This window comes from Choloepus didactylus, chromosome 13 (assembly GCF_015220235.1).
Source record: "Choloepus didactylus isolate mChoDid1 chromosome 13, mChoDid1.pri, whole genome shotgun sequence".
In the NCBI taxonomy this organism is placed as follows: domain Eukaryota; kingdom Metazoa; phylum Chordata; class Mammalia; order Pilosa; family Megalonychidae; genus Choloepus; species Choloepus didactylus.
The window spans coordinates 59,110,111-59,182,199 of NC_051319.1; the positions used below are offsets into that span (position 1 = coordinate 59,110,111).

At 36.7% G+C, this 72,089-nt stretch overlaps 1 pseudogene; it reads left to right on the forward strand.

The window, feature by feature from the left end:
• Positions 1-30,224: 30,224 nt before the first annotated feature.
• On the forward strand, positions 30,225-48,822 carry LOC119507715 (annotated as a pseudogene).
• The last annotated feature ends 23,267 nt before the right edge of the window (positions 48,823-72,089 follow it).

Below are 72,089 nucleotides of genomic sequence, written 5' to 3' on the forward strand. Positions count from 1 at the left end.
GAAAAAAGACATCCCAGCTTTATAAACAAAAGAATTCCCAGCCCATTTTATCTGAGCTTCATACTATAGTATTTGAAACTCATATATCCTCCCAATGCCGTTGGGGGCTAGAACCTCACTTTTGAGATTTGGAGATTATGCTCTTTTCCTTGGAATTCAGCCAGAGTTAGACAAAATTGATAGTGAAAAGAGACAGAGTTTATAATTAAAGAAAAAATACATGTCAGAAGACTTACTTTGGAGTTTGATCACAAAAACTCAGGTTAGGAGACTTATCTCAGATTTCTCAGGGCTATATTCCTAAATCCTGACTTCCACTACAAATCACGCAGCAGATTTTCAACCATATTAACTAAACATAAAGTGGTCTAATTGATTGGCTGAGAAACATTATGGCCTGGAAAAAAATGTGGAGCTAATGGAAACACTATGGAAAAATTACTCGAAGGAGTAAGTCTTCTCTTTATTCCATTTTAGTTCCTGATCCCCACTCGATTCACCATTCTCAATAATGTAATAACTTAACTGGCATTCCATAATAAATATGGAAAGATATTTATATGGAAAGACTAGAAAGATCATTCAGGGGGCAGAATGGGAGAGGATCGTCAGTTTAAATAGCTTCTCCTGCAACTTTTTTTACAGCAGTTGCAGAGGAATGATCCCGTTATCAACTCAAAAAAATTGGCATCATTGTTGTGATTACGCATGAGAATTAGCATACCTTTGGGAAATAGAATATTGATGAATGTATCTGTACTCTGAGATCCAAACATGAAACTTCCCAAGTCAGCCCAGCTGTGGATAACCTAGATAAAAAATAAAACTGTAAAAAAAAAATTTTTTTTTAAATTTTGAAAGCAAAAATATCAAAGGTAAGTTTGCAAACTAGCAAAGTTTCTCTTTGGAGTTTTGCACATTATATCCTTATATAAAGTGCAGCTATTTCTGAATATCATAAAAAATACTTTAAAGGTGCTTTAAAATGCTTTTGAATTCCATGAAATTGAAGGATAATCTTTTTTTGAAACAACGTGATAAAATAATTAGGACATTAACTCATGTTTCCTACAGAAAATATCTTGCAAACTCTGTGCTAATAATAATAGCTAACCCTTGAATAGTCCTTGCATGTGCCCAATTCTACTTTGAATAGTTTACATATATTTACTGAAACAACACTTTGTTCAAATTAAATCTTAGGTCCAGTCGAAATAATTAAATAAATACATAAGGAGTCTCTGAGGAGCCGTGGAGGGTCTACTGGGCTCTGAGGGAACAGTTTGAAAACCACTGCTGCAAGCATCCCAGAGGGGTGGACACCATGAACCCACTGCTGGTGAATGTTTGCATGGCTTCTACTTTGAGGACTAGGGAAATATTAAAGAATGCTATCAGAGAGGTTTACTTACCTTACACAGAATTTTAAGAGACGATTTTATTGGTTACCAATATTTTCAAATAAGGAGATTTGATATTAAAACTTGGATTTCTGGCTTCTCTAAGAAAATCAGAAAATCTGGCAGCCACAGGGCCCATCACTCTTACTTGACACTCACGTCATAGGCAGATTCCTGGGTGCCACTTTTAGACAGGCTGCGTGCCTTTGTCTTCAGGTCCTGACCCTGCTCACCCAGCCCCCTCCTGGCATGTATGCTTTTGAGTTGGAAAAGCTTGGTGTAAGGTATAAATTTCAAATGCTGAATATAAATTACCTGGGTATGGCTGATCTATAGTTACTAGATCAGAAGGAGGTTCACTTTGAATTTTTTTACTCTGTTATGAGAAAGTGGTAAAACTGAAAATGCGGCCAGCCAATTTTTGAACATATAATATAGTCTTCTAATTTTTTTCTTCATCTTGTTATAGATTCCTTCAATGACAGAGTTAGAGACGATCTAGTCCAACACCCTCTTTTCATAGATGTGGTTACAAGAGCCAGTTAGTGGTGGAAATATTCCCAGGACCCCTGTCACCAGAGTCTTATGACCCAAAATGTGTTCTTCCTACATTTCTGGTTCTCAACACTACCAAATTTCTGACAGGTTATTAAGTGTTGCCTTTGTCCCCTGAATAAGGTGTTTTCTTGGCCCATTCTTAAACATTTTAATTCACTGTTGTTGGAGTTAGTATATTGCGTATGTGTACACTGTGCTCATGTGATACACAATTAAGGAAGAAAAGAAGAGGTGTGGTTTAACCTTAAATTAAGTGAAAGGGTTGGAAAGAAAAATAAATGGTTCCAATCATTAAATGCATATTATGGAAATTAGCCAGCTTTTTGTTTTTAAGAAAGGCATAGTCCATCATTCAATAATGACATCAAGTCGTTTTTTTCTACCGTAGGTAATAACAGCAGGGACTGGGCATGGCCTTGAAATTAACAAACAGTGAGCTGACCCATTAAAATTTACAATCCTATTCCTAGAGCAAAGAGAAGCCTCTAGAGGTCTTTCTTGGCTTGGCCTCAAATTCTAATTATAACCCATAATGGAATTTCTTAATCTAAGAATAGCTTCTTTTAAGTTAAAGAGAAAAGAATAAAATACCACAAACTAAGTGGCCAAGTATGAGTAGCAAGGAAGGTCCTGGTCAGAGCTAGGAAGGGAAAGTTTTCATACATTGGGGTTTCCTGGAGCAGCATTGGCCATATAACCAACACAAGTCAAAAGAGGGGAAAAAATCTGAGGGACTGAATAGAGACCTCAATTTAGCCACAGAGATCTGATGCACAGGATCCCTCCCCTGGGTCCATGGAATTCTTATCTCAGATGAGTCTAAGTGCCTCAGGATTGCAGCAAATAATAATGCCCTCCTCTCCCCTTTTTCCAACATGCCTGCACACTCATTGTATTTCCAATTTAGAAAAAGTCGGGAGGACCCAGGCTAGGAGACACTTAGAGGTGGCACTTGCAGGACCCTGAGAATGAATGCTTCCTTAACATTGCATTCTGAGCATCTCTCTTACCTCACCCTTAATAATCAAATTATTAAGACAGTGTCCTGAGAAAGAGCTGAAACTAAGAAGCCATAGAGTTTTTGAAACAAATTCCAGGCGACTTTCAGGTTCATGTCAGAAAGGAGGGGAGCATGGGACCACAAGGATAATTTCTTTCTCCCCTGTTTTAAGGTTTAAATGGCAATAGGAAGAGGAAGTTAAAAAGATGGTGAAGGAGGGCCAATGAGCATGAAGTTATTTGGAGCATCTATTTTGACAAAGATTATCTAGAGAATATGTTAAAAATCTACCTGCTAGGTTGTAAGGTAATACAGTAATTGAAACATCCCCCTACTCACCTACCTGGCAGAGGGCATAGGACATGGGAAAGCGAGGTACACATGAGATCACTTAGCCTAGTAATTCTAAGGTTGCTCTACACTTTCTCTGGGCAGGCATCAGATTCAGATCTGTTGGATTTGGAAGCTGATTTTCAAGCACACTAATATCATGTGCTCTGGAACCTTTAAATCAACAGAGCATAATTCATATTTATTGTGGGTAGTCCACCAATTGTCATGACCCACTGAGAGCTAGGGCTGTGATTGAGTTTTGTTTTGTTTTTTCCTTACAGGCCTCTGCCAGATGGAAGTTTACAGCACAGAACAGCACATAATATGAAACCTCTTTAGCTTTTACAAGGTCACTCACCACAGTTCATACTTTCCAGGAACCTGGTTTGATTCGGTCATGTGATTAAACTCTTCTAAGGGGATCTTTAGTTTAAATTTAGTTTAATTTTGGTGTAAAGGTTAACATAACTGGAATTACTTCATCTGGAGAAGAAAAAGCTGAAAGGTGACTTAACAACAGCCTTAACTATTTGATACTTTTTTCATTAATTTTATTAACTCATAAGAAAGACTATTGTTTAGGAACCACCTATTCCTTACATTCAATGAGGGGGCAGAAGGCCTATGAACAGAAAATCTTCTAAAATCTCACATGGTTAAGTACTAGGCTATGTGTAGGAACTGTTAACAAGGGCAGTTGTTTAACAGAACTCTCATCTCTTAAAATTCTTTAACAGTGTCATGGACTCCTATCTTTCTGAAATGGCTTTTCTTCCTGAAGTCTCATAAGTCCTCTAGCAGAGCTGATCATCTTAGTCATATCATAAAAATGTGCTTGAAAGAAGCCCCATCAGCCCTTAGCACAGTGTGTTATATATAGTATGTACTCTGTAAATGTTTACTGAATGACAATGAGTGAATAGAAAAAAAAGCAGTGCAGTAGCTAAAATCCAGAAACCTATTTCACTGAATGCCGTCTGCTGAAGGGCAGCAGTAATCAAATCCAATTCTTCAGTGAAAAGTGAACTTCAGAGAAGCATTTTCTTCAGTAATAGGTCATGTATTGATTATAATAAAAGTCCCATTGCAATAAAAGGCATTATATGGAGGCCCTAAAAATACATCTGCTTAGACACATCTCTGCCAGACTACAACACTCCCCAACCTCCAGGTTCTAGCTCTCTGTGTTCTTGGTAGCTTCTAGAGTTGGGGAGAAGGTTAAGTGATTTTGCCTCAGTGCAGATAAAGAATTAGGGAATTTCTGAGAATACGGATAGCAGAATTTAGTGACTGATTTTTCAAGGCTCAGCAGCCATGTGCTGGTTTGAATGTATTGTGTCCCCCAAATGCCATTATCTTTGTAGTCTTGTGTGGGGCAGAAGTTTTGGTGTTGGTTGGATTTGCTTGGAATGTGCCCCACCCAGCTGTGGGAGATGAGTCTGATGAAATGTTCCCATGGAGGCGTGGCCCCGCCCATTCGGGGTGGGCCTTGATCAGTGGAGCTATATAAATGAGCTGACTCAGAGAGAGGGAACTCACTGAGTGCAGCTGGGAGTGATGTTTTGAAGAGGAACTGCAGCCTAGAGAGGAACATCCTGGGAGAAAGCTACTTTGAGGCCGGAGCTTTGGAGCAGACGCCAGCTGCCTTCCCAGCTAACAGAGGTTTTCCGGACGCCATTGGCCATCCTCCAGTGAAGGTACCCGATTGCTGAGGTGTTACCTTGGACGTTTTGTGGCCTTAAGACTGTAACTGTGTAGTGAAATAAACCCCCATTTTATAAAAGCTTATCCATCTCTGGTGTTTTGCATTCTGCAGCATTAGCAAACTAGGACAAGCCAGGTCAACCAGTTCTTGGCTGATACTTCTATTTGAGATTTAAATTCCCGGGTGCAAGTCTGTTTGGGCCAGCAAGTGTCACATGCTCAGGCTGTGGCCAGAGAAGGATAGGTGTCCCATGAGAAACCAGGTCCTTTACAAGAAGAGGAATATAGGCCAGACAAAAACCAAAAGTGACCACTTCAGTTCCTCTATCTTCATAGAGAAAAAAAAAATGAGAATTTCAACCTATGCAACAAAGCTTGTCAGGTTTGGAACTGGAGAGTTGAGCAATAACGTTTCAGATGTATCCTGAGCAGTCAGGTCTAAAATCATTGGCAAGGAGTGCTCACTTTTGGTTACTAGACTCATACCATGACTGGTTTCTGATAGCTCCATAATTTTTTCCTCTATTCCCTCCCACATCCATTTCCACTGACAGCACAGAGTGTTCCAGGATAAGGGAAAAATAACTTCAAGTAGCTCTGAACACAGAGATAAATTCAAGGACATGTAGAAAATAGTGGGTCTCTTCTTATCAGTCACTACAATAGATATATTTTAAACTCTTGAATTAATTTTTCATTACCCCTGTTCTTCCTATTTATAACTCAGGCATATTGTCTATTCCGCTTCATATCTTTGGAGATTTCTAGTCCTGGTTTACTAACTCTCTGCAATTTAAAATGTGGGTCAAGAGCAAGTTATAGAGTCCTTTAATTAATTACGCTTCTCCCAGCTTCAGAATTCTCTTTCCAATGACGGCTCATTACTTACTGCCTCATATTATTTTCTTAAGCTGACCTGAAAAATTCTGCTTGTGTTGTTTTTATCTTTCCCTTGCATCCTATCGTCTCTCCAAAATTCTCAATATCAAACTTAAGATATTATATATACATTCTATAAAATGTTGTGAGGAAATACTAACTCAGGGAACTAAGTGAAAACACAACTAGAATTACCACAAATCTGTAAAGTCAGTTGACACCGTGATAACTTTCTATTTCCAATTATCCATCTAATTACTTAGGTAATATTTAAAAGATGAACTAAAATTGGAAATAAAAAATGTCACATATTTTTTAAAGTTCTTTGGAGCTATTTGAAGTTTTATTTTTCACCAAATACTGTGCATTTAATTTTTAATTCCCCAAATGTTTATTGAGCACTACCATGCTATACCAGGGACTGATATACAGTGGAAAGCAAAATAATGCACTGCCTAATTTCCATACTACAAAGTGTGGAAGTCAAGTAATAAAAAAATTAAATAAACTATTATATACAATGACAAATGGAGAATAACAGGGCATATCTAGTTTAAATTGATCCTTCAAGGATCCCTTCAATGAGAAAGTAGCATTTAATCTGCGATTTGAAAGATGAACAGGCACACAAAAAAAGAGGAAAAATGTTTCAGTGGGAGGAAGCAGCAAGTATGAAGATTCTTAGATGGAAAGGAGCTTTGATCCTTTGAAAAATAACTAAATTAAGGCCACTGTACCTGAAAGGGAGTAATTAATTGAAGGGGAAATGGCTCAAGATAGCACTGAAAGATAGGTAAAGATCAGATTGTAAAGTCTAAAAATCAGTGTTAAGAATTTTCTACTTTATGTTTATTACAAATACAACTGAAAATCAGTGGGGGAGGGGAGAGTTACGCTTTTTCTGTTTTTTTTTTTTTTTAACTAAAATGTTACTGGCTGCTTTGTAATAAATGGCTTGAAAGGAGTTAAGAGCAAGATAGTGTGACTAGTTACGAAGCCATTTAAATAGTCCTTGTAAAAGTGATAGTGGCTGAATGCACAAGAACAGACATATAGGCCAATGGAATTAAACTGAGAACCCAGATATCAACCATTAATATTTATGGCCAACTAATTTTTGACAAGGAGTCAAAGATCACTCAATTGGGAAAGAATAATCTCTTCAACAAATGGTGCTGGGAAAACTGGATCTCCATTTCCAAAAAAAAAAAAAAGGAAAAGAAAAGAAGGAGGACATCTACCTTGTACAAAAGTCAACTCCAAATGGATCAAAGACTTAAATATAAGAGCCAAAACTATCAAACTCCTAAAGGAAAATGTAGGGAAGCATCTTCAGGATCTTGTGTTAAGCAATGGTTTCTTAAACTTTACACCCAAAGCACAAGCAACAAAAGATAAAATAGACAAATAGGACTTCATCAAAATTAACAACTTTTGTGCCTCAAAGGACTTCACTATGAAAGTAAAATTAAAATCTATACAAGGGGAGAAAATATTTGAAAACCACGTATCAGATAAAGGTTTAATATCCAGAATATATAAAGGAATCTTTCAATTTAAAAACAAAAGGACAAATAAATAATCCAATTAAAAAGACATGAATAACATCTCTCCAAAGATTTACAAATGGCCAGAAAGCACAATGAGCCATCATTTCATACCCATTAGAATAACTGCAATTAAAAAAATGGAAAATAGCAAGTGTTGGAGAGGATGTGAAGAATTAGGAGCACTCATGTATTGCTGGTGGCAATGTACATTGGTACAGCTGCTGTGGAAGATATTTGGTGGTTCCTCTGAAAGTTAAGTATACAACTACCACATGACCTGGAAATTGCACTATTAGGTATATACCTGAAAGAATTGAAAGCAGAAACTTGAACAGATATTTTCACAGTGATGTTCAAAGGGACAATATTCACAATGCCAAAAGATGGAAGCAACCCAAGTGTCCATCAACCAATGAATGGATAAATAAAATGTGGTATATACATACAACAGTATATTATTCAGCCATAAAAAAAGAATGAAGTCCTTATATGATACATGCAACAACATAGATGAACCTTGAAGACATCAGGGGGAGTGAAATAAGCCATACACAAAAGGACAAATATTGGATGATCTCACTGATTTGAAATAATTAGAATAAGCAAATTCATAGAGTCAGAATCCAGAATGTAGGCCACAGGGGATAGGGAATGGGAAGTTGTTCTGGTTTGCTAAGGCTGCCATTGTGCAAAACCCAGAAATGGATTGGCTTTTATAAAGGGGGATTATTTGGTTACAAAATTCAGTCTTAAGGCCATAAAGTGCCCAAGGTAAGGCATCAACAACAGGGTACCTTCATTGAAGGAAGGCCATTGGCATTTGGAAAACCTATGTTAGCTGGGAAGGCATGTGGCTGGCATCTGCTTGCTCCCAGGTTGTGTTTCAAAATGGTGTTCTCCAAAATGTTAGTGTCAGCTACTAATGGTTGTCTTCAAAACGCCTGTCTCAGCTGCAGCTCCAAAATGTCACTCTTAGCAGGCTCTCCAAAAGGTCCATCTCAGCTGTGCTAAAGTCCTTCTGTTTGTGAGTTCTTTTTATAGGACTCCATAGATGAAATCAAGACCCACCCTGAAGGGGTGGGGTCACACCTCCTTGGAAACAATCAGAGGTCACACCCTAACCAAAGCTGTCACCCACAGTTGGGTGGATCACAACTCCATGGAAACACTTATCAATAGGCTCCAACCTAATCAACACTAATATGTCTGTCCCCACAAGATTTCATTAAAGAATATGGCTTTTTCTGGGGGACATAATATATACAAACCAGCACAGAAGTTAAGGCTTAAAATGTACAGGGTTCCAATTTAGAGTGATGAAAATGTTTTGGTAATGGATGGTGGTGATGGTAGCACAATATTGTGAATGCAATTAACAGCACTGAAAATATATCTGAATGTGATTTAAAGGGAAATGTTAGATTATGTATATGGTAACAGAATAAAATTGTTTTAAAAAAATCCATGGAAGTTAAACCATGGGCTGCAGTTAATAATACAATTATTAAAATGTGCTATCATCGATTGTAACAAATGTTCCACACCAGTGCAAGGTGTTAATAATAGGGTGATATATGGGAATCCTGTATTTTATGCATGATTATTTTGTAAACTCACAACTTGTCTAAAAAGGAAAAAATTGATAGCAACTTGGAATAGGGGGTGCAATGGGAATGAAGAGAAATGGATAGATTCAGAACATATTGGAAGGCTGGGGCAATCAAGGCTCTCTTCCATGTTTCTGGCTTGAGCAATTGGGCCAATGCAGGTTACGTTCACTCTAATGGGGAAGCCTGGAGGAGGAGGAGATGTGTAAAGGAAAGAACTAGAATTCAATACACATTGAATAATTTTGTGACAAATCCTCCTAAAATAATAAAAGTATTAAAAGGTATCAGTTTCATCCAAGACAATCACCACTTCATTAACTAATTGCCTTAGTTTCCTAGGGCTGTCATAACAAAGTAACACAAACTGACTTAAACAACAGAAATAGTTTGTTTCACAATTATGGAGGCTAAAAGTCTGACGGGCTAAACTTCCTCTGAAACCTGTAAGGGAGAATCCTTCCTTGCTTCTTCCTTGCATCTGGAAGTTTGCCAACAATCCTTGACATTCCTTGGCTTGCAGCTGCAGCACTTCAATCTCTGCCTCCATTGTCACATGACATTCTCCCCTCTCTGTCTGTCTCTTCTCTCTTTCATATAAAGACATCAGTCATATTGGATTAAACACCTACCTAGTATGACCTCATCTTAACTAATTCCATTTGTAATGACCCTATGTCCAAATGATGTCACATTCTGGGGTAGAACTTCAACCTATCTTTTAGGAGTATACCATTCAAAACATAACATTAATGTCTTGGAAAACATAATTGACTTTTTCCTCATTCAAATTCCTCACTCAGCAATCGTGGTAGATGGGAATCACTAACTACCTATGATGACTATATTAATAGGGCACAGTAAGCCAGCCTGCCTGGTGTGTATTCTTTCCCTCTTCATTGAGGAGGGTTGACTGTTTGAAGACAGGGAAAATAGATAATTTATTTAATATAAGAATTCAAAGTAAATTCACAATAGGCCTAATACTGGAGATTCTAGTTGTCGTCTACTAGCTGCATAAATATACCAGAACAATTCTGAGAGCCAATTAGTACATTTAGGCAAGACAATTAAGTACATATTAAACTGTTTTCAAGAAAGGAGTCCTAAAGGAACAACCAACAGATAATAAATAAAAAAATGTCTTTGAGGTTTTAAATCTTTCATCATGTTTGTATCATTTCTAACACCTTTATTTTTATCCTGTTTTCCCTGACAATTTTAACTTTCATATATTTATGGGGTAAAAAAATACAGCAAAATACATGTTACTTAAGTGTTAATTGAGATGATAATAGTCTAGATAAGTTTAGAAAATAAGCATAACTTTAGAAAGGAGATAGCCACTAGTTTGTCTTACCATGAAAGTTCTTGATGTATGGCTAATGTCTAGGTAACAGAGATACTTCTTTTGACTACTGTCTTAGTTTTCCCTGAGTTGCTATCACAGATAATCACACAATGGGTTGGCTTAAACAATGGGATTTTTTTCTTTATTAGAGAAGGTGTGGGTTTACAAACCATCATGCAAAAAATACAGGATTCCCATATACAACCCAATTATTAACACCTTGCATCGGTATGGAACATTTGTTAAAATTGATGATAGAACACTTTTATAATTGTACTATTAACTATAGTTCATGGTTTTGCTTGGGGTTCACTGTGCAGTGTACATTCATGGATTTTTTAAAATGTTTTTTTCTGTTACCATATATACAATCTAATATTACCTCTTTTAATCACATTCAGATATATATTTCATTCACAATGCTAATTACATTCACAGTGTTGTGCTACCATCACCACGATCCATTGCCAAAACATTTCCATCATTCCAAATGGAACCCTGTACATTTTAAGCCTTAACTTCCCATTCCCTACCCCACCCCATTCCCTGGTAACATATATTCTAGATTCTGACTCTATGAGTTTGTCTATTCTAACTATTTCATATTAGTGAGATTGTACAGTACTTAACAATGGGAATTTAATGGTTCACAATTTTGAGATTTGAAGAAGTCCAAACTCAAAACACATGTGAAAGGCTTGCTTCTCCCCAAAGATAGTGGGGTTCTGGTGCTTGCTGCTGGCAGTGTTTGCAGTTCTTTGGCTTGTATCTCTGCCTCCCACCATGTGAAGACACCCTCTCCTTTCTCCCTCTTTTGACTTCCTGCTTCTCTTCATAAGGTCTGCAGTGATTGGTACTGAGACCCATCCTGATTCAGTTCTCCACATCTTAACTTAAAACATCATTCTCAAAAGGTTCTACTTACAATGGTGTCTCAGTTAGCTAAAGTTGATGAAATGCAATATACCAGAAATGGGCTGGCTTTTAACAATGGGGATTTATTAGTTTACAAGCTTACAGTTCTAGACTGTGAAAATGTCCAAACAAGGCATCACCAGGTGATTCAGTGATCCTGGACTCCTCTGTCACACAGCAAAGCACCTGGCGGCATCTTCTAGTCCTTCTCTCCAGGGTTTCATTGCTTTCAGCTTCTGGCAAGTCCATCTGTGATTTTCTTTCTCAGCTTCTGTTTGTGTCCTGTTCTCTCAGCTTCTATGCTTTTCTCTATTTCATGCTCTAGTAAAAGGATTAAGACTCACCTGAGTCATGCCTCAACTGAAATAACCTAATCAAAAGGTCCCACCCACATGATCTTTTCTGGTGTCCAGAAAACCTCCAAACCATCACAAATGGGTTCACACCCACAGGACTCAGATTAAGATTAAGAACATTTGTTTGTTGGGGTACATCATTCAGCCTACCACAACTATTTAGGCAATAAAATTTGTTTCCAAGTGAGCAATTCTAAGATCAAGTGGTACAGGTTATTTATTCATACACTAAACTTATAGATAAGATGCATGCCACCTGTATTGCATTACTTTATATAAATTTAGGTAACCCTTACACCTAATCATCTACAAATCATAATGAATATTATTCCCCAATGTGTTTTTCTTTAAATCTGTTACTTAGAAATAGCATTTAACATATTACTTTATTGCTACAGGCCATTCATAATGGAGAAGTTTTTACATTTTTATTGCTTTTCCAAAACAAAATTACTGCATAAAATGCAGAATTTTAAAATATCAATTAATAACTATGGAATATTTGCAAGTCATAAGTGAAGGTCATAGCAGTAAATAATCTGAAAAGAAACGAACTGCAGAGCATCCATCAATAAAATACCTTGGATAACATAAAGTAACTTTGCTTTGCTATTAGAATCTGTTGCTCCATTTGTTTAAATAGAAGACGCTTTAATAGCCTCTTCAGCACAACTGACATCGCTTGAGTGCTTGTCTTCAGGCAAAACAGACATTATTCCATCCTGATGCACTTTTACCAACGGGCAAGTCTGTTCCAATAACTTCTTAGATGGCCAGTACAGAGCTTTTCCTTTGGAACTCTGGTTCACTTGTCCGATCTACACTGATTTGCTTCGACATAAAAATGGGGGCCAGCCACTTAGAAAAGTGAATCTTCATGAACTCTAAAATCAATTGAAATGAACTATACATTAGTTTCCTGTTGAATGCCAGTAGTAAATTTTGATTTTCATAAAGGAATTCAAAAATAAAAAGGCAAGGGAAGAAAGGCTTGCTTCTGGAGTCTGAGACTCCATTTCAGTGACCCAGAACCCTGCTTGCTTCTTTTGCATCATAGATGACTTATCCCAGCAAGTTTACTGTTAGATGATGCTACAGAAGGCAGAAAGATTTACAAGCTCATCAGAGATAACGAAGTGACTGCTGGAAGAAAACTGTTGACGAGTAAGAAATTTGGAAAAGAAAATTTAGCAATTAATATTCTGGACCAGCAGATATTTCTAAGCCCTTTTTGCTCATAATTTTTAAACAAAGGCACCTTATAGCAATTAAGAAGGTAATATTTGAATATGTGAATGGATTTTTGGACTCAGATGTCTGTGTTGTATTATGTGATTCTATGTGTGTTTGTGTTTTAAAAATTCAACCTTATCATAAACAATAATACAGTTGAGGTTGCCAAGTGTCTAATCCTATAAATAATGTGTCACAGCAACACAATTATTAGTTGGGTATCGAGGGCAATGCCATATACACAAAATATCAAAAACCTAGAGATTTATTAATGGTGCCAAAAGTTCAAAGACTTTTGAACATTAAACTGTGATAATAAACTCCAAAAATGGTTTAAGTACCTTGTGGCTACATGGAAAGAAAATAAGTGTTTTTATTTCTGCTGAAATTTAGCTTTGCAATGAGGTCAATAAAATTTTTTACCAAACTAGTTTTTTTAATATGTACTAGGTATTCAAAAACGCTACCACCACCATCATCCATTACCAAAACCTTCTATAGTTCCAAATGGGAAATCTGTGCATTCATACAACATTATGAATGTAATAGCACTGAAATGGATGTCAGAATGTGGTTAAAAGGGGAAATGATAGGTTGTATGTATGATAACAGAATAAAATTTTTAAAAAGTCCATGGAACTAATAACACAAACAGTGAACCCTAAGTTAAACCATGGATTATAGTTAATGATACAATTATAAAAATGTGCTTTCATCAGTTGTAACAAATGTTTCATACCAATGCGAGGTGTTAATAATAGGGTGAATATGGGAATCCTGTATCTTATGCATGATTGTACTGTAAACCAACAACTTCTCTTATAGAGAGAAAAAAAAGAACTATGCTTCAAATGATGGTCCACCATTAATGCAATTTTATGTAAGGAAAATAAAATTTAAATCCTGGCCTTAAATAAGAATTTCAAGTGTACATAAAAGATATAAATGGCTGGCTTGATAGCCTTCTAAGTGACAAAGAGAAGTTTTAGTTCATTGTAAAGCACAATATGCTGCTACAGTGATGTGGATACAAAAATAAAAGATATACACAGAAACAAAAGCTTAAACAAAGTCCGGGTACTTTAGTAAATAAGCAAAAAAATAGCAATGCTTACGGGACTGTAAAATGGTACAGTCGCTGTGGAGGACAGTTTGGCAGTTCCTCAGGAAGCTGAGTATAGAGTTGCCTTACGACCTCAATTCCACTACTCGGGATATACCCAGAAGATCTGAAAGCAAGGATGCAAACAGACATTTGCACACCAGTGTAGATGGAAATAACACAAGTGTCCATCAACAGTTTAACAGATAAAACGAAATGTGGTATACACATACGATGGAATATTATTCAGCAGTAAGAAGGAATGAAGTCCTGAAGCATGCAAAAACATGGATGAACCCTGAGGAAATTATGTTAAGTGAAATAAGTCAAACACAAAAGGACAAATATAGTATGTCGTCACTGATATGAACTAATCATAATATGTAAACTCATAGACAGAAAATACAGAGTATAGGTTAGCAGGATACAGAATGAGGCTAAAGAATGGGGAGTGGTTATTTAATATGTGCAGAATGTTTAACTAGGTTAACCTTAAACATTTGGAAATGGACAGAGGTGATGGTAATGTATTATTGTGAGAATAATTAACAGTGCTGAATGGTGTGTGAATGTGGTAGAAAGGGGAAGTTTAGAGTCATGTCTATCACCAGAAGGAAAGTTGGAGGTTAAAACATGGGAATGTCTAACACAGTGAATCTTGTGGTGGACAATGCCTATGATTAACTGTAAAAATATAAAAAAAGTTCTTTCATGAACAGAAGAAATGCATGACACTATTAGAGTGAGTTAATAATAGAGGGATTTGTGATTAAAAACAAAAAGTGCCTATTGCAAACTATTGCCTATAGTTAACAGTAATATTTTAATACTCTTTCATCAGCAGTAACAAATGTACTACCGAATACTATGGGTCAATAATAGAGGGGATAAGGGGTATAGGAGGATTTGAGTTTTCTTTCTTCTTTTTATTTCTTTTCTGGTGTAATGAAATGTTCTAAAATTGATCATGGGGTTGTATGCACAACTCTGTGGTGATACTGTGAGCCAGAGATTACATACTTCAGATGGTTTGTATGGTGTGTGAACGTATTACAATAAAACTGCAAAAAAAAAAAGAATAGTGACAATATTTTAAATTGTTCAAACCACATCTTCTATTTTATCTTCAGCTCTAGGCACCATATTTTAAGATTGATAGTAACAAAATGGAATGCATCCAGGGGTTGTTGACAAGAATGGTAAAGTATATGAAAATGATATCATAGAAAGAGATGTTGAAGAACTAAAGATATTTAGCCCAGAAAAGGAAAAAAAAAAAAAAAAAAAACACCTCAGAGGGAGTATAGTATCTGTCTCCAAATATTTGAAAGACTTTCATGTAGAAATATATGTATTTTGTGTGGTTCTGGAGCAAAGAACTAGAACCAACAGGTAGAAATTTCAGAATAAATTTTGACTCATTATAAAGAAAACATTTCTGACATTGACATTTCAGTGGAAGCATTAAAGCAGAGGCTGTACAACAATCCTTCAAGGATGTTGTAGAGTGGGTGTGCTGGTTTGAATGTATTATGTCCCCCAGAAAAAGCCATATTCTTTGATGCAATCTTGTGGGGCAGACATATTAGTGGGGATTAAGTTGGAATGTTCGGATTAGGTTGTTTGCATGGAAACGCTCCCCACCCAAATGTGGGTGATGACTCTAATTGGATAATTTCCATGGAGGTGTTACCCCACCCACTCAGGGTGGGCCTTGATCAGTGGAGCCACATAAATGAACCGACAAACAGAAGGAACTCAGTGCAGCTGAGAGTCACATTTTGAAGAGGAGCCACAGCCAAGAGGGACACTTTGAAGAGAAGCTGTGGCCTGGAAAGGAACGTCCTGGGAGAAAGCCATTTTGAAACAAGAACTTGGAGCAGACACCAGCCACTTGCCTTCCCAGCTAACAGAGGTGTTCGGGACGCCATTGGCCATCCTCCAGTGAAGGTACCCGATTGTTGATGTGTTACCTTGGACACTTTATGGCCTTAAGACAGTAACTGTGTAACCAAATAAACCCCTTTATAAAAGCCAATCCATTTCTGGTGTTTTGCATTCCTACAGCATTAGCAAACTAGAACAGTGGATTTCTGCTTTGGATGGAAGTTGAGCTAAAAGTCAGAAAACAGTGTTTCTCAAACTTCAGAAGGAATCCTGTACAGAGCCTCAGGGTGGGGCCTGACTGAATACCGTCTTAAAAGCACTTTAGGTGATTCTGATATGAACGGTTCACAGCCCCACTTTGAAAAGCGTGGCTTAATTTACTTTCAAATGCTAATATGTAGAATCCTATGTTTCTTCTTAAGTGAAAAGAATAAATTTGCTAATATAAAGAGATTAACAAAATTTCTGAAATTTTTTGTTAACTGAAAAAGTTTTAAAACTACTGTAGTAAGCAATCTAACCCATGAAAATGGCATAACTCTAGGAAGAAATTTATTCAGTGTTCATTAAAGACCAGGTAAGTATACCAACACATACACACACACACACACACACACACACACACACACACAGACACACACACACACAGGCACAAAGCTGTTTATTGAATTAAGAATCCATTCATTAACTTGGCCTTTTAAAGTTTTCACCAAATACTCAATTCAGTATAGTTACCTAAACTGAAAATCTGTCTTCTTATACTGAGCACTCAAACTGGAATCTAGAACTAATACCGGATCCTTTTAAACTTTTTAATTTTGCTGCCTCTGAAGTTTATCAGGTACATTACTAGACCTGTAAATATCTCCTTTTGCTCTGATTTCTTCTGATAAATACCACTTGGGATTTTCTTTCCTATGATTCATATTAAATTCTCAATTAAATTTTATGTTTTAGTTTATATATTTTGTATATCATTCCACAGATGGCACAAGGTTTCTTGGCCCTAAAGCAATATGTATGTTTTAAATAACCCAATGGGTAACTTCAAAGTAAAAGGTCAAAGGAAGTGTTGTGATGGAAATCAGCAAGAAAATTGTGTGCAATTATTAGCTGTGTGAGAAGAAAATGAAAGGTTGGGTTCTAAAGGTTAGGAGTCAAGCATCCATCAGTAACCTCTAACCACATTTTACTAATATTTCCTGTATGGTCCATTCCTTCTTCATTTTAGTTAATCAGTTTAGTCTCATGATTTTTTTACAGATGTCTGTTTGCCCATTGTTTGTTATAGCCAAACTGTTCTTCTCCAATGATAAATCCCATCAGGGAAGGAATATCCGTCTTTAAACTTTTCTGAACAAGCCCCAGAACATCCAATGCTGAAGATAAGTTTGCCCTTATTGATGATAATGTTTCTTTTATTTTACATCTCTTTCCATCTTCAGAAAATTATTTCACTTCAACAGTATTTCTATGGCCTTTGCAATATTGGAATCATGCAAGGACCTCAATGCAACCATTTTCCAAGGCTCCCTGGCTTTTGTTTCAATGCAACATTGGAGACCCAAGGACAGAGTCTGTTTGAATCCACTAGAAGGTTGCTCCTCACAAATGGAACTCAAAAATGGTTATTGAACGTGCCCTGCTTGCTTTGGTTTTTAACTTTTTATTTTGAAATACTTTCAAACTTACAGGATAGTTACAACTCCCAAACAGAGAACTCTAGCATACCCCTAACCCCAACCCCCAGATACCCAGATCCACCAGTTTTAACATTTTGCCACATTTGTCATATCATTCTATCTATCTACCTACTTACATATCTATCTATCTCTTTTATGAAGATTGAGAGCATAGCTTAACTACTCTCCCACAGTGTTCTGTAGGAGAGCTCTGTGAACTGCCTTCTACATGCAGGGTAAGTTCTGGAATGCTATGTCCCTCAGGCCACAACCAGACAGATTGGGCCAGACATACATGCTCCCAGTATGTGCGTGAGTGTTGCTCTGTTCCCTCTGTAGAAGGGACTACGGCTCCACATGGGGAGCATGAGCCAGCTCTGTGCCAAGCCAGTGGGGTGGGTAAGGGGCCATCCAGGGCACCATGAGATTCTACCACTTTTAAGTAGCCTTTTCCTTGATTCAGCACTCACTCTGTTACTACAGTCCTTTAACTGTTTTCTGAAGTTTTGAGCAAGATGTTTCTCCCAGTTCCTGCTGTTTGCTCATAGCTTCTGTGGGAAGACTGAGCCCTGAAGCATCTCACTCTGCCATCTTGATTGCGGAAAGGCCCCCCTGCTTGTTTTAGAATTGTTTGGGTAATTTTGTTTGTGCTGCCATATGGTACTGCACCCTCCTGTCCATATTTTCAATCCTATTGTTTTTCTTTTCTTCAGACTTTAGGCCAGGCATAGTTATAAAAAAAGAAGAGAAATTACAGTTTAATTATCTTTGTATGTTGAGGACCCAATACATCCATGCCCCCTTGCCCATATTTTATCACATAGACTCACTTAGGGTGCCTCTTTTTATTGCTGCATCAAATCATTGCTATTGATGCTTGTACTGAGAATGCTGCCTCCTATGGACAGGAAGTGTGTAAGCCTGGGACAAGTCCCAGATGTGGGGATTCAAACTGGCAGCTTAACATTTAAAATAGCATTTTACATTTAAAAAAGAAGGAGGAGACCTGTGCAATTACTAGAGATATAACTTTTAGGCCTTTAGTATATCTCCTGATAATGGAACTTAATGGGGTGAAAAAAAAATTCTTGTGAATTTAATGAAGTGTATCTCTTTAGGACTCAAATTGATTTCAAACATTTTAAACCACACATAGAAACATTATCTTCTCACAACACTAAGAAAGTCACACTATTAAAAAAAAATACAACCTTCAAAATGTTGTTTTCTTCCTCATTAAATGTCAATCACTTCAAGAGGAAAATGACAATGTGAAAAGTTAAAAGACTACCCTTTCCCAAATGGAATAGTTTTTTTTTTTTGGGGTATAAACTTCATTTCCACCCCTACCCATCTCCAAATACAGAAAAACATTTAGTATAAGGAGTTTCTTTTAAAACAAGCCACCTCCTCTATGCCAACCATTCGGAAACAGTCTGTTAGTCACTTTGGCCCTTTCTCCTTGCTGTCCAGAGTCCATTCAAGAAAAGTGACAGATCTCTCTTTCTTCCAATCCCCCTTCCCAAAAAGTTCTGCAGATGTGTGAGGGATAGACTAGAACCTGAGACCAAGTAGACTCAGACTTGCAAAAAAGTAGCTGAAGGATAAGCTCAAGAAAGCATGAAAAGCAACCTTTGGAAAGAACAAAATTTTCACTTCCAGAGTTTCTGTCAAACCTAGGCTATTTTTTTTCAACACTAGGTGTGTTACAATTTTTAAAACTTGGAATCATGGCTAACCTGTATGCATACAAGCAAGGTTGTCAACTTCTATTATATTTTAGTATCTCTGCCAGAAAGATATAGACTGGCACTTTCCCATTTGGAGAGCAAAAATGATAATGGTTTAATTAATATTAATAGAGCCATTACATCTTCACAAATCATTCACATATTTAAATGAATTCTCCATCTCTTCCTCTCTCTGGGCTATTTTTGTATTGATATTATAAAAACCTTTAGATCTCTATTTTAACTTCTGAAGGCCATTTACCTCATCAGTGCAATCTTAAAGACAAAACTGAAAAACCTCATTTAAAAATAATTTTCAGTTTTTTATTTCTTTCAAGATTTCAAATTTTCCTATAACCCTTCTGTTATATGCATCACTCGGTTTTGAGCAATTGCTCATGTACCACCCCCACCCCATCTACATATATCTTCAACAAGGCAGGGCTCTTATTAAACATGTAGATTTCTTGCTAAGAGAGCAGGCAGAATAAGAAAAGCAGTTTGTGAACCAGATGGCAAGAAGGGCAACATCAGCTCAAGATAGTGTATTTATTTCACATACCTCACGTGGAATCCACTACACAGGGAGAGGTTGCATGCATTTGTCAGATGTAATATGAGACAGCATTTCAGAATTAAACTGTAGTGAAGGAACATGGGTGGGTGCCCATTACTGAAATAAAGCTCTGACTCTGGGCTGAGCCTCTCTTTAGATCACATGATGATTTTATTCAGTGGATTGAAACCCTTGCATGTGGATTGTGATCCCTTATGGGTGAGATACACAGTCTAAAAACAGAGGACAATTAGATCAATAAAATTTGGGAGCTCATCGAAGAGTACATTTGAACTTTAACTTTTAAACGAAGAAAACATGTAAGAAAAAAATTAAGTTAAGAATCTTCAGACTTCTCACTCCTTTGCACTAAAGGTCATTACTCTCTCATATCTAGCTTAGAACAATACCATTTTCACTAAAGAATCCAGAACACTCATACTATTGGAACAAATTGCCTCAATCTTGAATAAAATCTCTTCCAAAACAAAACTAAGCATTTTGAAATTTAAATGGCTGTTTGAATGATTAAATTTAGAGTTATTTCCAGATTTCTTTTGAGACTTATAATATGGGCTGTTACTAGCAAACACAACATTAAATATTTTTTTTCTGACAGAGACAGGAAGAGAATTAAAGAAAGATACTCAATGGCACCTTCTTGCCTAGGATTTGCAATTGGGTCTTTAAATTATGTCATGTGCTCTCCTTTCACTGATGATAAAATGGGTGGAATACCTATCCGGGCTGACCATTGCACTGCAAAGATGGCCAAGACCCATCACACTAAAGAGTCAGGTTGTTTTTCAAACAGCAGAATGGATTTGACCAGACCTATTCAGGAGCTTTGTTACCTAGTGTCAAATAACTTTCATTTGTAAAGCAGCCCACTGGGATTGAAATTGTAGTCTGATATGACAGAGTCATGGGACTATACTGCAAAGAATGCAGGCTTTTGAAATTGGTAAGATCCAGGTTTGAATTTAAGCTTCATTGCTTACTATCTCTTTGACTTAATGGAGGTTACTTTGCCAATCTGAGCTTCAGATTTGGACCATGCAAAATAATCATGAGACTCACCCGAGATAATGTACAAATATAAAAATTATAGGCAATGGTTGGTATTTAACAGATGATTGATATAAATTTTAAATCTACCCACACAGATTATCAATCCAAAGAGAAATTAAATCTTTATTGTTGGCTTCATTGGTACTTTTCCCCAACCAAATAAATTCACGATCCAGTGTTAAAGTTGCCTGTGACCTTGGTAACAGGATCTGGGACTAAAAAGATAATGTATCTGAATAGCTCCAAAGTCTCTTTTAATGTACTCCTCAGTATGAGTTCAATGAAGTCATCACCTAAGGTCCTGAAAATGTTAGAAAGAGCTTTCCTAAATAGATGGTTGACACTATAGAAGCAAGACCAACCACTGGAATTTATTTTAAACTTAAACTGTGATGATCACTTGATTATATGTAACCTTTTAAAGCTGTTCAACAACTCTGTAAGTTAGATGCTATTATTAGCTCCATTTGCCATATAAGGAAACTGAAATGTAGATTCGATGAATAGTCTTCTCTAAATAGTAGTTATCTTAGGACAGTGTTTCTACCATATATACTACTAGCAGTAGATGAATTACAATAGTTACTTGCTTCTGTGTAGACCCCAAGTTTGTCAGGCTCTAGAGCCTAATACAGTTAATTTTCATAAACTCAAAGGAAATGTATATCCTATAGGAAGAAACTCCCCAATACCACAAGATGTTCAAAAATATCATCTCAAATCACACAGCTCCATTTCTGACGGTTTCATGAGGGAAGGGTCTGTGTTTGTGTTTAACATTTTATTTCTGTGGCTTGTTGAACTACTATCCACTCAGATCATTCAAACTGAATTAAGAATGTGAAGACTGTGGTAGAAATTGCTTGCCAGGAATTCACAGAATCTATTTTCTTCAAACTGAGTTAGATATACTGACTGTGATCTTTAAGCCCAACCATGGACTCTTTCAATATCTTGATGCCCATTTTGAACATTTTTGAAATTATCCAGATAACACAACACAAAACTAAAGTTCATCTGAACACTGTCATCTTTCCATAATCTGTGTCATTGAACAATGCTTCTTGTTTTGACTTACTATCATGATAGTATGTGGTTAGACTTGACAGAAGCTGAACTATCACTGGCCAGACCTCTTTGAGAGATCTCTTTAGTTCTAAAATATATCATGGCTTCCATCTTTATTTTCAGATTAATTTTAATTTCTGAAAGCATCTTGCTTGAATCCAAAAGACAATATTTCCGTGTAATTAAAACGAGTCTGCATAGCTACTTCAATAACATGAAATCACATTATGCAGTATTCTGATCAACAACAGGAGGTGACTGTAGTTTCTCTAGAAAGATTGATTGCCCAGTAGGATTTAGGAAAAAATAATAATCACAATTATGGCTGCATAAATACACTTCACATGCTGTCTTGTATCTTTAGCAGTTCAAGATAAATGGTAAAATGTGACCTGAAAGAGATAGGCTGTTTTGATAACATTTAGCCAGGATCTGCACTTACTTGCTATTATGAACCTGCCATTTTTGTTGCTATGTCTCTCATCATCTTTAAAAAAAAAAAAAAAAAGACATCTGTGATGGTTAGGTTCATGTGTTAACTTGGTCAGGTGATAGCACCCAGGTGTCTGGTCAAGCAAGCACTGGCCTAATCTTTACTGCAAGGTTTTTTAAATCATCAGTCAATTGGCTGCAGCTGTGACTGATTACATCAACGAAGGGTGTGTCTTTCACAATGAGAGAATGCAATCAGTTGGATTTAATCCAATTAGTTGAAGACTTTTAAGCGAGACAGATAGAGGACCTTCACTTCTTGTTCGGCTAACCAGCAGAGCATTTCCTGAGGAGTTCATGGAAGTTGCCAGTTCATTTCCTAAGGAGTTCATCGAACATCTTCACTGGAGTTGCCAGTTTGCTGCCTGCCCTACGGAATTTGGACTGGTGCATACCCACAGTTACGTGAGACACTTTTATAAAATCTTATATTTTTAGATATCTCTTGTTGATTCTGTTTCCCTAGAGAACCCTAACTAATGCATCTACATAGTCTTTTTTCAGGTATCTGATCCCTTACTGACTTTTCACTTTTAAGTTCAGAATGGACAAGGTGCACTAGGATCAGAGTTAAAGTTTAAAAGAACACCCACAACTAACATGAATGATCTTGTGAAGATGTACTCAAAATGATGCAACATTTACTAAGCCAATTGCACAGCCAGTTTGTTCTGACTGTTCATAGGTTATTGACCAAAAATTTGTTAAAAACTGGTTGACTGAACTGACTGTTAACTGAACTGTCAAGACAGATTGGTTAATACAGAAGAACCAGTCAATTATAAGTTACGAGACCACAACTCCTGAGATGAAACTTAAGGAAATTTGAAGAGGGAACTGGGGTATAGGAAATGAGGACAGTCTTCACTTCCGATCATTGTTACATAGCCCCAAGACCCTGAAACTAGATATCTCCCATGCCTGCTCTCCACTTTGATGTTCAGGACCTGCCAAGGTTAGTCAGTAAGATTTATTAGATTTCTTGTGCTAAAGTGAACACAGAATAAATGTTAAAAATGGAACAGAAGTGATTTGAAAGTTGCTTTGGACTGAGTCATCAGCAGTCACGAGTTTGTCAATCATCAAGTGTGTATTAGAAATCCATGTTTTACAGCCAATATACTCAACTAAAATGTGATTTGATTCATTGCTAGAGTGACCCATTATAAGCCATTATGTTACAACAGTATAGTAAACTCCCCCTGTCCTTGTTGTGCCGTCGTGCACAAGGATTAAAATGATATTAAGTATATAAAGTACCTAGCTTATAGTAAGGACAAAGGCATATTAGTTATTATTATAAAATAAATATTAGTTATGATTATTAAGATAGCAGAGATACTTTAAAATGTTGGATAGTTAGAAGAGGGTTAAAGTGAGCAAAATAAAAAAGTTTGGAGAGTAATAAATCATAAAACACAATAATTCAACATAGTCCATACATTAAAAACCTTACAAATCTTTTCTTAATATGCTAACTAAAGAAATATGCTATTGTTCCACCCACACAAACATAAATAAAGATGTCAGTAGTTGGAAAACACTTTTAGACAGCTATCGAATTCTGATGTAGAATAAGGACTTCACTAGAAATTGTGGAATAGAGCAGAAACTGTTCTCAAATTAGTGGTTAGGATATTTACTTTTCAATATATTCATTTCTTTGTTCCATGCTATTAGTAACCTCATTATTGTTATCTCATTTTGCATGTGTTTCTCTTTCATCTCTTCTCAGTAGAATGTTAGCTCATTGAGGCACAGGTACATTTTTTTTTTATACTTCCATTTTAAACTTCTACAACATGGTCTTACCTAAAGGACACACCAAAATAAATACCTGCTTGTGTAAGAATACTGCAAAATTTCTTTTCCAAAATTCCAATATGGCTAGATGTATTTTTCTGTAAATGTCATTGTTTTAGTTTCCTGACTATTAAATCAAATGCCATGCAATGCATTGGCTTAAATTCAGTGGTTCATGGGTTTGAGGCTAGGAGAAGTTCAAATCAAAGCTTCATCAAGGCAATGCTTCCTCTAGAAGCCTGGTGTTCTGGGCTGGCTGCCAGGGGCCCTTGGTCCTTGGCTTTTCTGTCATATAGCAGTGCACATGGCAGCCTCCCCTGGCTTCTCCTCTCTCTTCCAGGTTCCATTGGCTTTCAGCTTCTGGCTGCTCTCTCTCACTTTCCCTCTCTCTGTGACCTTCCCTATGAGGCCTTCAGAAATAGGATTAACACCCACCCTGATTCAGCATGGCCACACTTGAACTGAAGTAACCTCATCAAAAGGACTTATTTACAAGAGTTCACACCCATAACAATGGATTAATTTTAAGAACATGTTTTTCTGTGGTACATAGCTCTAAACCACCATAGTCATTGAGTATTAACTCCTTTCACATATTAATTCTTCGACAGAATTTCTATGCAAGTTTTCAAATACACAGTTAAAAGACATAAGCAAAATTTTTTAAAAAGATGATCATACAGAAAAGCACATATCTGGAAAGTGTACACTTATCCTGGTGCAGTATATTCTAACATTGAAAAACAAAAAGAAGGAAATAAGAGCCAAAATGAAAAGCTTTCATACTATGATGAAATAAAATAATAAAACAACAGATTCTAAAGTGATGGCTTAAAGTAATTTTACTGCCAATCTTACAGTATTCTTTTCAACAATATAGGAATAAAAAGTTTATTGTTCATCAGTTTTATCTCCTGCAATCTGATATATAGCAAAAATAGAATTTGAGTATTACCAACCAACAGATATTTCTAACCTTATGTTTCTATAATGCCATTTCTCTATTTCTACTGATATATATTAAGAAATTGGATTACAGAAAATGCATTTATATACATCTGATGAAAACCTGAATAACAAAGTGACCAAGTCCTAGATAAATTAAAAATGCCAAGTACCACTGAACACAGAGGGGCTTCCTGGTATGCAGGACACTCAGTACTAATATGGACCAGTCCTGGGCAAACCAGGTCAGTTGATCAGGACCAAAATTTTTTAAAAAACTTAAGTAGAATATTAGGTAGGACGCTATAGTTTAAATTCAATATACAAAAAGTTTGTTGATTTGAATACCGCTAAATCAACTATAACCAAACACCATACTACTTGACTCCAAGCTGATGGCTGATCTAGAATGTATATTTCTGCTGACCCAAAATGGAAATGGCACCTATATTTCTCGGACTGTTTATCTGATGCCATGCCAATTCAACCTCATGTGATTTCAAAAGAATTCAGGAAATGGAGAAATGAACAGAATGCATGTGACTCTGAAGACAAATGGCCATCTGATTCCTCTTTCAATTCTATTTCTTTACTGGACATCCTCTTTCTATGAAGAGTGAAACTAATGCGGGTAATTCTTCTTCTAGTCAGACTTTACAAAGATGCCAATATACAATATATTCAAATTAAAATGAGACAACAGCAAATGTGTACATGACAGCAGTTGAACAGTATTAGAAATATAAATCTATTTCATCAAAAGATAATTTTCATGCAGAGAAACAAAATCCATCTTATCTGCAAGATAGGAGTGAAACAGTGGACTGAGTACATTCCTCACTTTCTTACCAACATCCCTAGAAATGATGCTAAAATATACATAAAATCAATCTATCCCCCAAATCAAGAAGTATTGCAAGGAACCCAGAAATGTTGAGGAGTCCCTGGAAACTAGAAGACAGATAATACATGAAACGTGAAATAGGAAACCACAACTCAAGGGGCATGAAATCATTCTGCTGAAAAATGTGGGAGAGTCCCTGAGGGGTCACATATGTATGCAGAGGGATATATGGAGAGCAGGGGACAGTCCCATGACATCCTTCAAGCTGATTGGTTAGATGCGTATGGCCACTTACTTACCCCACTCACAACCTGTGGTAAACATGGACATTAGACCATAAGAGGGAGTATGGGGGCTTGCATTTGAAAGACTGCAGTGTCTCAGGTTGCAGATGATGATCAATAAATATAGGGACTATATCTGACTGGAAATGGAAAGCTCCCTCACATTACCTTCAGAGCATATAACACCCTTTTCTCACAAAAATAAAGTATTTTCAGAAAAATTGATTTGCTTCACCTGGAGAGCACCAACAGATTATTGAAAGACAAAAATAATTTATCATTTCACCTAGCTTCACTCAGTACAACGAGATAGATAAAAATTAGACAAACATTGGGTTTATATATGATTATGGATCATTCATTGAGAATTCATGCAAATACTAAAAAAAGAAAAAGATTCAATAAATACATCAGCAGCTTTTGTGGAAGAGTTTGCCTTAAATTCAGTATTAAAAATACAGAACTAGAATAAAGTCTTTAAAGACAAATAGGAGGACTTCTGAGGAGATGGCAAAATAGGAGAGGCAGAACAAACTTCTCCACCATGGAATAACTAGAGAACAGGCAGGAAATGAATGGGACAGTAGTTCCAGGGAATGAGTAGTCAGAGAGGGACTTCTACATTATATAGGGAGGATGTGGATGGAAATGCAGAGAAATTACTACTGAAAGGATGGGGTGAGTTAATTCAATCATGACGGCCCCTGGGACTGCTGGCTGGAGTGGCTGAGGGAGGATCTGTGAACTCCTGCACTCCCACCTCCACAAACAGTGGGGGAAAACATCCTTCTCAGTCCTGTTGCTGGGAGCCCCTGTGTGGGAACATGGGAACAAACAGACTTGTGTTAGCCACACACAGAAACCACGCTTCAGTGTGCAGTTCCTAACCTCCCAACCCTGCGGCAGGCCACTGTGGATGCCTGATTTTGGGGAGGGCTGAGGGGCCTTCCCATTGGGAGGAGAGGGACACAAAGCAAAGTAGAGCCAACCCACAGGCAACAATTAATAGGTAACAGAGACATTCTGTGTTCTGCTGCCTTTACTCTTCTTCCGCGGAAGCCCTCAGCAATCATGGTGTGCACAGGCAGAGAGGTGGGGACCAGGGAGAGAGCCACACAGAACCACCAAGAGACCTTCCCCCAACCCCAGAGGCTTGCAGGTACACAGAAAGCCAGGATCTTGTGGGCCAATGAAAAGCAGGGTACTTTGAGCTGGCTGAGAGCTGGGGAGGATGAAAATCTCAGCCCCTCAGCCTGAGGTTAATCCATTCAGAAACCTGGGACTCACCAGACTCAGCATGCACTCAAGTAGACTCTCTGTTGAGGGGCATAGTGCCCAACCCGCAGAGGATCAATAAGGAAATAGAGAACCTAAACAATGTGATAAATGAATTAGACCTAACAGATATATATATGTAGAGAGAGATCATTGCAGTTGAAAACACAAGGGTTTACATTCTTCTCTAGTGTGCATGGAATGTTCTCCAGGAAAGATCATAGACTGGGGCAAAAATCAGGAATCAATAAATTTTAAAAGACTGAAATTTTTCAAAGCACATTCTCTGACCATAGTAGAATGAAGCTGGAAATCAATAACCACCAAAGAACTAGAACTTGCACAAATATATGTAGGTTAAACAACACACTCTTAAACAATCAGTGGGTCAAAGAGGAAATTGCAAGAGAAACTGGTAAAAATCTGGAGATGAATGAAAATGGAAGTATAACATATGAAAACCTATGGGATGGAAGGTGGTGTTGAGAGGAAAATTTGTATGTTTAAGCACATACTTTAAAAAGGAGGAAAGAGCTAAAACCAAAGACTTAACAGAACAACTGAAGAAGCTAGAGAAAGAACAGCAAACCAAGTAAAAGGAAAGAAATAACAAGGATTAAAGCAGAAATAAATGAACTGGAGAAAAGAAACTACAATAGAGAGAATCCATAACCAAAAGTTGGTTTCTTGAGAAGAGCAACAAGATTGACAAACCCTTAGCTAGACTGACAATGTCAAAAAGAGAGAAGATGCAAATAAACAAGATCAGAAATGAGAAAGGGGTCATCACCATGGATCCTGAAGAAATAAAAAAAATCACACAAGGATAATATGAACAACTGTATACCAAAAAACTAGACAATTTAGTAGAAATGGAGAATTTCCTGGACACACATGAACAACCTATGCTGACTGGGGAAGAAATAGAAGATCTCAACAAACCAATTACAAATAAAGAGATCCAATCAGTCCTCAAAAACCTTCCTACAAAGAAAAGCCCAAGTGAGGACATTGTGTTGAGTGAAATAAGCCAGAAACAAAAGGACAGATAATATATGGTCTCACTAATATAAACTAACTATAATGAGCAAACTCTGAGAATTGAATTCAAGAGCAAAGGTTATCAGGGGATGGAAAGTGGACAGAGATTGGGCAGTCAATGATTACGGAGTACAGAATGTTCAAATAAGGCTCATTTTAAAGGTTCTTAGACTGAAGCTCTTACAGCAGTCACATCTATTCCTGAGTTTTAACCATTGCTTCTAAGTAAGCTCTGAGATGCTGTGTTCTTTGTGTATATCCTGGTAGTTCCCTGGAACATTGGGTATCTGGGTGTCACCTGATATTCAGAGTTAGATTTCTGTACCTCTAAAAGTCAGCACTACTCTGAAACTGTTAAAGAAGCTGAAAAGATATCAGACTTCAATTTAGAGATATGAATGAAATAGACCTGGTTAGGTCTAAGTTCAATCAAATACAGGGCAAATGATGATATTGTTTGCATTTTAAAGCTTCAACTTCTTGTGAAACCAAAGGAAGAGATGCTTATTTGGTCCAAAATTTGAATTTTCTGTAGCACACTATCTAATTTATCCTGTCTGGTCAGTTTATTTAAACAGCCTAATTACAGGGAACCTAGAATAGGGAATGAGATCTTATTATTCTACACAGGTAACTGCAATACCCAGATATATCCCAGAGTATTTTGAGTATAAAATAAAAATGCCATGTTCTTTGATGCAATCTTATGGGGGCAGATGTATGAGTATTGATGAGTTGGAATCCTTTGATTAGGTGTTTCCATGGATATACGACTCAATCAACTGTGGCCAAGAACTTTGATTGGATAATTTCCATGGAGGTGTTACCCTACCCACTTAGGGTGGGTCTTAATTAAATCACTGGAGTCCTATAAAAGAGTTCACAGACAGACAGAGCTCAGAGCAGCTGAGAGTGACATTTTGGAGACAGCCATTGAAAGCAGACTTTTGCTAATGTTTTGGAGATGCTAGCCCAAAGTTTGTGCCACAGAAGCTAAGAGAGGACAAAACGCTCCAAGAGCAACATTTTGAAGAATGCACAGGAGCTGACAGAGGAGCTGGAATACAGCTTGGGATCAGCAGATGCCAGCCACATGTCTTCCCATCTAACAGAGGTTTTCCAGATGCCATTTGCCTTCCTTTGGTGAAAGTACACTTGTGTTGATGTCTTAACTTGGACATTTTCATGGCCTTCAGACTGTAAATTTGTAACCAAATAAACCCCCTTTATAAAAGCCAATCCATTTCTGGTATTTTGAATAATGGCAACATTAGCAAAATGCAACAACCTCAAAGAACTTTGTCAAAAAGGTTAAGAGGCAGCCAAATCAATGGGGGAAAATATTAGGAATTCATGTTTCTGATAAGAGGCTGTGGGACAATACTCATTACACCATTCCTCACAGCATCCTGGGAACTGAGCATCCCTATCCTGGAAAGCCATTCACAGCCAGGAAGTTTCCCCACCATGCCAAGGGCTGCAAGGTCCTGGAACTCCTCAAGGTGGCCTGGAAGAGGTGACTCATCTTCACAGTGGGCACGTGGGCACGCGCAGCACCATGGGTGAGGCGGACACAGTGGTGAATAAGGTGATCCACCAGAAGACAGAGATGGACCACAATGTGACAGACCATGACAACCCTGACCTTCCTGCAGAACATGCTGGCCGTGCTGGCTGCCCAGAGTGTTACCCACTAGCCTGGCTGGCCTTAATCCTGCCCCACTGTAAGCAGTCCATCCTCCCCATCACTGGTGGGGTTGCCCCTCAGATGGGTGGGCAGGGAATCCTCTCCTGAGAGGATGTTTATTCAGGGTATGGGCCATGCTCCACCTTGTGCTGTGGCTGCTGCCTGCCTCTCTCCATTCCTTTCGCTCCAGGCTTGGGTCTGTGTGGGGGTCCGGTGCTCCTGGGGAGTTGTACTTGTGGGGAATGAAGATGTAAGTACCTCAGTGCTGGGGGCCCTTCCATCCTCTAGAGGACTGCATTGGGCCTCCAGTCCCAGGGCCTGGTGTTGGGTGAATAGAGACTGTGCCCAGTCCCCAGCCTGGAGTGGGCATGGGTTCCAGGTCAGCTTCTTATATCTCATATTTTCTATTTGCAATAAATGCCATGTAGCTTTAAAAAAAAGTATATATATATATATATATATAAAGAAATCCTACAACTCAACAACAATAGACCAAACAATCCAATTACAAAATGGGCAAAGGCTATGAATAGACATTTTTCTGAAGAGGAAATACAAATGACTAAAAAGCACATGAAAAGATGTTCATCTTCATTAGCTATTAGAGAAATGCAACTCAAAACTACCATGAGATAGCATCTCACACCTATACGAACGGCTGCCTTTAAACAAACAGGAAACTACAAGTGTTGAAGAGGATGTAGAGAAATTGGAACACTTATTAACTGCTGGTGGGAATGTATAACGGTGCAGCCACTGTGGAAGACAGTTTGGCAATTCCTCAGAAAACTTACTATAGAGTTGCCTTATGATCCAGCAATTCCACCACTGAGTATATACCCAGGAGATCTGAAAGCAGTGACATGAGCACACATTCTCACACCAGTGTTCATAGAGGCATTATCCACAATTGCCAAAAGATGGAAACAATCCAAGTGTCCATCATCAGACGAGTGGATAAACAAAATGTGGTATATGCATACAATAAAGTCCTGAAGCATGTGACTACATGGATAAACCTTGAGGACATAATGGTGAATGGAATAAGCCAAACACAAAAGGGTAGATATTGTATGATTCTACTAATATGAACCCTCCAGAAAAGGTAAACTCAGAGTCTTAAAATATAAGAATATAGGGGACCTAGAGATAGACAGAAGCTAGAGAAGGGGGATCAGTTACCTAATAGGTACAGACTTGTTAATGAGTTTGAACTCAAATGTATGGGAATGGATAGAGGTGATGGTAGTTCATTACTGGGAATATAAGTAATAGTGCCATTTTGAAGGTAAATATGATTGAAAAGGGTTGTTTAAAGTCATATACCTCACCAATTAGCAGTACAAAATAAGTTCATACGTGAACTACTTCAGGGGTATGACACTGGTACAAGGAGTTAATAATAGAGTGGTATATGGGGAAAACTACTTGTTACATGCTGTGGACCATATTTAACAGAAATGCCTTACTACTACCACACTAATACTAGGGTTAAATGAATGGGGCAGGATAAAAATTATGGGGTATTGTGGGTTTTCACTTTGGTGTGGGGGTATCTGTCTGTTATTTTTATCTTTGAAGCAATGAAAATTGTCTAAAATCAAGAGAGATGATGATAGTACAATTAACTAGGATACTGTGAGACATTGTTTATTTTGGGTAGAATATATGTGATGTGAATGTATCTCAACAAAATCTGCTGATTCAAAATAAATAAATATATAAATAAACAGAAAGATTTACATGCAAGAGAAAATATGAAGAGAGAGGTATAACTCTTCAATGTTGGTAGGGTAGCAGATTGGTGCAGCCCCTCTGGAAGGTAATGTAGCAATTCCACAGGAGACCAAATGTAGGGTTGCCACATGATTAGGCAAGACTGTTACTAGGAATATACTCAGAAGAACTGAAAGCAGGGACTTGAATAGATATTTTCAGACTGGTGTTTATGGCAGCATTATTCACATTAGCAAATGGTTGCAGGTAGCTGAAGGGTACATTGACTGAGCAGCAGAAGGGAGAACAGAGGTGTAGACAGATGATGGAATATTGTATGGCTACAGAAAGGAATGAAGTCATGAAACATGCAATGGGGTCAATGAAACATGAGGAAAATATGTTGAGCAAAACAAGACAGAAACATAAGGACAAATATTGTATGGTTTCCTTTAGAAAACACTTATAAGAAAATTAGGGCCTTGATTATAAGTTCTTATAGCAGTTATATCAATTCTTGAGTATTATTTCTAAATTTTGAGATGTTGTGCTCTATGTGTATAATCTGGTATTTCCCTGGAATTTTGGGTAACTGTGTGACACCTAAGACTCAGAGTTAGAGTTCTGCAGCTTGGAAAGTCAGCATTACTCCATCCAGCAACTGTTAAAGAAGTAGAAACAGAGATCAGACTTCAATTAGAGATATGAAAAAAGCTGGCCTGGTTGGGACTAAGATAAATCAGAGCACAAGGCAAAGGATGATATTGTCTGTATTTTTAAAATTCACCTTCTGTTTGAAACCAAAGGAAGAGATGTTTACTATATTCAAAATTTAAATTTTCTGTAGCACACAATCTAACTTGGCCAGTTTATTTAAACAACCTAAACACATGGAGCCTAGAATAGGGAATGAGATCTTGTAATTGTATATAGTTTAATGTAATACCTGATACATTCTAGAGTATGTGTATGTTGGACAGATATCAAAAAGTATTATAAAATCCCTTGAGGAACTAGATAAAAAATATGGAACTTTTAAACTTCTCCACCTAGGAAATTGCTGATACTTTCTTAAGCATTAGTCACTCCCAATTGAATAAGCCAAGCCGTCAATCTTGATAATTGCTCTTATGAAACTTATTTTGGTAACTGGTAAGCTAAGTCTATCTATAGTTATGCCTACGAGTCATTTCCAGAGAACCTCTTTTTTTTCTCACTTAGATGTGGCCTTTCTCTCTCCAAGCCCAAATCTGCAAATAAACTCATTACTCTCCACTCTACATGGGACATGATTTCCAGGGGTGTAAGTCCCCCTGGCAATGTAGGACATGAGTCCCAGGGATGAAATTGGTCCTGGCATCATGGGAATGGAATGTCTTCATGACGAAAAAGGGGAAAAGAAAGGCAACAAAATAAGGTTTCAGCGGCTAAAAGATTTCAGAGTCAAGAGGCTGTTATGGAGGTTACTCTTATGCAAGTTTAAGCTAGATATTGCCAATTGCCATGGTATGTCCTGCCCCAACCAACAGTATTCCTAAAAACCCTAAAGAATACCCAGGGCTATATTTGAGACTCCTTAAAAGTTTCACTCACTAAGTTTATTTTTCAGAAACTTAAAACCTCCAGTTTGTTCCTATGATGGATAAGCTCTGAAACCCAGATGTACTGGTCTCTCTAAGAACGTCAACCAGTTGCATCCCCCTACCCATAATGTCAATGCCCCTTTTTCAATATGAAGGCGTTAGAACGGTCATTGTCCAAATATCCTTGAAGACTGAGAGAATGATCAAATACGAAGGAGGAGATGCAACAGAGAAGATAGGATTTAACAAATGATTACAACTAATTAATCATTATATAGATATTTATTTTTAGTCTCTAGTGTATTAGAACAGCTAGAAGGAAATAACTGAAATTGTGGAACCGTAACCCATACCATACTTTGAAATTGCTCTATAACTACTTGTTAAATTGTACTTTGAAAGTTATCATTTTCCTGCATATATGTTTATTTCTCAATAAATTATTAAAAAGCACAAATAGGAGTAATTTATGATCAAAGTTAAAATGCTGTATCTGAATGAAGCCTACCAACTCTGTTCATTAGATTTCAATGCAGATCCAAAAGGCCAATCACATGTAAGAATAGAAGATCCAAGCTATTGGAGAGTTTCATATCCATTCCACTTCCTAGTATTATATCCCTTCTGAACTCTTTCAGCATCCTCTGAATCCCTGTTACATGGTACCCACTTAGTCGCTGATGTCTGTGTCTTACAATAAAGCAGAAGTGAATCCACAGTCATATCCTAAAGTGACCCCAAGACTCATTTTCATCACTCTGCTAGTTTTCTAGGAAGTGTTTTGAAGCTTCAGGTATGGGGAAGAACTTGCCTTGCTCTCTCATTTTGTCCATCTCCACAATCCTACACCCCATCTTATGCTCTTGCTAAGTCTCAGGAAAATCAACTTTCTCCCTTCTTTCAAATGTGGTGTACTTTCATACTCATCTGCTCAATCATGTCACAGATCCTGCTTCTTTGCTTTATTCATCACAGTTATTTTCATCTCAAAAATCTATATATTCTTGGACACTTCCATTTTATTTCAATATTTTTACTAACATTTGGGGTTCTTTCGTATAGTGTTCATCAACCTCTTCCAATCTCAGTGCTTTTTGAGACTGGAAACATTCAGAACAGGTGGAGTTCATCTTTACTACCAAATGTTTCTCATGAGTATTCTGTCCTCAGTTTCCCACAGTAAATGGAGCTTAGATGGTTTGGCTAGTTTCCCCATCTGACAACTGTGCTTCAAGTCTCTGAACTGGAAGATGCCATATAAAAATGGGATAAATATGGGATAAATATGTGCATGCAAGGGGAGGGCAGGGGACTTTCTCCCAGATTCACAGAAGACACATTTGGCAAAAGAAGGATATAGACAACAGTCATACATTTAAAATGAATTGACTCTCCCTAGGAAATTAAATGACAGAAAGCAAGAAACTGAAGTTCAGAGTGACTAAGGGGCTAATTTGATAGAGCATTAAAGATTCTTTTCACAGTGCAAAACTTCTACCCACAAATCTCTTTTTGTAAACCCAAATCAGAAAGCATTAATCTCTCTACCCTTTGAACAGGACATATATTACAATCTTCCTGAAATCAAACAGATACTTACCCAATGATAAATATTTAAGCTCCTTCCCTCTGTTTCAATTTTATTTTAATCAATCTACTATTTCACAGATACACACACACACACACACACAAAACATATCTCCAAATAGTCATTTCAGTGTAAATATGGGTGTTTTACATAAAGGATAAGAGGGCAAATAGTGAGAATGTTCACTACTTTGAGCCCCAGTTCTGTTCATCTTGCAAGTGGCAACTTGAGAATTCACTCCACTCAGTCTGTCTGGACTGAAAACAGCTCTACAATTCGTGATAGGTTTACTACCAATCCATCTCTGCATTTCATGGCATCCAGCGCTGTTTTGCCTACATTTTCTGACCAAGTGATTACATTTAAACTGAATTTTAAGAGCATAGTTTACCAATAAAGCATCAGCAGAGATAGTAAAACAGGATTGAGGCTGAGAAAGTCAAGGTTGAGTTAAATAACCCCCAGCAGAATATGCAGACGTTCTATGCAGCTTCCTAGCATTATCAAGACTGTTTTGCTTTTTCAGCATTCTGAATTGTCCAAGTAAGGCTTTACTTGCTTGTTATGTTTTGTTTTGTTTTTTCCTCTGCAACGTCTTGAGAAACTATTCAAATGAGGGAAACCAATCCCAATGTCATTCCTATCATAAAGCTTTCCATTATATGAAATTCCATCATTTGCTTTTTCCATTTCATTCATGCAAAGAATAAAACAATTTTGCTTTTAATTCGATGCTAAAGTTAGATATATACAATAAGTCCATTTTGAAGAAAAATTACTTTTATCCACAAGTTACTTTGGAAGTTCATGAGTTTAGCCATCAAGTCTTGACAACCTTTAGTTCAACTATATCTGTTTCCATGTGTACTTTAGGACCTCATTTCAGTCAATATATCAGGCTTTTCACCCAGTTGTAGAGCAGCCTCTGACAGAGCCAACTAATCTGATGGTCTGTCAAAGTTTCTCCTTTAACAGTTCAGCCCTTGATTTCAGTTGAATAAAATAAAACACCATTTGCTCTATGTCAAAGGTTTTTATATATATATATTTTAACCTAACTAAAAACAGATAGTATGTCAGAAATGTCATGTTATGTTTATAGCCAATTTTGTTTCCTTACCTTCTGGTACACCTATTTTTTTTTAATTAGATAAACTTAAGGAATACAAATATGATACTATCGAGGTAAACAACATTGAAATGAAGTTTAAACTCTAAAAATTATTGAAATAATGACAGAATATTCCTAAGATTAATTTTACCACAGTTGTCAAAGCCTTAGTTAATGTGAATATTCTTAAATTAATATCTATTTCCGTATTATAATACTGGTCAAGATATACATATGGCTAGTTGGACAACAACTGACCTGTAAACAAGACTCTGGCCATGCCAAATATCCTATATATTTAGTGTCTGAGATGAATGTATGAACTGGAATAAACTGCAAATTATGGTTCATATATAAAAGTATCCTATTTGCAAATTATTTATCAGAAGATGGGTACACCAAGAACTCACTATATCCACCAAGCTCTCTAGCAGCTTATCAAAATTTAAAGACAAAAATAAATTAGAAAGACCAAAGTAATTCAAATTAAATTAAAATTACAGTAACATTTGAAACATTTATTGTGAAGTAAGAGCAAATTACAAGCACTTTTGGAGTGATAAAGAAAACAATTAAACAAAATTTGTTTTGGAATCTATAGTAAGGTACTCCCCCACAAAATGGAAAAATAGGAAAGAAAATTCTTTCTTGAGATTTAATCTTATTGTTTAAGACCAACTCGTAACAAAAAGATCAAAACAAATTCTGATGAAAGACTAGGTTTTCACTAGGTATCTAACAAAAGAGTTTCTCAATTTCATAGGGTGATTAAGGTATGTATTGACAATGACCATGAATAAATGGCAAAACTATAGGATAATCCATATTGTTATCCATATGTGTTAGCTAATAGCTATTGTATAAGCAAAGTCTTTTTTCTAAACCCAGACACACTAAATGCCTGCTGATTATACTGATGTGCCCACAGGGAGGGAGAATATAAGAACCTTATGGATTGGAAATTCTCATTCCTGCATAGTAAATTTTCATAGTAAATTAACAAGTTGTCTTACTATGGATATATGCTCTGAGAAAGCAGGAATAATCAGATTTATTTATCACATACTCCTCCATTATACCCAGGCAAAGTCTGACACATATACTCACAATAAACATTTTCTGATTGAAGGGATTTTAAAAATGTGCAACTCATGCATATTTAGGGTAACCTAGTTTCTATGACAGTAACATTTTCTTAATAAATAAACATAACAGACAATCTACTTTAAAACACCAGTCCTGAGAGAAGCTGCTCAAGTGAGTTCACTCCTGAGAAAAGGGTCTACTCTTTGAAGGCTTGCAAATCAGATTTCAGGGTCAAGTACCAAACCATCAAAAATGGGAAAATTCACCAAGTTAATGGATGGCAACACTTAAGGCTTTTTGGGAACAACAAGCTAGTCTTTTCTCCTGGTGGTGAAATCCAATATTGCCATGAGGTTGAAAAGGCCCAGATAGGGATCTACAAAATGTGTTGCAGAACTTGTGGACACTCTGACCTGAGAAGGTTTTGTGCATCTAAACTACACCAAAAATTTTGAGAAGCCATAAATGTTACTCCAAATGGGGTTAGAGAATTTGCAGATAATAATTTCCATTTCTTTGCCATGTGAAATAAGGATCACTTATACCTCTTTTTCTTTAAACTTTAAAGTTTAACCTAAAAATGTAGGGAAAAAAATGCCTTTAGAGGAATGACACCCTTTGTTTAAAGTGCCACATGTAAAACAAACCATACTGACTGTAAGTCTAAATATATGTAACTGTAAGCAACCTCAGAGAATCAGTTGTATCAAAGTACACAAATTGTAGGTCACAGAAGCTATAGTTTAAATATTGAGTCTAAGAAAAAGTTTCCAATGTTGACAATATGTAAATCTACTAACCCTGTATAATTCTTGGCCAAGAAAAACCCTGGAGGAACTAGAGAATTCAAATGCAGAAAACTGTAAAATCTCTATTTTGAACTTAGAGTGCTAAATTTGTATCTTATTAGGAGACATGTATAAGTAACAACTCCAAACTTTAAAGTAAGACTGGGTTAAAAAAGAAACATAGAGCACAACATTGTGACTGTAATTAACAACAATGAATTGTGTATTTGAAAGAGGATAAATGGGAAGTTTTAGGTTGTATATATGCTGCCAGAATTAAAAATTTAAAAACAAAACAGAGAACTGTACAATGCAAAGAGTGAACCCTATGGACTGTAGTTAATAATATAAGAATACTGTTTCATCAACTGTAACAAAAATACTACACTAATGCAAAATATTAATAAGGAAAACTATGGGGGGATATATGGGAAATTCTGTACTTTGTGCATATTTTTCCTGTATACCTATAACTTTGCTAATTTTAAAAATTGAGAAAAAAGAAAAGAAAAAAAGAAACAAATTGAAGTACTAAATTGTTAACATTGGTAGATTTAGGTCAAAATATATCAATAATTATGATAAAAATAAATATACTAAATTGAAAAAATAAAAGGTAAAGATTGACAGATAATGCTGCTTATAAGTAGCACACCAAAAATAGAAGGACATGCAAAATTTAGAAATAAAATGGTAGAAAATGACCTATCAGGGAAATGTTAATCAAAATAAAGTGTGTCTGGCTATGTTAATATCAGATAAAATAGAGAAATAGCATAAGAATAGAGAATATCATTACACAATGATTAAGGGCTTGATTTATCAAATAGATTTAACAGTTTAAAACATACGTATATTTAAGCACCCCTAATAAACTAGCCTCAAAATTTATGAAGCAAAAATGATAAAATTTCAGGAACAAATTGATATATATCCGCCATCATACTGACAGGCTTCAACCTATTTATCTCAATTATTCCTGGATCAAGCATAACAAAAAAAGAAAAAAAAGAAAAAAAAAGAAAATCATCATGGATATAGAAGTCCTAAAAGTTTCACTCTAAAAAACAATTGAAATTATGCAAAGAACCCTTTCTGACCATAATGGAATGAAACTAGAGGTCAGTAACAGGCAAAGAATTGGAAAATTCACAAATAAGTGGAGGTTGAACAACACACTCTTAAACAATCAGTGGGTCAAAGAAGAAATTGCAAGAGAAATCAGTAAATATCTTGAGACCAATGACAATGAGAACACAACATATCAAAACTTATGGGATGTACAGAAAGCAGTGCTGACAGGGAAATTTATAGCCTTGAATGCCTACATTAAGAAGGAAGGAGAAGCCAAAATCAAAGATCTAACTGCACAGCTGGAGTAACTAGAAAAAGAACAAAAGAACAGCAAACTAATCCCAAAGCAAACAGAAGGAAGGAAATAACAAAGATTAGAGCAGAAATAAATGAAACCGAGAATTAAAAAAAGAACTCGCATTAACAAAACCAAAAGTTGGTTCTTTGAGAAAATCAACAAAATTGACAAGAAAGGATAGGGGTATGACATTACTAATGACCCCACAGAAATACTAAAGATTATAAGAGGATACAATGAACAACTGTATACCAACAAATTAGACAACTTAGATGAAATGAACAGATTCCTAGAAACATATGAACAACCTACACTGACTCTAGAAGAAATAAAAGACCTCAGCAGAATAATTACAAGAGATAGAATCAGTCATCCAAGACCTCCCAACAAAGAAAAGCCCAAGACACTACCTAACTCATTCTATGAGGCCATCACCACCCTAATACCAAAGCTGGAGAAAGACACTACAAGAAAAGAAAATTAAAGACCAATTTCTTTAATGAATACAGATACAAAAATCCTCAAAAAATACTTGCAAATCAAATCCAACAACACATTGAAAGAATTATACACCATGATCAAGTGGGTCTTATCCCAGGTATGCAAGGTTGGTCCAACACAAGAAAATCAATCAATGTGATACACAACATCGACAAATCAGAGGGGAAAACCATATGGTCATCTGGATTGATGCAGAAAAGACATTTGATAAAATCCAGAATCCTTCTTGATAAAAACACTCTAAAAAATAGGAATAGAAGAAATCTTCCTCCACATGCTAAAGGGCGTACATGAAACACCCACAGCTAACATCATACCCAATGGTGAAAGACGTAAAGCTTTCCCTTGAAGATGTGGAACAAGACAAGAATGCCCACTGTTATTCAACATTGTGCTAGATATTCTAGCTAGAGCAGTTAGGAAAGAAAAAGAAATAAAAGGCATCCAGATTGGAAAGGAAGAAGTAAAACTTTCGGTATTTGCAGATGACATGATCCTATATAGAAAGAGTCCTGAAAAACCTACAACAAAGCTACTAAAGCTAATAAACAAGTTCAGCAAAGTGGTGAGACACAAGATTATCAACAGTGCTAAAATCAGCACTGTTTCTGTACACTAGTAATGAGCAATCTGAGGAGGAAATGAAGAAAAATATTTTTTACAATAGCAACTAAAAGAATCAGATATCTAGGAATAAATTCAACGAAGAATGTAAAGAACTTGTACACAGAAAACTACAAAACATTGTTAAAAGAAAAAAAAGAACTAAATAAACGGAAGGACATTCCATGCTCATGGACTGAAAGACAAAATATTGTTAAGATGGCAATTCAACCCAAATTGATTTACAGATTCAACACAATCCCAATCAAAATTCCAACAAACTACTTTGCAGAAATGGAAAAGCCAATTTCAAATTTATTTGGAAGGGTAAAGGACCGCCAATAACCAAAACCATTTTGAAAAAGAAGAGTGAAGTCAGAGGACTCACACTTCCTGACTTTAAAGCATATTACAAAGTTATGGCAGTGAAAACAGCATGCACTAGCATAAAGATTCATATATCCACCAATGGAATGGAATTGAATTAAGAGTTCAGAAATAGATCCTCACACCTATGGTCAATTTAATTTTTGACAAAGCTGTCAATTCCATCCAATTGAAACAGAATAGTTTCTTCAACAAATGGTGCGGGAGAACTGTATATTAATATGCAAAAGAATGAAAGAGGACCACTTTCTCACATCTTATACAAAAACTAACTCAAAATGGATCAAAGATTATTTTGGACCAGGACTATAAAACTCCTAGAAGAAAATGTAGGGAAGCTTATCTTCAAGATCTTTAGTAGGTAATGATTGCTTAGACTTTATAACTAAAGCACAAGCAAAAAAGAAATAAAGTAGATGAATGGGACCTCCTCAAAATTAAAAAAAAAAAAAACTTCTGTGCATCAAAGGACTTTGTTATGAAAGTGAAAAGACAACCTACTCAATGGGAGAAAATATTTGCAAAGTGCATATCTGATAACAGTTTAATATCCAGAATATGTAAAGAAATCCTGCAACTCAACCACAAAAAGACACATAACCCAATTTAAAAATGGACAAAAGCCTTGAGTAAACATTTCTCCAAAAAGAAAATACAAATGGCTAAGATGCTCTTCAAAAGATGCTCAACACCACTAGTTATTAAGGAAATGCAAGTCAAAACCACACTGAGATATCATTTCAAAGCTTCTAGAATGGCCACCAGCAGAAAGTACAAGTGTTGTAAAGGATGTGGAGAAATAGGAACACTCATTCATTACTGGTGGGAATGTAAAATGTTGCAGTCACTGAGGAAGACAGCTTCACAGTTCCTCAGGAAGCTAAGTATAGAATTGTCATATGATCCAGCAACCCCACTACTAAGCATATACCCAGAAGAACTGAAAGCAAGGATTTGAACAGACATTTGCACACTGATGTTCATAACGGCAATATTCACAATTGCCAAAAGATGGAAGCAACCTAAGTGTCCATCAATGGATGAATAGATAAACAAAATGTGGTATATACATACAATGAAATATTATTCACCTGTAAGAAGGAATGATGCACTGATGCATGCAACAACATGGAAGAACCTTGAGGACATACATTGAGTGAAATAAGCCAGAAACAAAAGGACAAATATTGTATGATCTCACTGTTATGAAGAAATTATAAAAAGCAAGCTCATAGGGATAGAATCTAGAATATAAGTTACCAGGAGATAGATTGGCTTTAGAGAATGGTGAATTGATGATTAACTTCTACAGAATATCTATTTGGGTTGATTGTAAAGTTTGGGAAATGGATGATGAATATGGTATCACAACATTGTGAGCATAATTTATAGCACTGGATTATATATATGACTGTGGTTAAAAGGGGAAATGTTAGATGGCATGTATGTCACTAGAATAAAAATTAAAAGATAAAACATAGGACTGTACAGCACAATGAATCCTATTATAAACACTGGACTATAGTTAGTTGTACAATTATAAAAATGTTCTTTTATGAATTATTAAAAAAAAATCAATGAGATGACAATTGGGTGAGACAAAAGCTGACCGAGTGAAAATTATTTTGGACCATGGGAAAAATTCTGAGATTATACTCCTATTTGATTGAAGTTTTCAATCTACAAGCCAATTGGGTGACAAGTGAGTTTGTCTTGGCATGTGTAGCTATTTAAAAATTCCCAACCAATATTCCCAAAAGAACCAAGGACAAATAATTACCTAAATCCACAGAAGTCTTTTCCCTGAATAAAAATATCCCAAGATAATAAAACAGTTGCTGTTCATTCCACTACAACACTCTTGCTCTTTGATTAAAACCTATGATTTAATTTCAAGAATTCAGCTTTACTTCTGTAAGTTGCCTGGGGAAAGTATAGAAATGAGCTGTTGAAGGAAAACTCCTGGAAATTCATTATACTTATTCACTCAAAACCTCATTAACTTGCAACACATCTTATACACTTTCACTCACTTGTCACCTCAGAGGTTTCTTTTCTGCCTTACATTCATTTTCACCCCGCCTAAATCTCACCTCAGTGTGTTGCTCCAAAGGCACTGCTGTTGTTGCCTCACTGGTTTTCACCACGCACTGACACCAGTGCTGTAACTCACTTCCCTCATTTACAATTTGTTTTGGTTTTATGCCACCCTTCAGAGCTCCTGCGAACCAGGGCTCTTCTCACCCAAAAAGCACACTTTTAATAACTGAGTGACTTAATGTAATTATTTTTCTCTTGGGGACTCCAGATAATTTAACAACATATAAAACCAACATATATTTCATAAATAGCAGCTCTTCACATAGAGCTAGCTCTGATTCAAAAGTATCCAAAAGATCCCTGTTTCTTCTTTTATATGAGACCCTTCTCAACCTCACCTCAGGTTCCTCCTCCAAACCCTTCTCCAGTCATTTCCCTCATACATAACCCCATCCCACAAGCCACACCAAACCCATGACAGTCATTTTTTGATTCTGTGCCTTAGTCCATGTTGTTGTTCTTCCCACTGGCAAAATCTTTCCCTCTTGTTTTTTTTAATCTTACTTGACAAACTCCTACTCCTTTCAAAACTCAGCTCAAATTCACCCCCATTCTGTAGCTTTACCAAAAAGCCCATCCACCCTCAAGTCAGAAACAAAAAATGATTTCTTAGATGTTCTCCTAAGATCTTTATGTTCAACCCTATTACAGCACAGAATACACTGCATTATAACAACTTCATGTATTGGTCTTTCTTGAATCCTCACATTTAACCATTTTTAATGTACATTTGTAGTTTGGGGCTGCTCAACATTTGTCTTAGTTTTCCAAGTATGTTATGACAATGGGAATTTATTGTCTCATGGTCTGGGGGTCTAGAAGTCCAAAATCAATGTCTCAACAGGCCATGCTTTCTCCCAGTGTCTGAAACCTTCTGGTGCTGGCTTGACGCAATCCTTGGAGTCCTTGGCTTGCATCTGTGCCTCCATCACATGGCTTTTTCTGGCTTCTACTTCTCCCACTCAGTCATCTGTGTCTCTGTCTAGATTTTCTCTCCTTATAAGGACTTTAGCCATATGGCTTAAGGCCCAACCTGACTCATTTTGACCTCATATAAACAAAATGTTCAAAAATCCTATTCACAAATGAGTCCACACTTTAAACATTAACAGCATCTTCAAAAGTCCTATTTACACATAGGTTCACACCCACAAGAATGTGGATTAAAATTTTAACATGTCTTTTCTGGGGGACATGGTTCAATCCACAATAGCATCCAAACATCTTTCCTATTTGGAGTAAGGTTACCAGATTTAGCAAAAATAAATACAGAAAATCTAGTTAAATTCAGCATATTTATACTAAAAAAATTATTTATTTTTTATCTAAAATTCAAATTTAGTTTGATTACCTGTACTTTTCTTGGTGATCCTAAATTGGGGGAAACTCAAGATTGGTGGGTGTCAGAACCACAATTCCACTAAAGATGATAGAGGGAAGCAGACAATCCCTCTCAAGTATGGACATAAGACCTGGAGTCAGCCATCAGGAGTCCCTCTGACTCTGAAGCAAGGTACACAAGCAGGGCTATGGTGGTGGCAGCAGCCAAAGTCCACAACCCCAGTGTGCATAGACCCTGACATCAAATTAGCAGCATCTTTCTCAGATTATTTTGGTCAAGAACACAACTGCTTAGTGTCCCATGGTTCTGGTCTGTTCAAGCCTAATTCATGGATTTTTCACTTTTCCCAACCTCTGAACCTTGCTTTATTCACCTTTTAGCAATTTTCTCCAATTGACATGTTATATAGTTGTTTGTTTAATGTCTGTCTCCCCTCATAGAAATAAAAACTTCCTGAAAGCAGGACTTTACTTTGTTCCCCTTTTCTTCCCAGAGCCCAGAATGGGGCATATGGTAGAAACTCAATGCACATCTGTTGAGTAATGGAAGGAATGAATGAATTTTTCCAAATAAATACCACTTCAATTTAAGTCTACCTAGAATTGATTTCTGTTTGTGAAACCAAAATGCTTGTTTATCACATTCAATTTTTTAAAGAAATAGATATACAGATCATTTAGAGCAGTACCATGTCCACCATATCAAAATTAAAATCATACAAACCTTGAATAAAACAACAAAGTAACCCTGACAAAATCTGTAAGTCTCTGATTCAGTACCATATAAATAAGATTTAGTAATTAAGAAATCAGACAAAATAAATGATCTTCCAATTTGTACCTGAGGTTTCTCAGGCTCCTGAAACAAATACCACACAATGGGTTTGCTTAACAACAAGAATTTAGGGACTCGCAGTTTCAGAGGCTAGAGGGCCTGGTTTCTCCTGGTGTTCGTGTCATTCTGGCTGGATGGCAATCCTCGGGTTCCTGGGCTTTCTTGTCACATGGCAATACCCCCTCCCTTCCCTTCTGGGTTCCAGCTCCTCCCCGTGGTGTTCTTTTTTTTATAAAGCTTCCAGTAATAGGGTTCAGACCCATCCTGTTTCAGTTGGCAACACCTTAACTGAAAATAATCTCTTCAGAAGGCCTATTTATAAAGGATTCACACCCAGAGAAATGGGATTAAGAGTAAGAGAACGTTTTATCTGAGATTCATAACTCAATCTGCCACAGCATCCCTGCTGCCTAGATGACACTGCTTCTACGATGTAGGCTTTCTGTTCAGAAAGAACTGATGAGGGAGCCAAGATTTTTTATAAAAGGGAAAAACTTTCTAATGAACTAGAATTGTCGTTTTCCCCAACCAATTCTTTCTTTTGTAATAAAACTTCTGTTTTATATAATATAATGCAATATTAAATAAATATTTATTAACATATACAGTAAAATAGTCAAAAAGAGAAGTTTTTTTTCCTTCATCTTTGCTATTTTCCATATAATGTTTTTGCAGAAATGGACTTTCCACAATTGTTTTTCTAAAAATAAATACCTTAAAGAAATCAGAGTTTATCTTACAGGTAAACCAGATGGCAGCAAATTTAGATAGCTCTGGCTAATAAATTAAAAATTGATCCAACATTATGAAAGAATTTCACATCAAAGATTATTTTCAATGTTCCTTCAGAAACAAAAACTGACAACCACATTACATTAAAATGTTATAATTTGGAAGTTTGTAGAAAATAGACTTATTTCCATTTGCCATACTGCATTTAGCCCCAGAAAGTATTTTTGTGGCAGCATTAAGATAAGGATGTAAAAATATATCCATGTTATATTATCAATTTTTCTTCTGACTAATGAAGAAAATCATCAAGTAACAAGTGAGAACAAAATTCATGGCCTAAGTCATTTTCTCCATAAGTTAGTCCTATTTTAAATCTTGGTATCATGTTTTCAGCAACAAAATCAAGTCATAATATTTAGTTTTTAAGTCTTTTCAAGATTTAAATTTATCACTAAAATTCATCTTTGAATAAACCATTGAAATTATTGGCATAAGAATCATGAAGAAAAATTTAAACATCATTTTCATTTAAAAAACTGGTGAAGTACCTGTTTAAATGATATTTAAACATCATTTTCATTTAAAAAACTGGTGAAGCCAGAGGACTTTAGTGAAGAACCAGTCTTAAGAGCTCTTTCCGTTTCTTTTCACAACAGACTGAAAAGAAGCACATCCACTGACAATAATTTAATTGTGTTCATAATTTTCACTATTTCTTTTATCACTGAATGAAGAAAGAAACTTTTTCCAATAATATGTTTCTATGAATACAGCAGTTTGTGCTTTGGTATTCAAAGCAAACTCTTTTTCCACCCAGCAATGCTATACTGCCTGTCTGTCATGCCATTCTCAGAGCGCCTTTTCTATTCTGTATGCTCAGCTCAAATATAAACATCTACAATATTTTAAAAATCTCTTCTGTGGCATTAGTTTTTAGTGGTGATCAAAACTTAAAGTCGTTACTTTTTTCTCATCTATGCACAGCTTACTTGCCAAGAAAGTACTCATGTTCCTAGTATATCATTGGTATCGCCAAATAAAAGTGCTTAAAATTTAGTAGGCACATAATAATAATTGCTTTTTAAAATCATATGTCCTTGATATTAGGCAACATCCAACAGTATTATGTGATTTTTAAGATAGTAGCTTGCAAATAACATTTATTTCTCTCTCAGCATTAATTATACTAGCATACAACCTTTTTGATTTTTTTTTGCAATGCAGGATCTGTACTTTTTTATTGAGGGATGTAGTCTCAAAAATTTCACAGTACTTTCTTTGATTTAATTGTTAGATTTAAAAATGTACTATGGAAAGCATGATTTTTTCCTGTTCTAAAAAAATTTTAATTGATTGGTCACTGTACTTTGAAAATGGTATCTGAGAAGCTATGGCTTCATGCATATATTTGACAAAGTTCTAGAAAATTAAATTTTCACATTTTAATCTGAGTTTTCATTGTACTTCTTATCTGCAGCTTTCTCTTTTGGCTGCTTACATGAACACATTACACTTGATTAATTATTTTTCTGAGGACATACAGATTTATGCTCCATATTCACATTTTTATTTTGAGATGACATCTTTACCTTATAATTTTTATCACTGCCTTTATGCTTTTACAAAACAATTTATCCATTTTAATGAATTGTGATTAAAATACAAAACAACTTTAAAAAATTTTAAACTTAGAAAGTTTAAGCAACAAGCAAAAAATATGCAAATACTTTTGCAAAACACACTATGTCTTGATAACTGAATGCTAGTCAAGATGACCTGACCAATTTAGTACCTATAATGTCACCAGCATGAAGTCTGACCCAGAAGATTGCCCAAAAAATTTTTATCTAATTTCCATCTTTGCTTGAGTTGTGCTTATTTTCAGAAAAATGTAACTTCAAACACCTGCAAAGAAGCTAAGCTGCTAAAAACTTCAGCCTGCAGCCAAGGCCCCCTCACCCTGTGGTGAACCACAAAGTTCCCAGCCAATGAAAAAGCAAGAACCCATCTTGATGCTAACCTCAAGTTTCTACTTTGCCACAGCTGGGGAAGCCCCCTTTCAGGAGCATGTGCATTAGGCTCCCAAATCTGACCCAATTTCACTTTTGCTCATTATAAATGTAAGATCTCTGCCTCTGAGCAAGACTTAGATGCCATTTTATGAACATGTGATGTATGTAGAAGCATGGTCTACCATGACCAGGGACTGCACATGCTCAAAACCAGTTCTTCAGAAATCCCCTTGCCTACCTGCACCAGCTACCTGTGCATGCATTCCCTGATCTGCTGTTAAATAATCCCACTGCCCCACCCAGAATGGTAAGAAGCTGTGCAGTCCAGAGGGAGCTGCCACAATGGGGACCACAGTGAGCAGAGGCCTACTTCCTGAGGGTCAGTCTGTTCTGGCTCACGGTCATCACCCTCCATAGGCTACTACGTGTGGGTTGTCTTCTGGTCTCATAGTAACCCCTTTCAGAGCCTTGGGCCCTTGGGCCCCTCCACTCAGTACTTGGTGGACCACCATCACATCCTCCTGCACAGTGAGTTTTGGCTTTCATGACTGATTCACCTGGGAGAAACCTTGTATGCCATGGTATTGTGCAAGTCTAAAGGTATCATGAATGGATGGGTTCAGCTACACTGGTTCTTACAGACTTTCATTTTTTGGAATAGCATCTCTCTCCATCTTGATTGCTTACTGACCAAAGCACCAAAAACAAACTTAAAGATATCCAAAGCTTTCTCTACACTTTGACATTCAACCCTACCTTTTGTGGTGGATGCTCTTTTTACTTGATGATCTTCTATCCCTCAATGCTCCTTGATACCCTCTATTCTTCATTATTCTTTCATATGCTGTGGTTGAGCCTCAGTAGATCAGTAGGTTCTGAAGAGAGAAATAGTAAAAAATTTTAGTTTTTTAATTCATCAGACTAACATACTTGGCAGAGGGCTTCCAGCTACCTTTTTGAGGTCCTTAACTGTATTGGAGCTCTTTCCATCATTTGGGTTAAAATCCTAGCAATTGTTTTGGACTTATTCCTCTTCTATCCATCAACGACCAAGTTCTTTCATCACTGCAGCACATCCTTCCACTTCCCACTGCAGTCACTCTTGTTTAATGCCCTTCTCACTACCTAGATCATGCCAGAAGCCCTCTAATTTCAGGCTTCTCTGTACTTCACTGTGTCACAAAATTAATCTTTCTGAAGTCAAACTTAAAGTAAGTCACTTCCTTGCCCTCAAATCTTCAGATGCTCTTTCTTGCCTATAAAACAAAGCCCAGATACTTTAACCTGGTACTCCAGTGGCACTACCTTAATTTTTCAACTTTATCAGTCCCACTGTATTCAAGCAAAGCTCTGCTTTCTAACTTATCTAGGCAATCTGCTGGTCCCCAGCCACAAACTGAATTTGCCTGTGGGTATACATTTGCTCCTACCTTCTGATTAGAATGCCTTACATCCACCATCTTAGCTCTCCTTTTCCAAAAATTTTCCCACCTTTCCGGACCAAAATACAACAGCCCTTCCACAAACATCTGTTCCACACGTACATTTATTAGGCACCTGAGATGTAAAATCTTACCCTCTCACACTTCTAGCTCTCAAATTACAGCGAAAAATACAACAAGCAAGTGCCTGGAAATGGACAGGCTGAGCCGTTAGCACAAAGAACAAGCTGAGAACCAGAAGGAGAGGACTGAGAGGTGCCTTTGGTGATCCTGCCAGGGAGAAGTGACCTTCCCTCTCCATGGCCCCTGGGACACGATGCTCTGTAGTGTGCGTGGGATCTGATGGCCATTGCAAGATTGTTCCTTTGAGTCAGGTCCATATCTCAGGCAACTTAATTTTGTCTCCTTAGCACCTGTCCCAGTGGTGTGAACACAGGTGCTCTATTGGTATTTATCGAACAATAAAAGGAAACTGATTTCTCTTTCCACTGGTTCAGTATCGTTCCAATTTTCTTGTGAAAACTGGAGAATCCATTCAATGCACCCTCATCTCAGAGAAAAGCCCACAATTACCCTTGACTGATAATACCACCTTGCAGTCGGTCGCCTGGTGGGAGAGCTGTATTTTTTATTCACACTTTTCCTCTTCTCTGTCATAGTCTCCAGACTCTGTAGCTGTCTGCTCCAGTTCTGCCTTCTTCAAGCACACACACATCCCCAATTTAGAGATTTGAATCCATGGGTTATACAGGTAGTTACTGTCTTTCCTGTTCCCCTGGTTATACCTTATCACTACCGACTAGTAGTAATTACTACTACTGACAAGAGAACGGGTTACTGATTCCATCTCCTTACACTGGTAGGATGACAATCTCACCCTTAGGAGCCTCTGGAGCTCCTTTCCAGAAGGACCACTTGCCACTTGCTTGTTCTCTGGAGACTAGTCCTCATTTCCTTTCCATGGTACAGTGGGGCAGGTTGTGTGTATTAATCAAAGATTTGTGAAAAACAATCACCACCCCTCCCCGCAAAAAGGCCCCAACTGAAAATACAAGCCTGAAAGATTATAAGCTATGAATTATTTTTAGTAGAGAGAAATTTCTACAAATAAATCTCAATGTTCCCTCTCCTTCTTTTGTGATTAAGGAGTTGCTTTTTGGTAAAGAGTTATACATGGAAATGTAGCCCACACTTTTTAAAACCATGGCCCATTCCAAGGAGAAACCATAATGACATTAATATTCATGGTGCCAGGAACTTCATAGAAGGTTATTGAATGAAATGGAGTAACTTAAATAAAATTCTGTGTATTGTCCTGGAAAAAAAAAATTCATTCGTCTCCCTTGGGAAAGAAAGTGCCTTTAGGACACAAGTCCACCCTTCTCTATTCTTTGGCCAAAGAATAAAGTGCTGCTTTGATTTACCAAATCTGGTTTTGTTCTATTGGTGTGAGCAACACCAGACAGGAGACCCATTTTGGGGTTGGGCTCATGGAGGGCTGAGAATAGTAACATACACGAGATTATAAGAAACTACTGGAATTTCTGAAAATCTAACAAACTATTTCAAAGTTGTGAAATATATGTAAACAAAAGTATCTTTCCCATTTTTCTTTATAAATATCAAATCACTTATAGGCCAAGTACCATACATTGAAAAACATTGTTCCATATGTTTTTCCACTGAAAAATAATTTAATAGCCAAATATCTTTGGAAAACCCTGGGCTAAACAATGTCCACCAGGTTTCTTTCTTGCGGCTCTCCAAGAAAAGATAGACAGCATGTGTTACTGCCCCAAGCTCATTTCACCACAGAGACTTCTCTTCCCTTCTTACGAAAGTTTCCTTTGGAATATGGTTTGGATACAAATTTCTTGGTTGTTCCTTGAATCTCGGTTGGAGTTAATTGATTAGTGGGCTTAATGAGTCTAAGCAGGTCTTATTTATGGCTCATTTTCCCAATAAGCATGTCAATTTTTTTTTTCCAGAGTCCTCAGTTGAAAGATATTAACCACCGTTAATTCTGAAAAGTTACGGTTGTATTTATCCTACTTAGCAATGTCCATGCATTTCTTGCATAATTAGGGTTTCATGGAGTCTGGTGTTTTGCATCTTCCAATGAAGCTATAGCTTAATTTTCTAGGTGCTCACACCTTTACATGGCTCCAAAAGCAGTATTTATTTTTTCTCCTTACTCCTCTGTCACATTCTTCCACCTACCAATTTCCTCATCCTGACACTGATTTTCCTTCAACCTCATAGAATCAATTCTTCCTGTCTCTCTTCTTCTCTTCTTCCACCTTGTCTAAACACATTCAAAACTTTTGGAGTTAGCACATCATAATACAAAAGAAAAAGAAACTACCACTCTAAAAGAAAAGTGAATCTCTTTCTACAATCTATTCTAGTTTGATACAGTGGAAATGTGGGGTATTTTCAATTCCTAAAAATTATCAGCAAGTGAATTTCAGGAAAGTTTCTTAGCCTAATGAACCTCAATTTTCTCATCTGTGAGAAACGTCCAAATGTAGCTTTATGGTATAGTATATATAGATAATGTCCTGGAAAGTAACAATTTTTAATAAATTTCCACAATAAATATTTGTGGAACCTGGGCACACTACTTTGGTCTCATTTACCTCATCTACCAGCAAAAGGGTTAAACCAGATGATGTTAAAGGTCCTGGAATTTCTAGCACTCTGTGATTGTTTGTGAGGTTAGGGAATGTTCCCTTCACTTCCTCCTGTAGGAATCCAGCCACGTGCCATTGCTCATAAGTGGGAACTGCTTCAGCAGAAAGGTATACACGGCATGCACCTTAGAGGTCACCAGAGCAATTCCGTGCATGACCTTACCTGGTGACTCATAACAAATGGTGGCCTTTTGTGGGCTTTGCTAAAAACTCCTAATAAAAACAACCAAAGGAATAGTTTACTTGTATTTTCTCTTGTTTCTCCTAGGCCACCTATGCTACCCACAAACCCAAGGATTCCCAGAGGCTTTGAGAGTTCACATACTCTAGCAACAATTACAGGTCTTAGTTTCTGTGAATACTGGTCAAAGACACTCTGGGCACCAGCCTTATAAATGGTGAGTGACTTTTCTATCTCCAGCTAAAGGGGTTTATACTCTTTAACACTCTTCTTTGGTGGATTGACCATCTCCACTGTTCTCTCTTCATTGTAGTATCAAGTACAAAACTGACTTCATTGGGGTTGTTGATATTTCTTTTCTTTTGCATCTCACCCAATGGAATGGATAAAAAGAAATCTAAGATACTTTTATTACTATAGCTTTCTCTAAATCCATTGCCCAAAATGATAACTTAAGCATAAAGTGACTGAGATGTTCTCTAATGTCCCATATGATAGCTACTGACTGTTTAATACTTCCCTGAAAATTACATGGAAAATTAAACCAATCCAACTAGCTAAGATATATTAAAGTAACATTATATGTCTAACAAACCCACTCAAGCTAAAAATAATTAGCATTAAATCAATACACTCAAGCTATTTACCTAATTGTTCTAATCTTTTAGAAGTCTGGTCTGCTACTCCCTGTTCACTCTCTTTTCCACTACACATATCATAGTTAATAGGTTTTTAATTAAATTGTAAGCAGATAGTGTTTCTTAAAAGGGTTGAAAACTGCTTATTATTAACGATATCTATTAATTTGAGCATTTGCTTTGAGCATTTGCACTTGCACCATCTCATTGGATCCTTTGGTAACGGTTTCTATTTTATAATCAAAGAAGATAAAACTCAGAAAAGCTGGGTCACTTACCCAAGATCACCCAGCTAATAAGTGTTAGAACTGAGATATCCCAGGTGATCTGATTCCAGTGTCAGTGTTTGTGTTATAACACCCCACTGCCTTTCAATTTATCATATCAGAGTCATAAAAAAAAATTTTAAATGCTTTAAATTTACTTTTAATAATTTAGGTGTCCCTATATTGTTCAAACTTTCTTTTAAAGTTCCAAAGAAAGCATGACCAAAAAAAGGTCTTTAAGAAATACCATCCTATATAGCTTTTTAAAGTGAGAAGTCATGTTTTATTTATTTTGTCTCTTGTTAAAATTCATTTTCCAATTCCATATCTTTGATTGCATAAACAGAGTCATTCTTTCAATTAGATAAAGTAAGCTATGTGTATGATGGTATTTGAAAAAATTCCCCAGCCTCCAGAACATCTTCTCCACTGCCTATTATTTTATTATTTGACATACAGTTGTGTATAAATGCAGCCATCATAAGGAATGAGTCACACATGTAACTATTATCAGCTAACACTTTAGGAGGGGATAGTAGATATCAGCCGGCAAACCTGGTGAGATCTCAAGTCCAAACAGCAATAGGACTTGGGTTTTATTTATTTGTGTGTGTGTGTGTGTGTGTGCGTGTGTGTTTGTGGATGGGGGAAAGGATGCAGAGCATTATTTGGAGGTTGGAGGAAGGAAAAAAGACAACCTTGAGGTACTGAATGGAATACTCAGTATTAAACCCCCCTACTTCATTATTTGCCTGGAGTTTAGCTGTTCGAAACTGAGTTACTTTTACAGAGTATTAATGCATTAGGTGACCATGAGAAACCTTGAGACTGCTTGCCCGCTAACCTACACACTGCCTGCCCACTGGCCTACACACTACCTAATGCACTAATTCAATCTCCGAATCTCTTTCTTTGACCCCTGCCTTTCCGTGTAAAGTTTGAGGTCTCACATGGCATATGGGGCACTGGGTATTAGAGAAAACATTTCACTTATAACAGGTCAATGTACCTTTGATAAAAGAAAATACTCAGGACACTCAACTTTCCTATCTTTTTGTTTTGTTTTGTTTTTTGTTTTTGTTGTTGTTTTTGCTTTGAAAAAGAAAAGAGCCTCATGTCTTTCCATATACTCTTTGAATTGCCTATCACACATGGCAATTTAGGCTATATCTGGAGTTTGGAATATCGCACAAATCCAAGGTTTCTCTCCTTTCCTACAACTGATGTGAAAAATGATGAAATTTTCACATGAATTTGCTTCCATCTCTCTCTATGATTTATCAGGTCTTGTTATCTTCCAAGCCCTCAAGAAAAATGCAACCTTCATCTGCATTTCAAACTGAAGTGAAAGTTTAAAAATTAAACATTTTCATTTTTTTCTAGATATTGGTCACTATCTATGTACTTCTCAAACAGCAAGACATACTTCCCACTGCTTCTTCTTCAGAATTCTTGGAAAAGCCATAAGAAAAGAATAACTTGTTATTAGCATACCTACAACTCATATAATTTACAGCTCTACATACCTACCCAGCATTGAAACCGAGTTCTCATGTAACTTAAGAAAACAGGACAAAAGAGTTTTCTAACAGTGTCAGCTATAATCAAACAAGTATATATAAAGAAAACAATCTCTCAACTCCCACCAGAATCTGGAAGATTCAATTATTGAAAAGTAAGAATTCAATAAGAACATAGTAATCTATCTGTCTATCTATCTATCTATCTATCTATCTATCTATCTATCTGTCTGTGTGTGTGTGTGTGTGCGTGTGTGTGTGTATGTTATAGCTCATCCAAGGGCAAAATGGACCAAAGTAAAAATAGTTTATTAAAAAGCAATTACAATCCAATCTATTTCCAGGTTTAAAAAAAAAAAAAAGCAAGCAGTCTTTACCTGATCTGGAAATGGCTACAAAGTTGTGCACATGTATTTATGTGTTGTGTGGTGTATGTGTGTGTATGTGGGTGGGGTTGTGTACTAGGTTTTCTTCTGTGGAATTTAACTTTAGAAAGAGCAATCGGATTCCGCTGGGTAGCTAAACAAATCAATCTGTCTGAATTATTTTCTACAACAACTATATCTACATTCTACCATTTTGAAACTATTGTAAAAACATGCACCAAAAAGAATAAAATTAATTCCCAGTGGACTGTAAAAATGGCTGTTATTAATGCTTATCTGAACCTAAGGCTTCAACTGTTGCAAGTCTGTCAAATAAAGGGAAGAGACAGCAAGGCAAAGAAGCAGGGACAGGCTGGAAACAAAGAGTGCACTTTCAGCTTCAACAGGTACAAATTGCAGATGAGATTGTTAGCAAAATAAATTATTTCCTGCCCTCATATAATTTTTCACAGTCTGTGTGGTGAAGATTTCACTGCTGACACCTTCAACATGTTCTTAGCAGCTGTAGTCATTTATGTGACCTAGTGAGTATAGGAGTCCTCTTCTCCAAATAACCAAAGGCCAGATTCTGCATAATGCTAAATGCCTTCTGCTTTCCCAAGTGTACAATAGAATTAGACAAACAGAGTTGATCCAAATGCTGCGTTTATTTAACAAGGTGGTTATACAGAAAACAAGTGTTTATGAAGTCTTTTCTTATTTTCAAACTTCTGGCTCAATTTACACCCAAACAAATCTTAAACTGTTCTACCAGAAAACATTTTACAAGCGCTATTTCTCCCTGAACCTCCCCAAGCACACACAAACACACCCACACACATCTTTATCCTTCTCTCTATACCCCTCCTTTCCTCAATTATGAGGCCTTCTAACCAATTTGTTATAGTTATTTTGTTCGAAGTAGAGACAAGGAGTGTATGGTCATTTTTTTGGGGGGGGGGCAGGTTTGCTTGGAAGATAGTGTCTCTAGACACAAACTGAAAAACAGCCTTTCAGAGAATGTCGTTTGAAAGAGAATGTTGTACCAGCACAGCACAATCCTTGTGTAACAAGACAAAAACATCAAATATAAAGAATAACACAATGCAAGGGCCTGAAGTGAAGGTCAGTTAACTCTCCTGGTCATGAAAAAACCTTGGACTAAAAGGTCACCTAATATCACTGAATTTAGAGTAGGCAGAACCCTTAAGGAACATTCAGTGGACCCCTCTTGTTTGTTAGTGATGAGGAAATTGACAGCCAGGGTTAAGTAACCTCTTCAGGATTAAATATGAAATATGTTGTAGAACCAGAACAAGATCTCCAGCCTCCCATGCCCAGTTGTGAATGTTCTGTCTTTTATATTCTTTCTCTAACTTGAGGCAGCTCAGCTATTCAGTTTTAATCTGGGCTTCCTTAGGATGGTGCAAGTAGAAATTGGAAATTTCACTATAAACTAACACTGTATTTTGCACAAATATTCACTCAAATAAATATGTTGATAAAGATGATGATCCCAGTCAACAAGGTTAATATAATGTCCTTACGAGATAAAGGACCCCAATTTGTGTAAATGGTGGTGTACTTCTATCCAAAAATGAAACAAGGAGACCATTGGCCATGATAACTGATCTTTCTCTCAGCAGCCCACAGATACCTCCCTCATCCTTGCTTGACTAGAAAGAACTCCAAGAACTCTGATATGTGACAAAATAAGATGGAAATATTATTCACACAGGTGTCCAGCACAAGCTCACCTTCTGAAGAGAAGGAATTTGAGAATAGCTAAAATCAAAAGCATCTCTGCTTGCCATCATCTTAGCTGATTTGAACAAAAGTGCATCCTTTTGAATTGTCTGCTCCCAGGGAGTGACTGGATACACCTTACTCTCACTATTAGCAAGCATATGGGAGTCTTAGACAAACAGTGACATCCCCCTCTAATTCATGATCAAGCAGCCACATTCTGTCCCACTGCAGACAGACTGTCACCTCCACTGCAGAAGCTGTCACATGATGAAAAAGTTATCTTAGGAACTGACAGCCAGACAGCCCATTTGGGGGGAAGAGTACAGAGGTCAAAGTCTTTGCCTAGAGTTCAAATATTTGTCTGTGAGAATAACAATCCTGACAGAACTGTCAATGTTCTATATATTTTTTCCTTATTTCAAGTTTTCTCAATAAGTTATGTCTAGGGCTAAAACAAGACCCAATTGGTGAGTTTTTTTTCTGCCATCAGCAAAGAGTTACAGATGATTGGAATATCAAATTCAATGATATCCCTGAAGATGATTAAGGCAAGAGTAGAAAGCCTGCCTGGGGACCACCTCTACAGATGTAATTAAGAATGATAGATTTTGAGTGAGCACATCCTGATCAAAGCTCAAACAAAAAACACTTTGTTTTAGCCACCAGAAAGATAGGCACTTTGTGAAACATGAAAAGACATGAGTGAAATGAGATCCACCAAATGACATTAGATTTTTTATATACTAAGACTAATTTTAGTTTATTTCAACGGGTATGGTCAACAAGTAGAGACATTGAAAGAAGCTGGCAAAATTAGTAAGAAAAGTGTCCAAATAAGCAAAAGAGAAGTAGAGAAAAATGAATCCAAATTAGATAGACTCCATAAGATAAAAATGTTTAACACTTTTTTTTTAACTTTTCCATAACTCCCTTCATTACACATTATTTATTATGAAGACACTCTCACTAACTTGTGTTTAAAAAGGGAAAGTGGGCATTTATCTCAATTTTAATAATTATAATGAGCTTTAAAATTACCAAGCCTATCCTATGCTAATAGTTTTTAAAGCTCATAGAAAAGACCCATAATAGAGGACAGTCCCATCACAACACATATTTTTCAGATAGGATCTTTAAAAAAATCTAACATCCTAAATAGAACCTGAATACCTTCTTTTTTGTTTGTTTGTTTTGCTTTCACTATGATTGGATTATAGGGTTGTAAACTGTGCAACAGTTTGCAAATATCTATAAGCTCTAAAACACTGTGCTAAGTGTTAGGAGTGAGTTTGGAGAGTAGATTAAAGGAATAAGCTGTGATTCTTCAAAGGTATTTGGGGACGGAGGTAGAATGTACTTGGACAGGAGGGAAGCAGGGATATAAAACAAAGGAAATGCAAAGTATGCACTGAATACGTAATTTACCAGTAGAAATATGATGTTTCTGAGTTTCTTTTACATCCTGGCCAGCATGGCTGTCAACCTTGAAGAGCCCCACCCCGGTCTGAGAGCTATAGAACAGACTTGATGGATCAGCTGTCCTGCTACTGAAATAAGACACCCTCCGGCCTACTAGCCTGTCTCCAGGTCAGACTGGTTGTAGGGAGTAGTTTCATTGTTTCTCCTGTGGGCCTCAGGTAGACAGAACTGGATTAACCATAATCTTACATGTATTTATTTGCACATTGTTTAATGGCTTTGAATCCCATTTCTGTGCCAATTTGACTCCTAAACATGATAAATTTCTTGGCTATGATTAGAAGACCTGAGAAGAAAATCAGTGCCCAATTGATACTGCAAGCAAGGCTTTTCCCAATAGAAGGGCCTGCTGATCCAGTGCTACAAAGGAGAAATGTGCTAATCAGTGTGGAGGTGATTTTATTGCAAGTGCACTGGCAAGAAACTGGAGGAATCTTCCTAAAACCAATTTGAAGTGAGAATGTGAGTTAGGATTTTTATAGATTGAGGAAAGGGGGTAGGGGTCAAAACCTAAGTAATGGCTGCATGATCCATTCTGTCTCATCAGCGATGACACTGTATCTTTATGAGGAGGGCACGGGCAAATTTCTCAATCCTATGTTGTCTCAAGCATGTCTTGTTGCCACAGCCTCGGTGACTGGATTTAGAGATTGATGTGCAAGCTCTTACATGCAGAGTTTCCATGACTCTTTTCTTAATGTAAAACTTTTGTCTTTTGAGGAGGAAGTCACTGATTCACTGTGCCACAGGGTATTCTTGACGCTGTTTCCTTATTCCCGTAAGCTGAACTAAGAAGGTCTGATTAAAGTCCTTCTGTAACTCAGTACAAAGAGTAGACTGCTAAGCTCAGCTAGGGTAAGCGTATTTCCCAGCTACCATAATAGGGCAATGGTAGTACTAAATGGAACTAAGATAGAGTTGCCAAATTTAGGAAACAAAAATACAGGATGTCCAGTTGCATAATAAACAATGAATAATTACTTAGTGTAAATATGCCCCATAGTATTAAAACATTATTTACCATTTACCTAAAATACAAATTTAACTTGTTGCCCTGTATTTTTTCTAACAACCCTAGTTTAGGGCATCAGAAAGTCTGAAACAGCAACACTCCTCATTCTCTGCATTTTTATATATAAAACATGAAAGAATTGCCTTATATTATATTCACCATTGTAACTATGTCAAATATAGCATAATCCCAGGGTACCCAAAGCACAAAAAGAGAACTGCAAAATTAGATGAAGTTAAATATTTCCTGTTTCTAAACATTTTTCCTACATTAATTAAAAAATGCTATTCTTACACAAGTTCAAAACTAGCATTAAAAGAGTAGCATACCAGTCTTTTAATTACACCTGTATGAGTTTGTGTAGAGATCCAAAATCTATTCAAATTTAAATTGAGAGATTCTTAAAACTATTACTAAACTTTAAATAGACATACTCACACACTATATTAAGCATATAACTCTATAGTCTATACAGCAAAGATTAACAAAAAGTTAATTTAATACCGTCATCCTAAAAGTCAGATCAAATCATTAGTTCTGAAATGTGTACCCCCAAAATCACCTAGGTGAAATAACAGAGATTAATAAAATAGATAATCTCGATATTATATCAGGATTGCTAACGCCAAAATATCCACCACTAGTGTCAAAACAGGAAAATACCAAGTAGAACCCATTGCTAGTTGTAAGAAGGGAGGAGATTAAAAAAAAAAAAAAAATCAATGAAAAGTAAAAGAGCATCATTTCTGCATAAGGTGAAAATGTTCTGAGAAAAGATCCCAAACCTTGTATCTACAACATGCCAGCATGGACAGAATCTTATTTTAGATGCCATCTCTTCTCCAGGCAAGCAACCACAACACTTGCCTGATTTGCTACCTAAAACAAGGCTAAGAAGGAACAAATGGCACTGTCTAGATCTCCAAATGTCAGGGTGACAAACGTTATTTCTCTATTTCAAAGGACAAATCACTGACACAGAGAATAACAAAATTTCAAAAGCACTCTAGTACAGTGTCCTGAAAGGAAATTAAAATAAAACAGTAAATCCTAACTTGAAATAAAAGCCTGTAGCACAGTATCAACCTGAGATACAAAGTGAAGTCAATAGGACACTCAAACAGAAAGTGGAGAAAAGAATTTTCCTTCAAAGTAGATAAGTCTTAGATATGGAGAACTGTGGTAATTTGAAGCTGTTATGCACCCCAGAAATGGCCATGTTTTTTTAATCCATTCCTGTGGATGCAGACCTATTGTGGGTGGGACCTTTCAGTTTGTTTATTTCAATCGAGATGTGACCCATCCCATTCAAGGTGGGTCTTAATCCTTTTGTTGAAGTCCTTTATAAGTGGATAAGAGCTTAGAGAAGCCTCAAAGAAGCTGAGAGACGAGACACGTCCATAGAAGCAGAGAGAGGAAGCCACTGAAGCCAGAAGTTGAAAGCAATGAAACATCAGAGAGATGGATCAGCAGACACTGGCTGTGTGCCTTCCCATGTGACAGAGGTGTCCCAAATGCCAGCAGCCTTTCTTCAGAAAAGGTACCATCCTGTTGATGTCTTAATTTGGACATCTTCATAGCCTGGGAACTGTGAATTGTAAGTTAACAAATCCCCATTGTAAAAGCCAACCTATTTTTGGTATATTGCATTCTGGCAGCTTTAGCAAACTGAAACAAGTATACTCTCTATGGGTGAAACATAATATGGAGAGGTAGAGTTTTAGCCAAGGTGTGGAACTTTTCTAGAATGAGGACATTATTTTCCAAATACAAAATATTACTTCCTAATCGTATGATTTTAACCTCTGGCAAGCTATTTAACCACCTTTGTCTCAGTTTCTTAAACTGCCAAGTGGGAATAAAGAAAGTTCTTATGAAGATTAAATAAGTTAACATTTGTAAGTTCCGTAGAATGGTGTCTGGCACATAGAACACACTAAAAAAATGTTTGCTATTTCAAGAAATCTTGGAGATGAAGAATCTCAAGGGGCCAGGAGTCTTTGTTCTTAACAAAAAAAATAAATAACCATCATATGGACTAACTTGGTATATCTCTTTCCCTGGGATTCACATATATTATGTCATTTAATCCTTCTGACCTCCCTGTGAGACACATATTACTGAGCCCATTTTATTAATCAGAACACTAAATGGCTAAACAGTAAAGAGGGCTTCCCAAGATCACAAGGTCAATACATGTCACCAGCAGCAGTTGTTTTGTTTTTTCTTTAACTTTTATTAAATTGTGAATGCACTTTTAATTTGTTGACTTCTCCAGGTTCCACACCTTGTTTGACCCACTTTTTTCTCCTCTCTCTTCCCCACTGGTGCCACAGGAAACAGGCAGGATAAGGAAAAAGAAACAAAATATTAATTCAAACATGCCAAGTTTTAGCATCTGACATTGGCAGAGTCACAAGGCCATAACAGAACAGTTGGGGCACTTTTCTAAATTAATTTAAGCAACAAAAACAGTTCCACCTTCCTTTCTGTCAGTCATCTTTCCATCCCAGCATAATCACAAGGTTTTCTCTTATGAGTATCAGTTTTAAAAATAATTTATGCAACTGCATACAGCTCAACTAAGAGTTTAAATGAAAATTTTGATAAATGCAAGTAATTGATATTAATTTACATAGCTCCCAAGTAATTATTGTTGACTTAGAGTAAATAGTCTAAGATTCTACTGCATCTTAAATAATCAGGGATGACAGTGATTAAATGAAGCTGGTTAAAAGGTCATTTCAGGACAGAGGCAAATAGTCCAGGTGAAGCCTAAGAAAATTATCAGCAAACAAAAAATTATCACGCTATACAAAGAATCCCATTATGGCAAACAAATGAGCAAAAAGCCTGGGTTAATTCTTATCCACTATGAATGAGGTAAGAAAATATTATCTGCTCATCTATAAATATTAATGAACTCCCAGTATTACTGCACTAAGAATTGCAGGTTCTGTGGGGAGAAAATAAAAACTTGCCCCTACTTCATGGGATTGTATAATATGGAATTAGATCTAGTCAGGGGAGTCAGAGAGAGCATTTCTGTACAAGTAAGGACTGAGCTATGAAGCAAAATTAACTACACAAAAATCAGAGGGAAAAATATTCAAAGAACAGTGGCAAAATGGATGGAAAGTGACTGGAACACAAGGAACAAGTGGAAGAAGCATAATGATGATGAGGCTGGAGAGGGAGGCAGGGATAAAAGCACTCATGGCCCATTAAGTCACATTAGTGGCTTTTTTTTTTTTTTTAATTCTAAGAGCACTAGAGTGTTTTGCTCAAAAGCAGGAATAGGGGTGAGATGGGGTGACATTATCAGCCTTTGGAAAGGTTGTTCTAGCATTTGTGTGGATGCACTAGAAAGAAGGTTATTGCAGCAAGGCAAGTCAGAGATGATGATAGCTTGGAGTAGAATGGATGAAATGGAAGGAATAGGTTTTAGATAGGAGGCAAAATTGGCAGAATTTAGTGATAGATTGGATATGGACTTACTTCATGATGTATACCTGGCACTAAGAATGGTGCCTGATGCAAAATAGCACTTAACAAATGTTTGTGAAATAAATGTTGAAGGAGAACATATGGGGATAAGGGAAATGACCTGTCAAGGACAAGTCCAGTGAGTCCTGGTACCCCTTGGAGGAAAGTTGATGCCAGTCAGAGATAGAATACCCAAGAGGAAGGCCAGATTTGGGGTAAGGGTTAGTTCATAAGTTTAGTTTTCATCTAGTGGATATTGAGATATCACTGAGTCACTTAAGAGACGGGTCAAGACAGTGGATAACCTGGAGCCAGGAGGAGTGGTCTGGCCTAAAGTTAGAAATGTGTTACTCATTTATTTATAGGCAATGATTGAAGCTTTAGACATAAATACTATTGCCTAGGGAGAAACTACAGAGTAAGAAGATGAACAGATCCAGGAACAAACTTTGAGTAGATCTATCACCAGAGAAAAAAAATAGTGGAGAATGAGTCTGCACAGGAGCAGCACACAAAGAGATGTACAGACACAAACAGCAAAGGTATGTGTCATGGAAAACAAGCTAAGAGACTGTTTCAAGAAGAAGGTAGTGACCAGTAGTGCTGAATGCAATTCAGAAGTAACATAAGATCAAAAAATATTCATTGGGTTTTGCAATATAAAAATCATTAGTGAGTTTAGAAAGAGTTAGTTCAATGGAATGATGGGATCAGAAGCAAGACAAAATTGGGTAATTGAATGAGTGTTAAGTGAGAAATGGAGAGGGTGCATATAAATAAGTGTAGAAGAAAAATAGTAATGGTAGCTGAATGGGAATGAGGGAAGGGTCAAATGACTAGGATATAGGCCTAAGAGAAGCATTCAGTTGACAAGGACAGGTTGATTATAAAACAGAGAGAAGAGATAATCAAACATGAGTTTCCTGAGAAAACTCAAACTCTGAGTAATGACAGTTGTACCAGTTTGTATGTATTATGTCCCCCAGAAAAAGCCATGTTCTTTGATGCAATCTTGTGGGGGCAGACATATCAGTGCTGACTAAGTTGGAACTTTTGGATTAGGTTGGATTAGATAATTTTCATGGAGGTGTGGCCCCACCCATTCTACATGAGCCTTGATTAGTTTACTAGAGCCCTACATAAGAGCTGACAAACGAAAGGAACTCAGAGCAACTGAGAGTGACATTTTAAAGAGGAGCTGCAGCTAAAAGAGGACAAAATGCCCCAAGAACAACATTTTGAAGAATGCATAGGAGCTGAGAGAGGAGCTGGAAATGCAACCTGGGAGCAAGTGGACACCAACCACATGCCTTCCAAACTAACAGAGGTTTTCCAGATGCCAATGGCCATCCTTCAGTGAAGGTACCCTATTGTTGATGCCTTACCTTGGACACTTTATGGCCTTAAGACTGTAACTTTGTAGCCAAATAAACTCCCTTTATAAAAGCCAATCCATTTCTGGTGTTTTGCATAATGGCAGCATTAGCAAACTGGAACAGATTTTGGTACCGAGAGTGGGGTGCTGCCGGTGCTGCTAAGTTTGCAAATACCAAACATGTTGGAATGGCTTTTTAAATGGATAAGGGGAAGATTCTGGAAGAATTGTGAGGACCTTGATAGAGAAGGCCTAGATTGCTTTGAAGACACTGTGGAAACATGGACTCTAAAGGTACTTCTGATGAGGCCTTGAGCAGAAATGTTGAATGTGTCATTGCAAACTGGAAGAAAGGTGATCCTTATTTTAAAGTGGCAAAGAATTTAGCAAAATTGAATCCTGGTGTTGGACGGAAGGCAGCATTTGAGAGCAATGAACTGGGATACTTAGCTGAGGAGATTTTGAAGCTAGCCTGGTATTCCAGTTTGCTAATGCTGTCATCTGCAAAATACCATGAAATGGATTGACTTTTATAAAGGGGGGTTATTTGGTTACAAAGTTACAGTCTTAAGGCCCTGAATTGTCCAAGGTGAGGCACCTACAATAGGGTACCTTCATTGGAGAAAGGCCATTGGCATCCAGAAAACCTCTTTAGCCAGGAAGGCACTTGGCTGGCATCTGCTTGCTCCCAGGTTGTGTTTCAAAATGGCATTCTCCAAAATGTCTCTGTATCAGTCTCTTGGGGCAAACTCTGGGCTAGTACCTCCAAAGCATCAGCAAAACTAGTTTTCAAAATGTGTCTCTCAGCTGCAGCTCCTCTTCAAAATGTCACTCTAAGTTTCTCTAGCAGTGAGCTGCTTCTGTCTGAGCTTTTATAGGGCTCCAGTGAACCAATAAAGACCCACCCTGAATGGGTGGGGCAACACCTCCATGGAAATAATCCAATGAAAGGTCTTGCCCACAGTTAACTGAGTCACATCTCCATGGAAACACTCAGACAAAGGATTCCAATCTAATCAACACTAAAACATCTCCCTCCGCAAGATTGCATCAAAGATAAAGGTGTTCTGGGGGCCATAATACATCCAAACCGACACACCTGGCTTCTCCTTGCAACTTATAGTAAAATGTGAGCACAAAGGGATAAGGTGAGAAAAGAACTCTTGAGTTCAAAGAAACCAGAAGCTGATAGTTTAGAAAATTCTGGGCTTCCAAGAAGTGAGACCCCAGAAGCTACAGCCCCATGTGAAGATTTACCCAAACATGGAACCTTACCACAATTTCAGTACAAGCAAGGATTGGAGATGGAGTATCCAGACAGGATTTGTGGAAATTCCTATTGTCTGAAGTAAACTGCATGCCAAGCCTATGAAATTTTTGTGGCATCTGTATAGAAAGTTTTGAAAAACAAAATGTTAACAGGACTTATGGAGATGAAAAACAAAATAATGGAGGTTAGAAATATAGCAGATTTGAACAGGCAGAAGAAAGAACTTCCTACAGCCCAAATGAAACCATACAGTTAGAAGAACAGATAGAGAAAATAATGCACAGAAGTGAGCAGAGCACAAAGGACCTGTGAAGCATCATGAAGTGTACCAACATACACATCACAGGAATCCTAGAAAGAGAAAAGAAGGAATAGAGGAAGAAAAATATTTGAGGTAATAGTGGATGAAAATTTACCAACTCTTACAAAAGACATAAATATACAAGGCCAAGAAGCTCAACATGCTCCAAAGAGGATAAGAGCTAATAATTTTACTCCAAAACACATACTAATGACAATGTCAAATACCAAGTATAAAAAGCAAATTCTGTAAGCAGAGAAGAAAAGTGATACTTCATATACAAGAGATCCTCAATAAGACCAATTTCTCATCAGAAACCATGGAAGCGAGAAGTCAGAGTGGTATGACATATACAAGGTACTGAAAGAGAGAAATTGCCAGCTGAAATTTCTTTATCCAGCAAAACTGTCCTTGAAAAATGAAGAAGATTTTAAGACCTTAATAGATTTAAAAAGAAAAGAAAAGAAGAGAGAGAGAGAGCATTTGTTACTAAAAGATCTACCTTACAAGAAATGCTAAAGGTAGTTCCTCAGGTTGAAAGGAAAGGACAGGAGAGAGTGGCTTGGAGCAGTATGAAGATCTTCAATCAATGTAACAACATGAGTAAAAGCAAAACCCCAAATTACTGCACCCTCAGGATATAATTCCACTCTTTATTTCCTATAAGAGTTAGAATACAAGTGAATAAGAAATAAGCATATTTCCTCGTAATAGGTGCACCAAATATAAAGAGGTAATGTGTAACAAAAACAACATAAAGAGGGGAAACAGAGGGATTTGGGAGCAGAGACTGTGTATCCTATAGAAATTAATTTTCAAACTCACACATTATAGAATTAGGTTGCTTAATACAAACTGCAGGGCAACCATAAAAAATATTTTTAAAATATACAGAAATGGAAATGAGAAAGGGATCAATTACTTCCATCACAAAAGATCAACCATATGCAAAAGGAGGTTGCAAAAAAAGAAAAAGAGAGACAAAAAAAGATGTAACATATGAAAAAACAAAGGACAAAAAGGCTGAAGTAAGTCCTGCCCTATCAGAAAGAGCTCTTAATGTTAAAGGATTAAAATCCCCATTCAAAAGACACAAAACTTCAGAATGGATTAAAAATCATGACCCAACTATATGTTGTTTACAGGAGATTCACCATAGATCAAAAGACAAAATAGGTGGAAAATTAAAGGATGGGGAAAAAATATTCCATTCAAATAGTAACTAAAAGAGAGCTGTGGAAGCTAACTAATGTCAGACAAAATAGACTTCAAGTCAAAAACTGTTACAAGACGCAAAAAGGACACTGTATATTAATAAAAGGATAAATCCACCAAGAAGAAATAACAATCATAAACATTTATACACCTGAACACATGAGGCAAATATTGGAAAAACTGATAGGAGAAATAGGCACCCATACAATAATAATTGGAGAGTCCAATGCAACATATTATTCAATAGATAAAATATCTAGAGAGAAGTTCAATAAGGAAATGGAAGATTTGAACAATGTGATAAATGAACTACACCTATCAGATATACATAGAACACTGCACCCCAAAACAGTAGAATACACATTTTTCTCAAGTAAGGATGGATCATTCTCCAGGATACACCACGTTAGGTCACAAAACAAGACTCATTAAATATTTAAAAATTGAAATTTTACAAAGCATCTTTTCTGAACATAATGTAATGAAGCTGGAAATCAACAAGAGACAGAGAACTGGAAAATCCACATATATATGGAAGTTAAATAATACACTCTTAGACAATTAGTGAATCAAAGAAGAAATTACAAAGGAAATCAGTAAATATCTTGAGACCAACAAAAACGAAAGCACAACTTATCAAAACTTATGGGATGCAGAGAAGGCAGTGCTGAGAGGGAAATTTATAGCCCTAAATGCTTACATTAAAAAATAATAAAGAGCTAAAATCAAAAACCTAACCTCACACCTGTTAGACTAGAAAAAGACTAGGAAACTACACCCTAAGTGGTCAGATGAAAGAAACAACAAAGATTAGGGTAGAGATAAATGAAATAGAACAACAACAACAACAACAACAAAAATACAGACAATTAACAAAACCAAAAGTTGGTTCTTTGAAAAGATCCATAAAATTGATAAATATTTAGCTAGAGAGACAAAGAATAAATAAGAGAGGATGCAAATAATCTAAATCTGAAATAAAATTGGGGAAACTTCTATGGACCCCACAAAAAAAAGGATTATAACAAGAAACTATGAAAAACTGTATGCTGCTGATGTTCATAGTGGCATTATTCACAATTGCCAAAAAATGGAAGCAATACAAGTATCCATCAACAGGGGAATGGATAAACAAAATGTGATATATAATACAATAGAATATTATGCAACCATGAAAAGGAATGAAGTTTTGATACATGTAACAACATGGATGAACCTTGAAGACATCATATTGAGTGAAATAAGCCAAACAAAAAAGGACGAATATTATATGTTCTCATGGATATGAAATAATTAGAATAAGCAATTTTATAGTCAGAAACTAGAAAATAGGTACCAGGGGCTGGAGAGGCTGTTGGGAATAAAGAGTTAATGCTTAATTGGCACAGAATTTCTGTTTGAGTTGATGAAAAAGTTTTGTTAATGAATGATGGTGATGGCAGCACAATATTGTGAATGTAATTAACACCAATGAATTATATATTGAATATGGTTAAAATGAGAAATTTTAGGTTGTATATAAATATTACTAGAATAAACATTTCAAAAGAAAAACAAAGGACTGTATAATATAAACAGTGAATCCTATTGTAAATGATGAACTATAATTAATAGCAAAATTATAAAAATGTTCTTTCACTAATTGTAACAAATATACCATGCTAATGTGAGGTGCTAATAATAGGGTGGTATATGGGAACTCTGTTTTATGCATGATTTTTCTGTAAACTTACAACTCCTCTAGTAAAAAAGAAAAAGATAAATAAAAAAAAAAAATGTGGAAATATAAAGGACCCTGTGCTGGTTTGAAACTGTTATGGACACCAGAAGAGTCATGATCTTTTAACCCAATCTTGTTGGGTGGAACCTTTTGATTGAGTGTTTCAATGGTGGGTCTTGATTAGTTCAGTTCACTGGAGTGCTTAAGAGAGCTCAAGAGCAGATAGGACACAGACATTGATGCTTGGAGATGCTTGGAGATGCAGACAGAAGGACGTTTGGAGATGCTAAACTAAGAGGTGAAACCCAGAGGCTGCCCCAGAGAAGTTAAGAGAGGACCCCCAGATGCTTAAAGAGAAATGCCCTGGGAGAAAAAAAGCAAGGATGCACCATTACTGAGAGAGAGGAGCAAATACAGAAGCCCAGAGACATTTTGGAGAAAGCTATTTTGAAACGCAACCCTGGAGCAAAGGACCAGAAGATACCAGCCACGTGCTTTCTCAGGCAATAAAGGTGTTCCTGACACCACTGACCACTCTTCAGTGAAGGCATCCTCTTGTTGATGCCTTAGTTTGGATACTTTTATGGCCTCAGAACTGTAAATTTGTAACCTAATAAATCTTCTTTATAAAAGCCAATCTATTTTCTTGTATTTTGCATAATAGCAGCATTAGCAAACCAGAACAGGCCCTGAATAGCCAAAACCATCTTGAAAAACAAGAATGAAGTTAGATTACTCACACTTAATGATTTTAAAGATTTTAAAACTTATTACAATGGTCAAAACAGCACAAGGACAGATATATGAATCAATGGAATCAAACTGAGAATTGAGAAACAGGCCCACACATCTACTGATTTTTGACAAGGGTGCCAAGTGCACTTAATTGGGAAAGAAGAATCTCTTCAAAAAATGGCACTGGGAAAACTGGATATCTGTATGCAAAAGAATTAACGCAGACCTTTATCTCAAGCAGTATACAAAAATGAACTAAAAATCAAATCAAATTTCTAAAGATAGAACCAGGAGTATAAATCTCCTTGGAGAAAATGTTGGGAAGAAACTTCAGGATCTTCAGGATGTTAGGCAATGGTTTCTTAGACATTACACCAAAAGTGTGAGCCAAAAAGAAAAAAACAGATAAGTCCTCATCAGAGGACTTCATCATAAAAGTAAAGAGACAACCTACAAATGGGAGAAAATATTTATTTGGAAACTACATATTCAATAAGGGTTTAATGTCCAGACTTTGTAAGAAAAATCCCACAACTCAGCAACAAAAGACAAATAACTCATTTTAAAAATTGACAAAAGACTTGAATAAACATTTCTCCAAAGAAGCTACACAAATGGCCAAAAAGCAAATTAAAAGATGCTCAGCATCATCATTATCTGTTAGGGAAATGCAAATCAAAAGCACAATGGGAAATCATTTCACATGCACTAGAATGGCTACTGTAAAAAAGAAAAAAGAAAAAGAAGTGTTACTAATAAACTAAAAAAAAAAAAAACAAAACTCAGAGGCAACTAAAAATCAGCATATGTGGGCTGTCTTAGTTTGACAGTCTGCTATAACAAATACCACACAATGGATTGGCTTAAGCAATAGGAATTTATTGGCTCATGGTTTCAGAGGCCAGAAGTCCAAATGTAAGTGTTAACTAGGAGGCTTCCTTCCTCCTGGGGTTGGTTCTCTCTGGCCAACAGTTCTTAGGCTCCTTGGCTTTCCTGTCACATGGTAATGCCCTCTCCTTTCTCTTCTGGGTTCCTGCTGATGTCCAGCTTCCAGTTCCTCCCCTATGGCTCTCTCTTACTGTATCTGAATTCCTTCTGCTTACAAAGACTCAGATTAAGGCCCAACCTCATTCACTTGGGCCATACCTTAACTAAAATAACATTTTCAACAGATCCTATTTATAATGGGTTCACACCCATAGAAATGAGGATCATGAACAAGAATAAATCTAAATTGGAGTACATGATTCAACCCACCACTAGGGCCAAGCATTTCCAATAACTCAATTTAGAGGCAAACAGGAGAGGAGAAAGGACACTGGCTCCATGTAGTGATGCTAGCTACTATGTGAATAAAAGCCTCCATCATCAAATCCATTTGGAAACTGCTATCTTAAACAAATTTAAATGGGTTTATTTCCTGCCGGATATATAAATTTTTAATATTCTAAAGTGCACTGGCTCTGTGAATTTCCAAAATGGGAACAGAGAATGCAGTGTTTCTCAAATCCACTTGAGTACAGAACCATGTTTCTGCAGATCTGCTTCTAGAGCCAGTGCTTCATTGAATACACTTGCAGAAACACATTCTTAACTATTAGTTCAGAGAGGTTCATCAGCAAAAGACCTCATACCTGCCCAGATGTTTCTCAGTTTATTAAAGGCTTGTTTCCTTTGAGAGATTAATGAAGCAAGTAAATCCTCTGCTTCTGTATCATGTATGCTCTACCCCAAAGCCACTTCGCAGTCAAAATGTACTTCTTTCCTCTATCAAAAAAAGTGAATGGGATATATGTCCAACACACACTTCTTAAAGTGATATTAAATGAGTTTTGGATGGATAAATCAATGAATTAAAGAATAACTCTCCCTCAGGGAAATGCTATGAAATAGAAAAACATTCTGAATGGTTCTCTAGGCCCAGTATCCTTAATAACAGGAATCATCTACATCTTCCCCATTTTAAGATACAGTAGGTGAAATAAATTAAATAAGTAAATAATAGATTTTTGAAAAGAAAAGAAACAAGAAACCAAACTTGAATAAAACTGGTGAGGCTTTCAGGATAAGCTTCCTCTCCTATATATTTTGTTGATCTGCTATTAGAATTACAAAACATTAGGGTAGAAGAGACCTTAAAAATCCTATTCCTTATTCTAAAATAACAGTGAATTTCTTGAACTTTGGCCCAGTGCTCTTTGTACCACACCATCCTGCTCCCCACTAAAATATATTTTTTAAATCATATTAATTTTGATATTTCTTATATTTGCTAAAGTAGTTGCTATATGTGTGACTGTTCTTTATGGAAACTGTGGAAAAGGCACCAGAATAGAGATTCTAATTAGAGAAAGAGAAATAGACACCACCACTTTCTGCATTTTTTCTTTTGATGTATCAGACGGGTGCATGAAGGAAGAATAGATAGATACAGGGATAGCTTCTGCATCTGCAATAGAACTGGATATGTCTTTTTTTGCAATTAGGAAATGATAAAAGAAGCCTTTCTGAATATTTTGAATGAGAGCCCTGAA